The 72,089-nt window shown below is 41.2% G+C and overlaps 3 protein-coding genes across 5 annotated transcripts; 1 reads left to right on the top strand and 2 right to left on the bottom strand.

The window, feature by feature from the left end:
• Nucleotides 1–20,255: 20,255 nt before the first annotated feature.
• Nucleotides 20,256–30,157, bottom strand: LOC103029053 (LON peptidase N-terminal domain and RING finger protein 3). Its single transcript, XM_007242341.4, has 12 exons — nt 28,887–30,157; nt 28,300–28,418; nt 27,780–27,902; nt 25,735–25,887; nt 25,404–25,605; nt 24,770–24,857; nt 23,965–24,079; nt 23,699–23,820; nt 23,381–23,539; nt 23,135–23,297; nt 22,790–22,939; nt 20,256–22,217 (listed from the first exon to the last, which is right to left on the bottom strand). The coding sequence occupies exons 1-12, from the start codon at nt 29,458–29,460 to the stop codon at nt 22,059–22,061; spliced, it is 2,127 nt and encodes a 708-aa protein (XP_007242403.2). The 5' UTR covers nt 29,461–30,157; the 3' UTR covers nt 20,256–22,058.
• A 613-nt stretch (nt 30,158–30,770) lies between these two features.
• Nucleotides 30,771–35,280, bottom strand: commd5 (COMM domain containing 5). Of its 2 annotated transcripts, XM_007242340.3 has the most exons (7): nt 35,032–35,279; nt 34,540–34,700; nt 34,028–34,056; nt 33,885–33,935; nt 33,676–33,771; nt 31,131–31,206; nt 30,771–30,954 (listed from the first exon to the last, which is right to left on the bottom strand). In XM_007242340.3, the coding sequence occupies exons 1-7, from the start codon at nt 35,138–35,140 to the stop codon at nt 30,853–30,855; spliced, it is 624 nt and encodes a 207-aa protein (XP_007242402.3). In that variant the 5' UTR covers nt 35,141–35,279; the 3' UTR covers nt 30,771–30,852. The 2 variants fall into 2 exon arrangements, with proteins under 2 accessions (XP_007242402.3, XP_049340022.1); XM_049484065.1 differs by lacking the exon at nt 33,676–33,771 and having other exon boundaries at nt 35,032–35,280.
• Nucleotides 35,281–37,566: 2,286 nt separating this feature from the next.
• fam199x (family with sequence similarity 199, X-linked) lies at nt 37,567–43,839 on the top strand. 2 transcript variants are annotated; one of them, XM_007242339.3, is made up of 7 exons: nt 37,567–37,668; nt 38,429–38,602; nt 40,369–40,588; nt 41,416–41,568; nt 41,660–41,821; nt 42,942–43,190; nt 43,498–43,839. In XM_007242339.3, exons 2-7 carry the CDS (start codon nt 38,436–38,438, stop codon nt 43,669–43,671), a joined length of 1,125 nt encoding a protein of 374 aa, XP_007242401.1. In that variant the 5' UTR covers nt 37,567–37,668; nt 38,429–38,435; the 3' UTR covers nt 43,672–43,839. The 2 variants fall into 2 exon arrangements, with proteins under 2 accessions (XP_007242401.1, XP_049340005.1); XM_049484048.1 differs by lacking the exon at nt 37,567–37,668 and adding an exon at nt 37,788–37,926.
• The last annotated feature ends 28,250 nt before the right edge of the window (nt 43,840–72,089 follow it).

Below are 72,089 nucleotides of genomic sequence, written 5' to 3'. Positions count from 1 at the left end.
ACTCCTTCCCCCGACAACCTAGAGGTCTGAAATTTAAATATGTTGTCTGAATGGCACTTCTGGTGTTGTTTGTAAAGTTTCGTGTTACAGAAGTCAACGTAGGCCAAACTCCTTCCCCCGACATCCCAAAGGTCTGAAATCGAAATATGTTGTCCGAATGGCACTTCTGGCGTTGTTTGTAAAGTTTCGTGTTACTGAAGTCAACGTAGGCCAAACTCCTTCCCCCGACAACCTAGAGGTCTGAAATTTAAATATGTTGTCCGAATGACACTTCTGGTGTTGTTTGTAAAGTTTCGTGCCACAGAAGTCAACGTAGGCCAAACTCCTTCCCCCGACAACCTAGAGTTCTGAAATTTAAATATGTTGTCCGAATGGCACTTCTGGTGTTGTTTGTAAAGTTTCGTGCCACAGAAGTCAACGTAGGCCAAACTCCTTCCCCCGACAACCCAAAGGTCTGAAATCGAAATATGTTGTCCGAATTGCACTTCTGGTGTTGTTTGTAAAGTTTCGTTTTACTGAAGTCAACGTAGGCCAAACTTTTTCCCCCGACAACCTAGAGGTATGAAATTTAAATATGTTGCTGAATGGCACTTCTGGTGTTGTTTGTAAAGTTTCGTGTTACAGAAGTCAACGTAGGCCAAACTCCTTCCCCCGACAACCCAAAGGTCTGAAATCGAAATATGTTGTCCGGATAGCACATTTGAGGTTGCCTGTAAAGTTTCGTGCCACAGAAGTCAACGTAGGCCAAACTCCTTCCCCCGACAACCTAGAGGTCTGAAATTTAAATATGTTGTCCGAATGGCACTTCTGGTGTGGTTTGTAAAGTTTCGTGTTACTGAAGTCAACGTAGGCCAAACTCCTTCTCCCGACAACCCAGAGGTCTGAAATCGTAATATGTTGTCCGAATAGCACTTCTGGTGTTGTTTGTAAAGTTTCGTGACACAAAAGTTAATGTAGGCCAAACTCCTTCCCTCAACATTCCAGAGGTCTGAAATCGAAATATGTTGTCCGGATAGCACATTTGAGGTTGCCTGTAAAGTTTCGTGCCACAGAAGTCAACGTAGGCCAAACTCCTTCCCCCGACAACCTAGAGGTCTGAAATTTAAATATGTTGTCCGAATGGCACTTCTGGTGTTGTTTGTAAAGTTTCGTGACACAAAAGTCGATGTAGGCCAAACTCCTTCCCCCAACATCCCAGAGGTCTGAAATCGAAATATGTTGTCCGGATAGCACATTTGAGGTTGCCTGTAAAGTTTCGTGTTACTGAAGTCAACGTAGGCCAAACTCCTTACCCCGACAACCTAGAGGTCTGAAATCGTAATATGTTGTCCAAACAGCACTTCTGGTGTTGTTTGTAAAGTTTCGTGTTACTGAAGTCAACGTAGGCCAAACTCCTTCCCCCGACAATCTAGAGGTCTGAAATTTAAATATGTTGTCCGGATAGCACATTTGAGGTTGCCTGTAAAGTTTCGTGTTACTGAAGTCAATGTAGGCCAAACTCCTTCCCCCGACAACCTAGTGGTCTGAAATGTAAATATGTTGTCCGAATGGCACTTCTGGTGTGGTTTGTAAAGTTTCGTGTTACTGAAGTCAACGTAGGCCAAACTCCTTCCCCCGACAATCTAGAGGTCTGAAATTTAAATATGTTGTCCGAATGGCACTTCTGGTTTTGTTTGTAAAGTTTCGTGTTACTGAAGTCAACGTAGGCCAAACTCCTTCCCCCGACAACCTAGAGGTCTGAAATTGAAATATGTTGTCCGAATGGCACTTCTGGTGTGGTTTGTAAAGTTTCGTGTTACTGAAGTCAACGTAGGCCAAACTCCTTCCCCCGACATTCCAGAGGTCTGAAATTGTAATGTGTTGTCCAAATGAAACTTCTGGTGTTGTTTGTAAAGTTTCGTGTTACTGAAGTCAACGTAGGCCAAACTCCTTCCCCCGAAAACCCAGAGGTCTGAAATTGAAATATGTTGTCCAAATGGCACGTCTGGTGTTGTTTGTAAAGTTTCGTGTTACTGAAGTCAACGTAGGCCAAACTCCTTCCCCCGACAACCCAGAGGTCTGAAATCGAAATATGTTGTCCGGATAGCAGATTTGAGGTTGCGTATAAAGTTTTGTACTACAGAAGTCAACGTAGGCCAAACTCCTTCCCCCGACAACCCAGAGGTCTGAAATTGAAATATGTTGTCCAAATGGCATGTCTGGTGTTGTTTGTAAAGTTTCGTATGACTGAAGTCAACGTAGGCCAAACTCCTTCCCCCGACAACCCAGAGGTCTGAAATTGAAATATGTTGTCCGGATAGCACATTTGAGGTTGCCTGTAAAGTTTCGTATCACAGAAGTCAACGTAGGCCAAACTCCTTCCCCCGACATCCCAGAGGTCTGAAATCGAAATATGTTGTCCGGATAGCACATTTGAAGTTGCTTGTAAAGTTTCGTACCACAGAAGTCAACGTAGGCCGAACTTCTTCCCCTGACAACCTAGAGGTCTGAAATTGAAATATGTGCTCCGGATAGCACATATGAGGCTGCGTGTAAAGTTTCGTAACACAGAAGTCAACGTAGGCCAAACTCCTTCCCCCGACATCCCAGAGGTCTGAAATCGAAATATGTTGTCCGGATAGCACATTTGAAGTTGCTTGTAAAGTTTCGTACCACAGAAGTCAACGTAGGCCGAACTTCTTCCCCTGACAACCTAGCGGTTTGAAATTGAAATATGTGCTCCGGATAGCACATTTGAGGCTGCGTGTAAAGTTTCGTACCACAGAAGTCAACGTAGGCCGAACTCCTTCCCCCGACATCCCAGAGGTCTGAAATCGAAATATGTTGTCTGGATAGCACATTTGAGGTTGCGTGTAAAGTTTCGTACCACAGAAGTCAACGTAGGCCGAACTCCTTCCCCCGACATCCCAGAGGTCTGAAATCGAAATATGTTGTCCTGATTGCACATTTGAAGACGCCTGTAAAGTTTAGTACCACAGAAGTCAACGTAGGCGAAACTCCTTCCCCTGACAACCTAGAGGTCTGAAATTGAAATATGTGCTCCGGATAGCACATTTGAGGCTGCATGTAAAGTTTCGTACCACAGAAGTCAACGTAGGATAAACTCCTTCCCCTGACAACCTAGAGGTCTGAAATCGAAATATGTTGTCCAAATGGCACGTCTGGTGTTGTTTGTAAAGTTTCGTGTTACTGAAGTCAACATAGGCCAAACTCCTTCCCCCGACAACCCAGAGGTCTGAAATTGAAATATGTTGTCCAAATGGCATGTCTGGTGTTGTTTGTAAAGTTTCGTGTTACTGAAGTCAACGTAGGCCAAACTCCTTCCCCCGACAACCCAGAGGTCTGAAATTGAAATATGTTGTCCGGATAGCACATTTGAGGTTGCCTGTAAAGTTTCGTACCACAGAAGTCAACGTAGGCCAAACTCCTTCCCCCGACAACCGAGAGGTCTGAAATTTAAATATTGTGTCTGAATGACACTTCTGGTGTTGTTTGTAAAGTTTCGTGTTACTGAAGTCAACGTAGGCCAAACTCCTTCCCCCGACAACCCAGAGGTCTGAAATTGAAATATGTTGTCCAAATGGCACGTCTGGTGTTGTTTGTAAAGTTTCGTGTTACTGAAGTCAACGTAGGCCAAAATCCTTCCCCTGACAACTCAGAGGTCTGAAATTGTAATATGTTTTCCAGATATCACAATTGAGGTTGCCTGTAAAGTTTCGTACCACAGAAGTCAACGTAGGCCAAACTCCTTCCCCCGACAACCCAGAGGTCTGAAATTGAAATATGTTGTCCAAATGGCACGTCTGGTGTTGTTTGTAAAGTTTCGTGTTACTGAAGTCAACGTAGGCCAAACTCCTTCCCCCGACAACCCAGAGGTCTGAAATTGAAATATGTTGTCCGGATAGCACATTTGAGGTTGCCTGTAAAGTTTCGTACCACAGAACTCAACGTAGGCCAAACTCCTTCCCCTGACAACCTAGAGGTCTGAAATTTAAATATTGTGTCTGAATGACACTTCTGGTGTTGTTCGTAAAGTTTCGTGTTACTGAAGTCAACGTAGGCCAAACTCCTTCCCCCGACAACCCAGAGGTCTGAAATTGAAATATGTTGTCCGGATAGCACAATTGAGGTTGCCTGTAAAGTTTCGTACCACAGAAGTCAACGTAGGCCAAACTCCTTCCCCCGACATTCCAGAGGTCTGAAATTGTAATGTGTTGTCCAAATGAAACTTCTGGTGTTGTTTGTAAAGGTTCGTGTTACTGAAGTCAACGTAGGCCAAACTCCTTCCCCCGACAACCCAGAGGTCTGAAATTGAAATATGTTGTCCGGATAGCACATTTGAGGTTGCCTGTAAAGTTTCGTATCACAGAAGTCAACGTAGGCCAAACTCCTTCCCCCGACAACCCAGAGGTCTGAAATTGAAATATGTTGTCCAAATGGCACGTCTGGTGTTGTTTGTAAAGTTTCGTGTTACTGAAGTCAACGTAGGCCAAACTCCTTCCCCCGACAACCCAGAGGTCTGAAATTGAAATATGTTGTCCGGATAGCACATTTGAGGTTGCCTGTAAAGTTTCGTTTCACAAAAGTCAACGTAGGCCAAACTCCTTCCCCTGACAACCTAGCGGTCTGAAATTGAAATATGTGCTCCGGATAGCACATTTGAGGCTGCGTGTAAAGTTTCGTACCACAAAAGTCAACGTAGGCCGAACTCCTTCCCCCGACATCCCAGAGGTCTGAAATCGAAATATGTTGTCCTGATTGCACATTTGAAGACGCGTGTAAAGGTTCGTACCACAGAAGTCAACGTAGGCGAAACTCCTTCCCCAGACAACCTAGAGGTCTGAAATTGAAATATGTGCTCCGGATAGCACATTTGAGGCTGCGTGTAAAGTTTCGTACCACAGAAGTCAACGTAGGATAAACTCCTTCCCCTGACAACCTAGAGGTCTGAAATCGAAATATGTTGTCCAAATGGCACTTCTGGTGTTGTTTGTAAAGTTTCGTGTTACTGAAGTCAACGTAGGCCAAACTCCTTCCCCCGACAACCCAGAGGTCTGAAATTGAAATATGTTGTCCAAATGGCACGTCTGGTGTTGTTTGTAAAGTTTCGTGTTACTGAAGTCAACGTAGGCCAAAATCCTTCCCCTGACAACTCAGAGGTCTGAAATTGTAATATGTTTTCCAGATATCACAATTGAGGTTGCCTGTAAAGTTTCGTGCCACAGAAGTCAACGTAGGCCAAACTCCTTCCCCCGACATCCCAGAGGTCTGAAATCGAAATATGTTGTCCGGAGAGCACATTTGAGGTTGCCTGTAAAGTTTCGTGTCACAGAAGTCAACGTAGGCCAAACTCCTTCCCCTGACAACTCAGAGGTCTGAAATTGTAATATGTTTTCCAGATATCACAATTGAGGTTGCCTGTAAAGTTTCGTGCCACAGAAGTCAACGTAGGCCAAACTCCTTCCCCCGACCTCCCAGAGGTCTGAAATCGAAATATGTTGTCCGGAGAGCACATTTGAGGTTGCCTGAAAAGTTTCGTGCCACAGAAGTCAACGTAGGCCAAACTCCTTCCCCCGACAACCCAGAGGTCTGAAATCGTAATATGTTGTCCGGATAGCACATATGAGGTTGCGTATGAAGTTTCGTACCACAGAAGTCAACGTAGGCCAAACTCCTTCCCCCGACAACCCAGAGGTCTGAAATTGAAATATGTTGTCCAAATGAAACTTCTGGTGTTGTTTGTAAAGTTTCGTTTAACTCAAATCAAATCAAATCAAATTTATTTGTATAGCGCTTTTTACAACAGGTGTTGGCACAAAGCAGCTTTACAGAAACATGATTACAGGACAAAGAATCAGGCAAAACATTAAACATAGAAAATACAGAATACAGAACCCCCAGTGAGCGCGGAGGCAAGGAAAAACTCCCTCAGAGCTGCAGGAGGAGGAAGAAACCTTGGGAGGACCAAGACTCACATTAAAGGGGGGACCATCCTACCACTGGTCAAACGGCTTTTAAATAGAAATTTAAAAAGTCTTTTATACATCTATATAGGTTTTATGTACTCAGGAGTGTAATAGCGCCACTAATGGCTTGGATGTAATCTGTAGTGGAGAGTAAGATGGTCGATGAGCAGCTGATCTGTGGTGGTGGTGGAGAAGAGCTGACTTCAGAAACTTCCATCAGTCTGGCCGGACAGGAGACGCGAGAGCCTGAGGGTCCAACATCGGTATCGGGTCAGACAGGTGGGCAGTCAGTAACTCGGAGGAAGGCAGAGAGATGGAATTAGTTTTGACTGGATTTATGCAAAACTGAGAATATTAAAACATTATCAGAGTGTGGCAAATGACTCCGGCAGAACTGAATAAAACAGCCTAACTAAAGGCAGAGAGCCAGAAGGTAACATAGACATGGAGGCACCCTGAAACACCAGCATCCACCCACTCCACCGTCCACAAACCTGAGTGACCGTGTGCAGTGGGAGAACAACAGCACCAGCATCTCAGTTTACCACAATTTCCTCTGTCCATGAACCCCTGAATCTGCAGCCTTATCTAAAGGGAAAAACATTAATTACCAAAAGCTAAACTAAACAAGTAAGTTTTCAGTCTAGACTTAAAGATTGAGACTGTGTCTGAGTCCCGAACATATTCGGGGAGATTATTCCAGAGTTGAGGCGCTTTATAAGAGAAAGCTCTTCCTCCTGCAGAGCTCCTCTGAATTTTAGGAACTACTAATAAACCAGCACCCTGAGATCTGAGTAATCGCGGTGGTTCATAACAGGAGATGAGGTCTTGTAAATACTCAGGAGCGAGTCCGTGTAGGGCTTTATACGTTAACAGGAGAATTTTATAGTCTATGCGGAATTTGACTGGAAGCCAGTGCAGTGCTGATAGTACTGGACTAATATGGTCAAATTTTCTAGTTTTAGTAAGGACCCTGGCTGCAGCATTTTGAACTAGCTGAAGTTTATTTAAGTTACTGCCGGAACATCCAGACAGTAGCGCATTACAATAATCTAGCCTTGAGGTAATAAAGGCATGTACTAATTTTTCTGCGTCATGCAGTGATAGGGCATTTCTTAGCTTGGCGATGTTACGGAGGTGTAGAAAAGCTGTTCTAGTAACATTAGATATGTGTTTATCGAATGCTAGATCTGAATCTATGATAACTCCAAGGTTTTTAGCTGCTGAACCAGGGGTGGCTGAGAAGTCAGCCAGATTTAGCATTAAGTCTGATAATTTATTTCTAGCAGCTTTGGGGCCTAATAGGAGAACTTCTGTTTTATCACTATTTAATAGGAGGAAGTTGTGCGACATCCATGATTTTACATCTTCTACACAATCCTCGATTTTCTTTAATCTCACTCTGTCATCAGGTTTGGCTGATATGAAGAGCTGCGTGTCATCCGCATAACAATGAAAATTCACATTGTGTTTTCTAATAACTTTGCCCAGTGGGAGCATATATAATGTAAATAATAACGGTCCTAATATAGAGCCTTGTGGAATTCCATATCTTACCTTGGTATAACTGGAAGACATATCATTTATCCTCACAAACTGATAGCGATCGGTTAAGTACGATTTAAACCATGCTAAGGCAGTTCCGGTTACACCGACCATGTTCTCTAGTCTTTCTAAAAGGATAGTATGATCTATTGTATCAAAGGCTGCGCTCAGATCGAGAAGTACGAGTAAGGAAACACAGCCTTGGTCGGCGGCTATAAGTAGATCGTTTGTTATTCTAACTAAAGCTGTCTCAGTGCTATGATAAGGCCTAAATCCAGATTGAAATTTTTCATAGATCTGGTTTCTTTGCAGGTAAGAGCAAAGTTGTTGGGCTACAGCTTTTTCTAAAATCTTAGAAATAAACGGTAAGTTTGAAATAGGTCTATAGTTAGACAGTACACTAGGATCAAGATTTGGTTTCTTGATCAGAGGTTTAATTACAGCTGTTTTAAAGGCTTTGGGTACATGGCCCAGGGCGAGCGATGAGTTTACTATCATTAACAGAGGTTTAATTATATCTGGCAGTACCTGTTTTAGTAATTTTGTGGGAACAGCATCAAGTGTGCAGGTTGTGCTGTTTGAAGAGGAGATAATTTTCTCTAGTTCTAGCTGTGGAAGTGGGTTAAAGACTTCCAACCTAACTTCAGTAACAGAGTTTTGTTCTAGATCAGCCAGACCAGATGACAGAGAGGATGTAATATTTATCTGTTTAATTTTATCCCGAATGTTTTCAATTTTACTATTGAAGAAGTCCATAAAATCGTTGCTGGTGTAAGTGGCTGGAATCTGAGGTTCAGTACCTGCCTGGTTTTTAGTTAATTTGGAAATAACACTAAAGAGAACTCTAGGATTATTTTTATTTATCTCGATCTGTGAGGCCAGATATGCTGAGCGGGCTTTATTAAGTTCTTTTCTATATTTAACAAGACTGTCTTTCCACGCAGAGTGAAACACTTCCAGTTTAGTTGATCGATATTTACGCTCTAAATTTCGTACTAACTGCTTTAAGGTACGAGTTTGATCATTGTACCACGGTGCGAGCTTTTTCTGTCTCTCTATTTTGTGTTTAAGGGGAGCTACAACATCTAAGGTAGAGCGAAAGGTATTTTCTAAACCTTCGGTTAGTTTGTCTAGTTCTACTGGGTCTATAGGAGAGTACATTAGAGTTGATAAGTCTGGAAGCTTATCTGTAAATTGTTGGGCTGTAAAAGGCGTAATTGAACGTTTTACAGAGTAGCTAGGGGGTGTACGTATATTATGACTAAGATGTAATTTAAATGAAATAAGGTAATGATCTGAAATTGCGGAGGTTTGAGAACGAATATTCGGGTTATCTATGCTCACACCCAGGGTCAAAACTAAGTCCAGAGTATGATTACAGTAATGAGTAGGTCCTGTTATATTTTGAATAATACCAACTGAGTCTAAAATCGATGTGAATGCCTTTTTTAATGGATCATCCAATTTTTCGAAATGAATGTTGAAGTCTCCAACTATAATCACTTTATCATTACTTACTGCTAAGTCTGTGACAAAATCACTAAATTCTTTTAAAAATTCTAAATAGGGCCCTGGTGGTCTGTAGATGTTAATTAAAGAAAATGCATTCTTTTTTGTAACTGGATTAATTATACTGGTGTAAAGAAGCTCAAAAGAAGTAAAATTTTCATAGTGTTTCTGATTGCTAACTAAGGTACTTTGGAAAAATATGCAGACCCCACCTCCTCTACCGGACAATCTCGGATTGTGTATATAATTATAGCCTGCAGGGGTGGCTTCATTTAATGCTACATATTCATTTGGCCTAATCCAGGTTTCTGTCAGACACAGAACATCGAATTTCTGATCAGTTATCATTTCATTCACCAGAACTGCTTTTGAATTTAGAGATCTAATATTAAGTAAACCAATCTTTAGGCTTGAAATGTTAGTACTACAGTCTGGATATGATTGTTTAATATAAGTTAAGTTATTTAGATTTACTGTTTTAGTTTTTTGAGGTTTTTGTTTGACTCGGGGGACAGACACAGTCTGAATACATTGGTATCTAGGTAACGTCTCTTTGCAGCTCGCAGACGGTCGGTTAAGCCTCTCTGTCTGCGGCCTGGTCCCGGCTCTGGATTGTCAGCAGCTTCTAATACTACTCTGCCGCCTAACTGAAGTCAACGTAGGCCAAACTCCTTCCCCCGACATCTCAGAGGTCTGAAATCGAAATATGTTGTCCGGATAGCACATTTGAGGTTGCCTGTAAAGTTTCGTGTCACTGAAGTCAACGTAGGCCAAACTCCTTCCCCCGACAACCCAGAGGTCTGAAATTGAAATATGTTGTCCGGATAGCACATTTGAGGTTGCCTGTAAAGTTTCGTACCACAGAAGTCAACGTAGGCCAAACTCCTTCCCCCGACAACCTAGAGGTCTGAAATTTAAATATTGTGTCTGAATGACACTTCTGGTGTTGTTTTTAAAGTTTCGTGTTACTAAAGTCAACGTAGGCCAAACTCCTTCCCCCGACAACCCAGAGGTCTGAAATCGAAATATGTTGTCCGGATAGCACATTTGAGGTTGCGTATAAAGTTTCGTACTACAGAAGTCAACGTAGGCCAAACTCCTTCCCCCGACAACCCAGAGGTCTGAAATTGAAATATGTTGTCCAAATGGCACGTCTGGTGTTGTTTGTAAAGTTTCGTGTTACTGAAGTCAACGTAGGCCAAACTCCTTCCCCCGACAACCCAGAGGTCTGAAATTGAAATATGTTGTCCGGATAGCACATTTGAGGTTGCCTGTAAAGTTTCGTACCACAGAAGTCAATGTAGGCCAAACTCCTTCCCCCGACATTCCAGAGGTCTGAAAATGTAATGTGTTGTCCAAATGGCACTTCTGGTGTTGTTTGTAACGTTTCGTGTTACTGAAGTCAACGTAGGCCAAACTCCTTCCCCTGACAACCTAGAGGTCTGAAATCGAAATATGTTGTCCACATGGCACTTCTGGTGTTGTTTGTAAAGTTTCGTGTTACTAAAGTCAACGTAGGCCAAACTCTAACCCCTGACAACCTAGAAGTCTGAAATTGAAATATGTTGTCCAAATGGCAAGTCTGGTGTTGTGTGTAAAGTTTCGTGTTACCGAAGTCAACGTAGGCCAAACTCCTTCCCCCGACAACCCAGAGGTCTGAAATCGTAATACGTTGTCCGGATAGCACATATGAGGTTGCGTATAAAGTTTCGTACCACAGAAGTCAACGTAGGCCAAACTCCTTCCCCCGACAACCCAGAGGTCTGAAATTGAAATATGTTGTCCAAATGAAACTTCTGGTGTTGTTTGTAAAGTTTCGTACCACAGAAGTCAACATAGGCCAAACTCCTTCCCCCGACAACCCAGAGGTCTGAAATTGAAATATGTTGTCCAAATGGCACTTCTGGTGTTGTTTGTAAAGTTTCGTGTTACTAAAGTCAACGTAGGCCAAACTCTAACCCCTGACATCCCAGAGATCTGAAATCGAAATATGTTGTCCAAATGGCACTTCTGGTGTTGTTTTTAAAGTTTCGTGTTACTGAAGTCAACGTAGGCCAAACTCCTTCCCCCGACAACCCAGAGGTCTGAAATAGAAATATGTTGTCCGGATAGCACAATTGAGGTTGCCTGTAAAGTTTCGTACCACAGAAGTCAACGTAGGCCAAACTCCTTCCCCCGACATTCCAGAGGTCTGAAATTGTAATGTGTTGTCCAAATGAATCTTCTGGTGTTGTTTGTAAAGTTTCGTGTTACTGAAGTCAACGTAGGCCAAACTCCTTCCCCCGACAACCCAGAGGTCTGAAATAGAAATATGTTTTCCGGATAGCACAATTGAGGTTGCCTGTAAACTTTCGTACCACAGAAGTCAACGTAGGACAAAATCCTTCCCACGACAATCCAGAGGTCTGAAATCGTAATATGTTGTCCGGATAGCACATTTGAGGTTGCCTGTAAAGTTTCGTACCACAGAAGTCAACGTAGGCCAAACTCCTTCCCCCGACAACCCAGAGGTCTGAAATTGAAATATGTTGTCCAAATGGCACTTCTGGTGTTGTTTGTAAAGTTTTGTGTTACTGAAGTCAACGTAGGCCAAACTCCTTCCCCCGACAACCCAGAGGTCTGAAATCGTAATATGTTGTCCGGATAGCACATTTGAGGTTGCTTGTAAAGTTTCGTACCACAGAAGTCAACGTAGGCCAAACTCCTTCCCCCGACAACCCAGAGGTCTGAAATTGAAATATGTTGTCCAAATGGCACTTCTGGTGTTGTTTGTAAAGTTTTGTGTTACTAAAGTCAACGTAGGCCAAACTCCTTCCCCCGACAACCCAGAGGTCTGAAATTGAAATATGTTGTCCAAATGAAACTTCTGGTGTTGTTTTTAAAGTTTCGTGTTACTGAAGTCAACGTAGGCCAAACTCCTTCCCCCGACAACCCAGAGGTCTGAAATTGAAATATGTTTTCCAAATGGCACTTCAGGTGTTGTTTGTAAAGTTTCGTATTACTGAAGTGAACGTAGGCCAAACTCCTTCCCCCGACAACCCAGAGGTCTGAAATCGTAATATCTTGTCCGGATAGCACATTTGAGGTTGCCTGTAAAGTTTCGTACCACAGAAGTCAACGTAGGCCAAACTCCTTCCCCCGACATTCCAGAGGTCTGAAATCGAAATATGTTGTCTGGATAGCACATTTGAGGTTGCGTATAAAGTTTTGTACCACAGAAGTCAACGTAGGCCAAACTCCTTCCCCCGACAACCCAGAGATCTGAAATTGAAATATGTTGTCCAAATGGCACTTCTGGTGTTGTTTGTAAAGTTTCGTGTTACTGAAGTCAACGTAGGCCAAACTCCTTCCCCCGACAACCCAGAGGTCTGAAATTGAAATATGTTGTCCAAATGGCACTTCTGGTGTTGTTTGTAAAGTTTCGTGTTACTAAAGTCAACGTAGGCCAAACTCTAACCCCTGACAACCTAGCGGTCTGAAATCGAAATATGTTGTCCAAATGGCACTTCTGGTGTTGTTTTTAAAGTTTCGTGGTACTGAAGTCAACGTAGGCCAAACTCCTTCCCCCAACAACCCAGAGGTCTGAAATTGAAATATGTTGTCCAAATGGCACTTCTGGTGTTGTTTGTAAAGTTTTGTGTTACTGAAGTCAACGTAGGCCAAACTCCTTCCCCCGACAACCCAGAGGTCTGAAATTGAAATATGTTGTCCAAATGAAACTTCTGGTGTTGTTTTTAAAGTTTCGTGTTACTGAAGTCAACGTAGGCCAAACTCCTTCTCCCGACAACCCAGAGGTCTGAAATTGAAATATGTTTTCCAAATGGCACTTCAGGTGTTGTTTGTAAAGTTTCGTATTACTGAAGTGAACGTAGGCCAAACTCCTTCCCCCGACAACCCAGAGGTCTGAAATCGTAATATGTTGTCCGGATAGCACATTTGAGGTTGCCTGTAAAGTTTCGTACCACAGAAGTCAACGTAGGCCAAACTCCTTCCCCCGACATTCCAGAGGTCTGAAATCGAAATATGTTGTCTGGATAGCACATTTGAGGTTGCGTATAAAGTTTCGTACCACAGAAGTCAACGTAGGCCAAACTCCTTCCCCCGACAACCCAGAGATCTGAAATTGAAATATGTTGTCCAAATGGCACTTCTGGTGTTGTTTATAAAGTTTCGTGTTACTGAAGTCAACGTAGGCCAAACTCTAACCCCTGACAACCTAGCGGTCTGAAATCGAAATATGTTGTCCAAATGGCACTTCTGGTGTTTGTTTTTAAAGTTTCGTGGTACTGAAGTCAACGTAGGCCAAACTCCTTCCCCCGACAACCCAGAGGTCTGAAATTGAAATATGTTGTCCAAATGAAACTTCTGGTGTTGTTTTTAAAGTTTCGTGTTACTGAAGTCAACGTAGGCCAAACTCCTTCCCCCGACAACCCAGAGGTCTGAAATTGAAATATGTTTTCCAAATGGCACTTCAGGTGTTGTTTGTAAAGTTTCGTATTACTGAAGTGAACGTAGGCCAAACTCCTTCCCCCGACATCCCAGAGGTCTGAAATCGAAATATGTTGTCCGGATAGCACATTTGAGGTTGCGTATAAAGTTTCGTACCACAGAAGTCAACGTAGGCCAAACTCCTTCCCCCGACATCCCAGAGGTCTGAAATCGAAATATGTTGTCCGGATAGCACATTTGAGGTTGCGTATAAAGTTTCGTACCACAGAAGTCAACGTAGGCCAAACTCCTTCCCCCGACAACCCAGAGGTCTGAAATTGAAATGTGTTGTCCAAATGACACTTCTGGTGTTGTTTTTAATGTTTCGTGTTACTGAATTCAACGTAGGCCAAACTCCGTCCCCCGACAACCTAGAGGTCTGAAATCAAAATATGTTGTCCGGATAGCACATTTGAGGTTGCCTGTAAAATTTCGTACCACAGAAGTCAACGTAGGCCAAACTCCTTCCCCCGACAACCCAGAGGTCTGAAATTGGAATGTGTTGTCCAAATGACACTTCTGGTGTTGTTTGTAAAGTTTTGTGTTACTGAAGTCAACGTAGGCCAAACTCCTTCCCCTGACAACCTAGAGGTCTGAAATTGAAATATGTTGTCCGGATAGCACATTTGAGGTTGCGTGTAAAGTTTCGTACCACAGAAGTCAACGTAGGCCAAACTCCTTCCCCCGACATCCCAGAGGTCTGAAATTGAAATATGTTGTCCAAATGGCACTTCTGGTGTTGTTTGTAAAGTTTCGTGTTACTGAAGTCAACGTAGGCCAAACTCCTTCCCCTGACAACCCAGAGATCTGAAACTGTAATATGTTGTCCAAATCACACCTTTGGTGTTGCCTGCAAAGTTTCGTGCCACAGAAGTGAACGTAGGCCAAACTCCTTCCCCCGACAACTCAGAGGTCTGAAATCATAATATGTTGTCCGCCTAGCACTTTTGAGGTTGCCTGTAAAGTTTGGTGCTACAGAAGCCATCGTAGGCCAAACTCCGTCCCCCAACCACTCAGATGTCTGAAATCACAATATGTTGTCCATGTGCCACCTCTGGTGTTGCCTACAAAGTTTTTTGCCTCAGAAGTCAACATAGGCCAAACTCCTTCTCTCAACATGCCAGAGTTCTGATTTTGCAGTATGTTGTCCAACTGGCATCTCTGGGGTTACCTGCAGAGTTTGGTACCACAGAAGACAACATAGGCCAAAATCCTTCCCCTGACCTACCCAGACACCTGAATTTATAGTATGTTGTCCAAATGGCACCTCTGGGGTTGCCTACAAAGTTTCATGCCACAGAAGTAAATGTAGGCCAAACTCCTTCCCCCGAGCATCTACAGGTCTGAAATCGAAATATGTTTTCCAACTGGCACCTTTGTGATCACGTGCAAAGTTTTGTGTGACAGAAGTCAACGTAGGCCAAACTCCTTCTCTGCTAGGGGTCTGATATCACAGTATATTGTCCATCTGGCAATTTCGAGGTTGCCTACAAAGTTTCGTGCCTCCGAAGTCAACATAGGCTAAACTCCTTCCCCCAAGCATCCATAGGTCTGAAATCAAAATATGTTGTCCAACTGGCACCTGTGGGGTTCCCTGTGTAGTTTTGTGCCATAGAATTCAAAATAGGCCAAACTCCTTCCACAGACACCTCAGAGGTCTGAAATCAAAATATATTGTCCAACTAGGACATGTGTGACCGCCTGCCAAACTCCTTCTGCCGACCATTCAGAGGTCTGAAATCACAGTATGTTGTCCAACTGCCACCTCTGGGGTTCCCTACAAAATTTTGCGACACAGAAATCAACGTAGGCCAAATTCCTTCTCTCAACATACCAGAGGTCTGATATCGCAGTTTGTTGTCCATCTGGCACTTTCGAGGTCGCCTGGTGAGTTTCATGCCACAGAACTCAACGTAGGCCAAACTCCTTCCCCCAACCACCCAGATGTCTGAATTTGTTAGTACGTTGTCAAACTTGCACCTATGTGATCGCCTGCAAAGTTTGGTGCCTCAGAAGTCAACCTAGGCCAAACTCCTTCCACGGACCACCCAGATGTCTGAATTCGTTGTATGTTGTCCATCTGGCACCTCTGGGGTTGCCTGCAGAGTTTGGTGCCACAGAAATCAACGTAGGCCAAACTCTTCCCCTGACCTCCCAGAGGTCTGAAATCTCAGTATGTCGTCCAACTGGCATCAGAAACCTCCGTAGGCCAAACTCCGTCCCCCAACCTCCGAGACGTCCGATGTCACAGGGAGTGGTCCAGGACGCAATTCTGGGGTTGATTGCAGAGTTTCGTGCGTCAGAAACCTCCGTAGGCCAGACTCTGTCCCCCGACCTCCGAGAGCTTCGATGTCCCAGGCAGTTTTTTCAATGAGGCTCTCCCGGGGTACACTGCTGAGTTTTGTGTGTCAGAAATCTCCGTAGGTTGGGGGACGGAGTTTCTCCAATACATTCCTCCGATACCGCTTCTTTTCGCTTCTTTTCAGCATTGCCGGGTAGCATCACAGCACGCTCGCAGAAAAGGACAGCGACTCGGTTCTGATACATCAGCTCACAGACGCCCTGTACTGCAGACATCACCCTTTAGTGATGTGGGGAGAGAGCGGCATCTACCCACCCGGAGGGAGCAGGGCCAATTGTGCTCCCTCTGAGCACCGGCAGCTTGATGGTATGAGTGGGAATTTGAACCTGCGACCTCCCGCTCATAGTGGCAGCTCTTTAGACCGCTGGACCACTTGGCACCCCACTTTTAATATTATTGCTCATCTTTCTATAAACGTGTCAGTTTTTTTTATTTTATTGCTCATCTTTTTTAAAAGTGTCAGTTTTTTATGTTATTTCTGCTCTTTTTATAAAAGTTTCAGTTTTTATTTTTATTCATGCTCTTTTTTTTGTTTGAGTGCTTTCTTTTGTTTTTAATCACTCCTTTTATTAAGTACACCTCTTTTTTATTTTCTTGCCATTTCTTTTAATGTGTTTTGCCCTTCAGGACCTCCATATTTTAAACATGTAATTGTTTTTTGGTGGTTTAAGGTCATTTTTTGGTTGAATATCTTGTTGTATTAGTTTATTTCTCTGTTTTTTTGCTGTAATCAAACATAAAGGCCTACTAGATAGATAAAAAAACATGTACTGTACAAGGTAAAGATATATCTGTGAATGGAGCCGTGCAGTAGATGTTGCTAATGGTAATTAAATAATTAAATAATTAACAGAGCAATGTGCAATGGCATTGATTATGAAAGTGACTGATGTGACAGAGAAATATAATATAAATATGCATCTGTAACAAATATAGTTCTAAAAAGAGAATGTGAATATGTGAATACCCAATCATGAGTAAAGTGTACTTGAATGTAAGTGAGGTTGGGGAAGTGTTAGCCTAAAAAATTAAGTGGTTGAATAATGTCGATGTGGTGTGACTGGATTTTACATCATTAGTTTTTCATGAGCCTCACAAGGTTTCAAACCACTTTAGCTCCTTGTGCATTTTATTTATGTTTGTTCTGTATGGACCATGACCATAAAGCCATTCTTGCTGCCTTATTCTGCATTATCTGTAATTTTGATAAATATTTTTGCTGCATTCAACCACACTGCTGCACAGTAATCTAGGTTGGATAACATTAAGCGTTGTTTGACTATTTGTAATGTTTTCTGTGTAAAAAAGTGTGTTCATCTTCTTCATGCAGTTACATTTTTGTCTAACATAACTTCCAATAATTTAAGATCTTGAACATGTTCAATTGTTTCTCCACCTATATTTAATTTAAAATCGGGTTCCCTAAATGATTTATAACCAATTATAATAGTTTTTGGTAGAATTAGAATTAGTTAATTGTCACTGATTTTAGTTCTTTCTTCAACCTGTTAGAAAGATCATTAACTGTTGCAGCTGATGCATATAGAATAGTATTATCTGCACACAGCTGCAGCCTAGCTGTATTCAATACCTAAGGCAGGCCATTTACAGTGGCTTGCAAAAGTATTGATGCCCCCTATATCAATACTTTGTAGAGACACCTTTTACTGCAATTACAGCTGCAAGTCTATTGTGATATATCTCTACCAGCTTTGATCATTTAGAGACTGAGATTTTTACTCCATTGTTCTTTATAAAACAGTTGAAGATCAGTCTGGATGGAGAGCGTCTGTGAACAGCAGTTTTCATGTCTCTCCACAGAAGATCAATGAGATTTATTTAACTGCATCATTCTAACACATGAATATTCTCTGATCTAAATCATTCCACTGTAGCTCTGGCTGTATGTTTAGTGTCATCGTCTTGCTGGAAGGTGAATCTCCTTCCCAGTCTCAAGTCTTTTACAGGCTCCAACAGGTTTACTTCTTCCAGGATTGTCCTGTATTTATTTCCATCCATCTTTTCATCTCTGACAAGCTTCCCTGTCCCTGCTGAAGAAAAGCATCATCACAGCATGATGCTGCTGCCACCATGTTTCATAGTGGGAATGGTGTGTACAGGGTGATGAACAGTGTTACTTTTCTGCCACACATAGTGTTTATATTTAGGCCAAATAGTTCACATTTGGTCTGATCTGACCACAAACCCTTCTTTTACATGTTTGCTGTACAAACAGCACTTTTTCTATCTTTTTTCGACAGTGGCTTTCTTCTTGCCACTCTTCCATAAAGGCCAGATTTGTGGAGTGCACAGCTCCACATTGTTAGTTCATTGTTAGTAAACAGTAAGTTATCTAATATTTGTCAAAGTTCATCTTTTATTTAATTAATATGTTGGCTAGGTTCCTCTCTCACCAGCAGAGGGGGCTATTCTCTCATAAGTCAGATCTTCAGCATTTCTTAAACTGAATTTCTGTAGTTATGAATTTTGTGAATCATTACATAACATAATAACACAAGAGCATGTTGTCTGAACAAACAGAGAAATTTATATAATGTAATCCTGGATGCATTTTAATGTTAAAATACATTTAAAAGTATAGTTAAATATGAGGAATTTGTGTGAGTGCAGTAGTGTGTGTGTGTGTGTGTGTGTGTGTGTGTGTGTTTGTGCGAGTGATCTTTATACAAAAACAAAACTAACTTAAATTTAACTTTTATTATATTAAAAATCGTATACACCAGCAACAAAAAATACAATAAAAATACAGTTAAACTCGACGAAAATCTTTATATATGTTAACTAGATTACTCACCCAAAAATTAATATTGGAGTATTTATATCCTAAATTTACCCATCGAAATTTAATCCATCAAGGTTAAGAAATAAAAAATAATATAACGTTTCAATTTAGCCACAGATGTCCTGCTGTACGCTCGATATCACTGGTCTAGAGGCTGTCAATCAGCGGGAATAGGCGAATCAGCAGTAAGTAAGGAGGTTATCTGATCTACAGCTCACGTGAAGAACTCGTCCTCAGAGCGTAAGGAAGAGCGATGTGTAGCTGGTTGTGTTTTGTACAGGAATTTATTACTGTAATTGTTTTTTGCAGTTTTCATATTTGAAAGTGTATAAACAGCAAAACAATCAATGCTGTGGAAGAGTCTCGTGGTTTGGGTGACGAAACTTTGTGTTAATCCAAATTTGATTACTTTTTTTTACTTTTAAAGTTACACAAATTTTAGATTAACATAAGAGTTTAACAGCAGGAAGATTCACAGGGCTTATGAGTCTCAGACTGGCCTCATATAATATTTGCTATGAGCCGCATTTTAATATTTCCTATTTGTTTTTCTTATAATTTGACCTCTAATCTCATCTGGGGGCTAGGGGGAATATTTATGTTGTTTTGCTTACATTAATTATGTGTAAACATAATATAATCCCATTGATATGATATAACTGACATCTTCATCTTTAAGTCATTATTAATAAATAATGACTTAAGGGGGGGGGGTTGGGGGATTCAGATATGGTTAACTAGCCCAGCCGTGACTCTCAATAATAAGCTGAATAGCCACTTAACTGTCCATATGCCTCCTTTCTGGGTAAATTAGATAACATCTACCATAATGCACCGCTCTGACCTACTTTTGTCCGTTACATGATTTTTAACTTCAGGGTGGGCTGTTGGGGGATTCTGCACCCTCCAAGTTCCCAAAGCAGCCGAGCATCAAGTGACCTTCTTTAAGTTGCGTAATTTGATTTGGCAAAAACGGAGTTTCTGTTCTCAAGCTGTTCTAAGCAATGAATTTTAAATCAGTAATAAGTAACTTGCTGCTAATAAAAACCTGTATTTTATTATATACATCCATATTAAAACTGTTCTAAAGCAAATAACATTTCTGTGTTTTGTCTTTTTATTTTTATCTTTATTCAATCACACTTACTGTAGAAAAACAGTATATAGCCCACAGACATGCTTAACCTCATTTCAAAGATTTTACGCAACTCGTGTATGAAAGTGCCCCCATTATGTAAGCCTTATTAAACATATCCTGGTAACTCCGCCCACTTGACACGGATCTGGCGAATTGAATCCATTCCCTCAGTCAGCGTCCAGTTGGTCAGACATGGGACAGGTTATTCCTGAGTCTGATCATGTGGGTCAGTGGAGCCGGTGGTGCTTCACGTGTGACCCATTTAACTTCTCTCTTCACAGGAAAACATATCCTACCCACTTTAAAATCCTTTAAATATGCAAAAAAAACTACTAATAAAATTAATATTTATAATAACGTTTAAGGTCCTAAACACTTTAAAAAAATATCAGATAATTAAAAAACTCTTTCTGCGCAAAAATTCAGTACATGATCCTTTAACAGTATTCTTGATTGTATTACATTTATTTCAGGTAACAATGCATCCCCTAAACCAAAAGACAAATAAAAAACAAGATGTGACACACATTCAGTTTCATAAACAGATAAACATTTAGAAGCAATGAAAAAAAAAAACTAAATAAGACTCTATAAATAATTAACAACGCAGGTCCAAACATTTCAGCGGAAGAACTACTAGACCTTATCAGAGGTAGGTCAACTCTTTAATATTAGTGCAAATAACTGATTTAATTTTATGAGGTTCAGAATTGTTGTCTTATTTCGTGTGGTTTCAACTAATTTTGGAAGTGTTGGAAGCTAAGTGTAGACATATCTAAATACTGGATCCACTCTCTAAAACAAGAAAACACTGCAGACTGTAATTAGTAATTTAAAGTCCCTTGAAAAGCCCCTTTAGTCAATAATTAACAATTTATATTTATACAGTTTCAGGGAGTTTTACAGTAGAGCCATAATATAATCTGCTCTTCACAGCAAAGCTACAGTTATGTACTTGTATACTTTGGATACTTTTCATATATTTTCATTAAACACTGATATTATGGAAGAAATCAGAATTAAGGCACTATATACATACATTTCATACATACATTTTTATGAAAACGTGAAAAAGTTAAAGAAATTAACATTAGAAAAAAGACGTTGTTGGTCTCAGAGTGTCTGTCTTGTTACTAATGAGAATTCTGATTAACCTTTCTTTCAGTTTTAGGAGCACATAACATATAACCAAATAATACAGTACAGTACAGGGTTAGTAACTTCATTTTCATTTAAAATATCAAACAAACTATTAAAACTCTTGTGCAAATAAATATGGTTCACTGAACTGTAAACTTTAATATCTGCATATATAGTTTCCCTTTTGTTACACTACTGCTGTAAAATAGTCATTATTGCATTTGTGCGTTCTTTTTAACATTGCCAGTTTTTATGTTTGTTTTGCATCGTTTTAATCACAGGTGATTTTAACGTGCAGTAAACTGAAATGTGTTGCCTACAACAAAATGTGACACTTTTAGACCTTTAAACAAAGCTTAGGTTAAAAACAAGTACGGTTACATACTGTTCATTTTCTCAACAGCCTGAATCTGTGTTTAACATCTACAGAATTACTGTACTTTAAACTGTCCTATATGTGCCTTCAACACAGACACTGATATTAGGAATCTAAATATAATAAATAATATCCCATCAGTGTTTAATTTAGCTCATACCAGAGCAAAGAGGAACATTCAGCTGATTGCTGAATATGTGTTGATTTGTACATTTTTACTGGTTTATTTTTGTTCACTATTGGAGCTGAGAATATCACATTTGTCTTGAAAAAACGTGTGCCGCACACATTTATAAAAATCACACACATTTATAAATAACAATAATAAAATACAAAATAGCCCCAAAAGCAAAATAATATTAAAAAAGCATCAAAAGATCCATCAGGTACATGATTAGAATCATCAGTCTGCAAAAATCTGGCAAATTCTCAGCTGGTGCTGCCGTTACATTACAGCCCACGTTTCCCAGGAGAAGACTGGTGTAGAGAGACTGATGTAGAGAGAGACTGGTGTAGAGAGACTGGTGTAGAGAGAGACTGGTGTAGAGAGACTGGTGTAGAGAGAGACTGGTGTAGAGAGAGACTGGTGTAGAGAGAGACTGGAGTAGAGAGAGACTGGTGTAGAGAGAGACTGGTGTAGAGAGAGACTGGTGTAGAGAGAGACTGGTGTAGAGAGAGACTGGTGTAGAGAGACTGGTGAGGAAACAGGAAACCGGCGGTGAGGCGAGAAGTCAGCGAGAGCGGTTTCGCGCCATCAGTAGAAGGACTCTGCGGATTCCAGTCAGTCGGTCTTTTAGAGACGGAAGAGCCAGAAAAGGAAGCTGAGCTCGACCTTCGAGAGGAAAAACCGCCAGGAGCCACCAGCACCACGACGGCCCGTTAGGACTCGCCTGCATCAGAAACAACAGTCGGCAGTGAAAACCAGATCACACTACTAAACCCTAATACTAAACCTCAACACTAAACCCCAACACAAAACCCTAACCCCAACACTATACCCTAACCCCAACACTAAACCCTAACATTAAACCTTTACACTAAACCCTAACACCAACACTAAACCCTAATCCCCACACTAAACCCTTACACTAAACCCTTACACCAAACCCCAACACTAAACCCAAACACTACACCCTTACACCAAACCCCAACACTAAACCCAAACACTACACCCTTACATTAAACCCTAACACTACACCCTTACACTACACCCGTAAACCAAAGCCCAACACTAAACCCCAACACTACACCCTTACATTAAACCCCTACACACTAAACCCTTACACTGAACCCCAACACTAAACCCTAAGACTTTTCCAAGAAGAACAAATACTTCTGAAGTTATGAAATATGGAATATGGTTTCTTGTAGTCAATTAAGCAACTAATGACTCCATGATTATGGTTGATTATGAGCAGTAATAAACACTAAAGCTCTGGTGCTGAGTATTAATAAATGATACCTGTGGATCGGAATCCTTCACTGGCATCGGACCAAAATGGCCCTCGATCCGTTCTTTCTGTTCTGCTTTGAGAGAGTTGAGCCAGACCAGCGCTTGGTCATAAACGGAATCGTGGAGCGTTTGCAGCTCTTCTGCTGCTTCCCCAGTTATCTAACAAATGAAACAATACATTACCATATTTGTTGATATAATTTATTAAAACTAATTAATAAATTAAAATATTTAGATTCTGGTCAAATCTCTTTGTATTCTAATTTGTATTCTCTTTGTATTCTAATATTCTAATTCAATACTTTTTGACACAAAACAAGCGTCAACGTCTAGATGTAAAGTTTAATTCCTTACCCGAAAATCTTCTAAATACTCGATATCTGCAGTATTGTATCCATCTCTCTGACTGTGCTGGATTACTTTGAACCTTCTCTTGCCGATGGTGTCGACTACAGAACGCCCGTCTGCAAAGATCTCCACATTCCTGATCTCCAGCATGCAGCCGTAATCAGCAAACCTGCACATAATACTCAGGCTTTAGCCAAATACTGCATCATTTAAACAACTGCATAAAGACACACTAGCTTTTCCCTTTTTTACCCTTTGCTGGAGTCAGAGATGCACATTCCAAACTGTTTGGTTCCTGTTTCCATGCATCTCCGGACCATGAGCCGATAGCAGGGCTCGAAGATGTGCAGTGGGCAGGGGACCGTGGGGAAGGCCATAGTGCAGACGAAAATAGGCACGTTCTTGTTCAAACTGGAAAAGTTTATAAGACATGTTCAGATAGAGTGATGTCGAAATCACATCTAATCAAAGTTCAGTGGCACTTTATTTACGTCAGTAACCCCTGCGAGATCCTCGGTATATGAGAGCTCATTTAATATGAAAGAAAAATGAAGCAAATAAAACACCTACTTTGATAATTCTGCGATTTCCTCTTTATTAAGGTTCTGTCTGTCCACAAGTTCTTTAGGGAAGTATTTGCATATGATGTCCTCCATCAGAATCGTCTTACAGAACTGTCGCTGTGCCAAGTACTGTACGAGAAATGACAAACAGACTGATAAATTATACTGAATGATAATTATAACGCACTGTATCTAGTTTGGAGCGGCAATCAAACACAAGAAGCATTTTTATACGCATCCTGAATAACAGCCAATTAGGAAATGCTATTTTACCTCTGAAAGATCTTCCTTACACAGAGGACACGTGGGATTATGGTCCAAACATCGCTCCAGACACTTCAGACAGAAGGTATGTCCGCAGGGCGTAGTGACCGGCTCATAAAAGAGTCTAGAACCACAGACATGCAATAAAACAAAACCATACAAACACCTCATCCCCAACTCCTCCACCTCATCCCAAACTCCCCACCTCATCCCCACCACATCCCAAACTCCCCACCTCATCCCCGACTCCCCACCTCATCCCCGACTCCCCACCTCATCCCCGACTCCCCACCTCATACCCAACTCCTCCACCTCATCCCAAACTCCCCACCTCATCCCCGACTCCCCACCTCATCCCCGACTCCCCACCTCATCCCCGACTCCCCACCTCATCCCCAACTCCTCCACCTCATCCCAAACTCCCCACCTCATCCCCACCACATCCCAAACTCCCCACCTCATCCCCGACTCCCAACCTCATCCCAAACTCCCCACCTCATTCCCGACTCCCAACCTCATCCCCACCACATCCCAAACTCCCCACCTCATCCCCGACTCCCAACCTCATCCCAAACTCCCCACCTCATCCCCGACTCCTCCACCTCATCCCCAACTCCCCACCTCATCTCCACCACATACCCAACTCCCCACCTCATCTCCAACTCCCCACCTCATTCCCACCTCATCCCCGACTCCCAACCTCATCCCCGACTCCCAACCTCATCTCCGACTCCCCACCTCATCCCCAACACTTTCGTAATGAATGGTTTGGACGTACACTGTAGCTCTTATTAATAAAACTTAAATTAAATACCTCATACAGAGCGAGCACTCGAGATCAGATGGGTCAATGAGGTCAACGGTCACATGACCCCATGCTGTCCGCATTTCTCTCTGCTCATCTAAAAACAAAATACCAGTAACAATAATTAGCTGTGTACCATTTAAAAAAACAGAGCATATTAAATTGCATCACAATAACTTAACAGATTTTTAAATACAACACAAATATTCAATAAATATCTTTGTCAAATAACCTTCAGAACAAATCCTGTGGCAGCATGACTATAATTAAACTCAATAATTAAAGCTTTGTGATTATGTATTAGTATTGTAATTATGGCTGTCACATTACCACATTAATTTCAAATGTTTTAAAATAAAATAATGCAGTGATCTGTGGTCACTATCTAAAGATTTAAGTAACCTGCAGCCATAAAGGAATGAAAATGAAGAAAGTGAATATAGGAGCAGATATAATAAACTGGTCTAGAGATACACAGTATTTACATCATCTGTTAATGACTGATGTCATTACTTTGATTATAAATGTAATTACCTGGCAGCAGAAATTGTAACATATAAAAGCTTACATATATTCATTACGTCTTAATGTAAATTAGGCAAATGTATGTAAAATGAAAAAAGCCACTAGAGCCGGGCTTTACCTGCTTTAAAACGCTTGCATGTGTTATCATCACCCGTTGCTTCGTTTTCGGGGCTGAGTTTTCGCTTGAGGAAGAGGCTGTGATTGATGATGCTGGAAGATCGGTCACTGTCACTCCTGGAGTGTGATTTACTTTCACTACGATCATCAAAACTCGACCTGCCATGCTGATCCCCACAGCTGCTGATGTAGTTGTTGCAGTCCTGCAATAAAGATTTTGGAATCTGTTTAAACTCGTTTCCTGAGTTCTGACTCTGTAATTATTATATCTCAAATTTCAAAATTCACTTTTTTTCATTAACTTTATGCTCAGATCTTTCATTTCTCCTCACCGTGTAAGATCTCCGTAAACCACACAATTCACTGAAGCTTGAAATGGAACAGAGAACACTTTTCACTCTCGTCCTGGAAGACGTAAAACTTGTATCTTCAAGAATTTTCTTCTGGACGTGATCTTTTACTGGCATTAGGAGATCACTCAGCAACTGTAAATAAAAAAAAATACAATAAGAGATCAGGTGGGGTGGGGTGGTTTTGGGTGGTGATGGTGATAGTTGAGGGAGTGATGGTGGGGTTAGAGATGGTGGTGATGGTTGAGGGGTGATGGTAATGGTTGAGAGGGTGGTGGTAATGGTTGAGTGGTGGTGATGTTTGAGGGGGTGGTGGTGATGGATGAGGGGGTAGAGATGGTTGAGGGGTGATGGTAATGGTTGAGAGGGAGGTGATGGTTGAGGGGGTGGTGGTGGTGGTAATGGTGGAGTGGTGGTAATGGTTGAGGGGGTGGTGGTGATGGTTAAGTGGTGGTGATGGTTGAGTGGTGGTGATGGTTGATGGGGTGGTGGTGATGGTTAAGGGGGGTGATGGTTGAGGGGGTGGTGGTAATGGTTGAGTGGTGGTGATGTTTGAGGGGGTGGTGGTGATGGATGAGGGGGTAGAGATGGTTGAGGGGTGATGGTAATGGTTGAGGGGGTGGTGATGGTTGAGAGGTGGTGATGGTTGAGGGGGTGGTGGTGGTGGTAATGGTGGAGTGGTGGTAATGGTTGAGGAGGTGGTGGTGATGGTTAAGTGGTGGTGATGGTTGAGTGGTGGTGATGGTTGATGGGGTGGTGGTGATGGTTAAGGGGGGGTGATGGTTGAGGGGGTGGTGGTAATGGTTGAGGGGGTGGTGGTAATGATTGAGTGGTGGTGATGTTTGAGGGGGTGGTGGTGGTGGTAATGGTGGAGTGGTGGTTATGGTTGAGGGGGTGGTGGTGATGGTTAAGTGGTGGTTATGGTTGAGTGGTGGTGATGGTTGAGGGGGTGGTGATGGTTGAGGGGGTGGTGATGGTTGAGGGGGTGGTGGTGATGGTTAAGTGGTGGTAATGGTTGGGGGTGGTGGTGGTGATGGTTGAGGGGGTGGTGGTGACGGTTAAGTGGTGGTAATGGTTGAGTGGTGGTTATGGTTGAGGGGGTGGTGGTGATGGTTGAAGGGGGTGGTGATGGTTGAGGGGGTGGTGGTGATGGTTGAGGGGGTAGTGGTGATGGTTGAGGGGGTGGTGGTAATGGTTGAGTGGTGGTTATGGTTGAGGGGGTGGTGGTGATGGTTGAGTGGGTGGTGGTGATGGTTGAGGGGGTGGTGGTGATGGTTGAGTGGGTGGTGGTGATGGTTGAGGGGGTGGTGGTGATGGTTGAGTGGTGGTTATGGTTGAGAGGGTGGTGGTGATGGTTGAGGGGGTGGTGGTGATGGTTAAGTGGTGGTGATGGTTGAGTGGTGGTGATGGTTGAGGGGGTGGTGGTGATGGTTGATGGGGTGGTGGTGATGGTTAAGGGGGGGTGATGGTTGAGGGGGTGGTGGTAATGGTTGAGGGGGTGGTGGTAATGGTTGATTGGTGGTGATGTTTGAGGGGGTGGTGGTGGTGGTAATGGTGGAGTGGTGGTTATGGTTGAGGGGGTGGTGGTGATGGTTAAGTGGTGGTTATGGTTGAGTGGTGGTGATGGTTGAGGGGGTGGTGATGGTTGAGGGGGTGGTGGTGATGGTTAAGTGGTGGTAATGGTTGAGTGGTGGTGATGGTTGAGGGGGTGGTGGTGACGGTTAAGTGCTGGTAATGGTTGAGTGGTGGTTATGGTTGAGGGGGTGGTGGTGATGGTTGAGGGGGTGGTGGTGATGGTTGAGGGGGTAGTGGTGATGGTTGAGGGGGTAGTGGTGATGGTTAAGGGGGTGGTGGTGATGGTTGAGGGGGTGGTGGTGATGGTTCAGGGGTGGTGGTGATGGTTGAGTGGTGGTGATGGTTGAGTGGTGGTGATGGTTGAGGGGGTGGTGGTGATGGTTGAGTGGTGGTGATGGTTGAGGGGGTGGTGGTGATGGTTGAGTGGTGGTGATGGTTGAGTGGATGCTCACCTTCTGTGCTTCTGTTTTTGCTAGTTTGTTTTCAGGATCCAGTGTGATGGAGATCAGGTACTCGGTTAAAGCCTCCTCAGGTTTGCTGAGAGCAGAGAGAGCCTGGGCTTTTCTGATGTGTCCCTACATAAAAAAAATTATATTATTATTAAATTATTATTTTAACATTTTTATGTGAAAATGCTACTAATATAGAATGAAATGTTAGTGTTGAATCAAACATGGCCGGTTTATCAGCAGGATTTCATTTTTATAATTATACTGTTCACCTCAAAGTAAAAAAAAAGTTTTTAATTCTTTCATCAGTTTGTTATTCCTGAGGAGTACATATAGAGTGTATAAATTACAAATAGTAAAGAAAGACTGTATGCTAAAATATCCTGTTATTATTCTAATATTAGAAAGAGTATATTTGATTTTTTAAACTCTTATGGGACCTTAAAGATAAAACAGCTGAAAGAAAATGAAGGATTCTAAATATGCTAATCGGGTCTGAACTGCAGGGATGTAATTCTCTCACCTTTACCCAGAGCGGCTTGAGTTTACAGGCGGATTCAGCATCACTCAGCGCGTCCTCAAACCTCTGCAGGCTGGAGTTGATCTGAGATCGGTTGCTGTACAGCAGGTGATCCTTCGGCGCTGTGAGGAAACAAGAGTTACTTTACCAAAGTATAACTTATTTAACTTACATATAATTATATTATTAATTATTATAATTTACTGCAGAATTCATTCCCCTTATTATCTGAGACAGTCTGTGTGTGTATGCATATGTGTGTGTTTTGTAAATCACTATCAGTTCTGCTAACCCAAACTCTGCTCAATACCCCCTCCCTCCCCTTTTACACCCCCCGGGCAGTAGTGCTGCTTTACGCAACGAGCTGCTCCGCTAGCCTACATTACATCTTAGTCTCGCCCCGCCCCTTTCAACCCATCTACGTAACCCTGCAGCGTCATCACGCGCTTATGAAAGCTAGACTGGTGATGACGCGCTCGCGCTTCCAGGTGATTGACAGGCTTTGATGCTTCGGTGACACTTCAAACACTCATATAAACTATATGATATGTTCATTTACATACCCCCCACCCCCCCTCCACTGGACCTACCCGCGCGCAGCGCCTCGTTGTATTTCAGCAGCGCGGCCTCGAGCCTCCTCTCCCCGCAAAGCGCGTTCCCCTCGCGCCGCAGACGGAGCGCGCGCTGCTGGTCCGGGAACCACTTGTTGAGCAGGTTACTCAGAACCACGTTCACCCTGTACCCGAACACCCCCGCGCCGCGCTCGAGCTGCAGGCAGCTCTTGCAGCAGCTGTGTCCGCGCGGCAGCGTCACAGGCTCGCGCAGGAAGCCCCCGCAGATCCCGCACGCGAACGTGTCCTCGGACTCCGCGCGCGCTCCGTCTCTCCCGCGGGCCGGTCCGGACAGACACCGGAGCAGGTTTTCCAGCTGCGCGGGGCAGAGGCGCTCGAGCTCCGACGCTCTCCGGTACGCCTCGAGCGCCTCGCTCAGTTTACCGTGCAGCGCGAGAGCGTCCGCCCTCCTCAGCAGCAGCTCGCGCCGCGCGGCCGGGTCGCTAAAGCGCGAGAGCTGGACTTCGTAAATCTCCGCGGCCAGCTCGAAGTTTCTGGACCGGACCGCCTCCGCCGCGAGCTCCAGCATGCAGTCCGCGCGCTCCATTCCCATAGCAGCGGCGCACGCGCGGTTGTTCTCCTGGTTCTGGCCGACTAAGACCCGCGGTCTAGTTCGGAACCCGAACCCATGCTGTCCGCTCGCGCAGCTCCCGGTTCGTCTCTCAGCGCAAGAGCCGCAAATAACTCCATCACTCCGCGACCAGCGCGCGGAAACAGCGTTACATAAACGGGCATCACGTGACCAAGAGCGGCCCTTCTCATTGGGTGGGACACTAAAACTGTTACAAAACAATGTTACACCGGCGCGTCTGGGCGGGAATTAAATCGGTCACCCCGCCGGTCAGCTCGGTTCTGCTGCACCTGATCCGAACCTTCCCGAACCAAGAACCGGCACCTGTCCCGTTTACACACCTACTAACAAACTACTAACCGCCTACTAACGGTTTACAGCACCGAGCAGCGGCTCGGGCCGATTCTTCAGTACCAGTTAGTTTGGTCCAAATACTTTACTCAACTGATCAGTGAAACGATTAATAAGTGATTGGTTGATTGGTGAGCGGCGGCCGCTCTGCAGGATCAGGATTATGTAACACGGCGAGAGGAGATGTGGGTCAGGCATCATATGAACTCAATCCCGGTGTCAGACAGCGGCTATAACGGGACCAGGGCAACTATCCCGAGATCTTTCTGATTAGGAAACTGGGTCACGTGTCTGCGGTCCGCCTACAGAATCCCTTACTCACTACTGTCTCTAATTCTATAAACAGAGGATCTCCCGCATTCAGTTAATAACTTCACACACTATATACCCGTATTTAGTCACTTGTCAAATCATTAGGAACACATTACACAAGGAACATTTTTACACGTTTTTATTTTTTGTTTCAGTGGTTAGTAATATTTTAACCTATATTTAGAATACAGCATCTAAATTAAAGTCATATTTTCTTGAATCTGTATACCACAACTGTTGGTATGATAGAAATTATATAATTACTAAGCTAACAGTAAGTGCAGATGTTACATATGGAGGAGGGTGTGTGTATACTAACCCTTCCCTCAGTGAGGAGTCTCTGAGGATTAGAGATCCATAAAACAGTCTAGGGGTCTAAAAGAAGCATATTTTAGGCTTATGCTCTTCAAGAGTACTAATATTGGTGCAGGGATTATAAATTTATAAATCACTGACTGAAGCCCATTTATTTCTACACACACAATCTGTCATCCCTCTATAGACCGGAATCATCACGAGATCACTGGACCAGATTCAGCAGATTATTCACAGCAGAAAGTTACATAGCATTATGAATACCTGAACATCAGGTACAGTGTTGTTTATTCAAATATGGACCAGACACCAGGTTAAGTTAACCATAACAGTGATTTAATAGCCTTTTGTCAATTACAGATTTCCTTCTTAATATGCAGATATGTAAGGAAAAGGTCAGCCTTGGATCTTAAGAATACTTCGCTTCTCCAAGTCATTCATCTCTTTTAGAATAAGAGCAACATTATACCGGAGCTCCTGGAACTTGGACACAGGTACCTATATTTAAAAAAGAGAATGAAGATGAGTTGGTGTGTACAGAGACAGGAATCAATGTCCATATACTCCAAAAACACAATGAATTTACAGCTAACAGTAAACAAATGCATGTTCAAGAATGTCTGTTTAAGTCAATGGTCATTTTAATTATTTAAGTTTATAGAATGCTTAATTACCTCAAAGCGATGGATATTTCCATCTGAAAGCTTCAACTGCATAAGAACGGATGGCTGTAAAGCTCGGGCCAAGGAACTAAAATACACAATCAACATTTCTTAATGAAAAATACAATTCAATACAGTTCATTTAGTAACATACACTACTGTTCAAAAGTTTGGGGTCACTCAAACAATTTTGTGTTTTCCATGAAAAGTCACACTTATTCACCACCATACGTTGTGAAATGAATAGAAAATAGAGTCAAGACATTGACAAGGTTAGAAATATTGATTTGTATTTGAAATAACATTGTTTTTACATCAAACTTTGCTTTCATCAAAGAATCCTCGATTTGCAGCAATTACAGCATTGCACACCTTTGGCATTCTAGCTGTTAATTTGTTGAGGTAAGCTGGAGAAATTGCACCCCACGCTTCTAGAAGCAGCTCCCACAAGTTGGATTGGTTGGATGGGCACTTCTGGCGTACCATACGGTCAAGCTGCTCCCACAACAGCTCAATGGGGTTCAGATCTGGTGACTGCGCTGGCCACTCCATTACCAATAGAATACCAGCTGCCTGCTTCTGCTGTAAATAGTTCTTGCACAATTTGGAGGTGTGTTTAGGGTCATTGTCCTGTTGTAGGACGAAATTGGCTCCGATCAGGCGCTGTCCACTGGGTATGGCATGGCGTTGCAAAATGGAGTGATAGCCTTCCTTATTCAGAATCCCTTTTACCCTGTACAAATCTCCCACCTTACCAGCACCAAAGCAACCCCAGACCATCACATTACCTCCACCATGCTTAACAGATGGCATCAGGCATTCTTCCAGCATCTTTTCATTTGTTCTGCGTCTCACAAATGTTCTTCTTTGTGATCCTCAAACTTGGATTCATCCGTCCACAACACTTTTTTCCAGTCTTCCTCTGTCCAATGTCTGTGTTCTTTTGCCCATCTTAATCTTTTTCTTTTATTAGCCAGTCTCAGATATGGCTTTTTCTTTGCCACTCTGCCCTGAAGCGCAAAAGTCCCGCAGCCGCCTCTTCACTGTAGATGTTGACACTGGTGTTTTGCGGGTACTATTTAATGAAGATGCCAGTTGGAGACCTGTGAGGCGTCTGTTTCTCAAACTAGAGACTCTAATGTACTTATCTTCTTGCTTAGTTGTGCAACACGGCCTCCCACTTCTTTTTCTACTCTGGTTAGAGCCTGTTTGTGCTGTCCTCTGAAGGGAGTAGTACACACCGTTGTAGGAAATCTTCAATTTCTTAGCAATTTCTCGCATGGAATAGCCTTCATTTCTAAGAACAAGAATAGACTGTCGAGTTTCAGATTAAAGTTCTCTTTTTCTGGCCATTTTGAGCGCTTAATTGACCCCACAAATGTGATGCTCCAGAAACTCAATCTGCTCAAAGGAAGGTCAGTTTTGTAGCTTCTGTAATGAGCTAGACTGTTTTCAGGTGTGTGAACATGATTGCAGGGTTTTCTAATCATCAATTAGCCTTCTGAGCCAATGAGCAAACACATTGTACCATTAGAACACTGGAGTGATAGTTGCTGGAAATGGGCCTCTATACACCTATGTAGATATTGCACCAAAACCAGACATTTGCAGCTAGAATAGTCATTTACCACATTAGCAATGTACAGAGTGTATTTGTTTAAAGTTAGGACTAGTTTAAAGTTATCTTCATTGAAAAGTACAGTGCTTTTCCTTCAAAAATAAGGACATTTCAATGTGACCCCAAACTTTTGAACGGTAGTGTATTAGTGACTGAAACTTTAGTAATAAAAACAAATTAAATATAAAGGTGGCTAAAGTTCAATGAATTAGGTCATAGAGCACAATTACTAAATTCAGCGAGCTGTGGTGAACACCAGCACTCAGAACCAGCACGGAGGAACGAAGTAAGAGCAGATCTGCTTTATTAAATAACTTTTATTCAGTTTTATAGTTTATATTCGTTTTTTAACTGTTTATAGGAGTAAACCTGCACAGAGGATTGTTGAAGTCAGTCTCCGCAGCACCACAGACATCTACACCTGCATCAGGAAGGATCCCAACCACCCAGCCCACTCACTTCCTGTCCCGCCCCCTCAGGCAGGAGGCTGCGGAGCATCAAGGGCAAAACAACCAGACTCAGAAACAGATTTATTCCAGAAGCTGTAAGGCTCTTAAACTCCACCTAAACAACAAACTGCACTGATACTTTACAAGGACAATTACTCTATACAAACATTGTCACTTTAAACTGCACTGAGATACTTTATTATCTTACTGACATTAATTTATAATCATCATGCTGTTACAGCAGAAGTGTCTTATGCACTCTTTATTTAATGTTGCTCCTACTTCCCTAATCTTCTTTTATATTATGTGTATTAATCTATTTAATTTTATTCTTATTTTATTTTACTTTATCTTACATAACAGTTGCTCTTTTGGGTAGAACTGGACCATGAGATTAAAATTTTGTTCCACCTCATGTACCACATGTGATGCGAATGACAATAAATTCTCTTTGAATCCTTTACTGACCGTAAATCGGATGCTACTGTACCTTGTTGAAATGGCAACATCCACTCTCCATCTGAATTCCATTAAACTGGGTAATCTTGGGCCTCTCTGTGTAACCGCAGCATCTAGAGCTGACCTCCTGAAACAGGATATGAGACTGTTCTTCACTTCCTGTTTATTTGCTCACAGAAAAAAACAGACCTTCCCCAATAAACCTACGAAAAAAAGATTTACTTAGCTTTTGGTACGTACCTGTTCCCAAAGACGACACTGGCAATGTCTGCAATGAATTCCTCTGAAATTCTGCACTTTGCAAAATATATTAATACAATATTAATAAAAAAATTACAGTTTAAAAACCTGTTATCGATTAAATTTGTAATGCCATAACTCACCTAAGCTCACGGAGATCCTCTTTAAAACCCTGTAGAAAAGAAATGAAGAATATATTTTTTAAATCTCAGAAGTATACCTGACTGAGGTAAGCTTTCTGATGTTTAGAGATTAGTTCCTAATAGTTGTGAATCAAAATGAAGATTGATGTCGCTGCTGAAAAAATCCTAAAATAAAAATTATTCTGTCTTTTTAGATAAACATCAAAAGAGTTTTGTTTGCTATTTTTGGCAAAATAATTTAGGTAAAATATTTGGTGCATCACTATTTTCTACATTCATTTCACAAAGCGCCCTTTACCCCCAACATCATCATAAACTCAGAGCCAAAAGCAAAAACAGCCACCAGAAAGAATCAGGCAAAACAAAATTACTGTGAGAGTTTGATTGCATTCAGTGAAAAGAGCATGGGTAAAAACAAGAGGCTGGATAATCACCAATCTCAAAAACAGTATTTTACACACAGCTTCACTTATAATACAGTGTAAACATAACATATAAAGAACTTAACTCACCTCCTGCTTTACTGAAGATCCAGGGAAACGCAGAGCTTCTCTCAGCAGCTTAAACAGACCTGAAACAATCCGGCTCAACTTTTCCTCAGAGAGAGAACCGCTCTCACCAATTTCCACCATCGCCTCACCACAGTCTTTACCTTCCACTGCGCTCACCACCACTGGAACACACAATTCACAACAACACATTATTCACCACTGTAAAACGTTATTCACAAAACGTTATTTACCACTGGAACACATAACTCACAACATGTTATTCACTACTATAACACGTTATTTACCACTGGAACACGTTATTCACAACTGAAACACGTTATTCAGTACTGTAACACATTATTTACAACAATAACACAAAATTCACCACTGTGACACATAATTCACCACAACAACACGTTATTCACCACTGGCATTGTTGTCACAAAAGTCAATGTTCACTATTGTAAATAAGAGTGTTTCTTTAGGTGTAGCTGATCTGCTGGCTGATTTTACCTTTAAGGATTTTTCTGAAAAGCTCTTTGTCTAAATCCTTTAAGTCTTTGGACAGAGTTTCTACTTCTGCTGGAATTCTCCCCCCGAATATCCCCACATGTTCCGCCATGGTTCTGTTTTTACTCCAAAACCAGCTTTCATCCCCAAAAAACTCCCATTATAACCCGGCAGAACCCAGAATAACCCTGTAAACTTCTGTAAAGCGGCACTTCTGGTTCGGCTTCGCTGTTGGATCATGTGACTCGCCAGCACGGAATTATGGGAAAGAAGCTAGCGCGTGCTGTGATTAATAAAAGCAGATTTTACGTTATTCTATTTTTAAGGTGTGTTTTTTTGTTATTTTATGTTTTTTCTTGTGTATTTTCTTGTGTGTTTTTTTGTTCTTTTGATTGTGTTTTTTCATTTTGTGTTTATTTTATTGTGTATTTTATTGTTATTTTGTGTTTCTTACAGTGTTTTTGTGTGGTTTTTATGTGTTTTTTTATTGTATTTTTTTGTTATTTTGTGTAATTTTGTGTTATTTTGTTTTGATCTGTTTATTTCTTAAAGAGTTTATTTAAATTGTCTTAGTAACCCCGGGACTTTTCATTGAACATTTCCGATTTATGATTTAGTTTTTCGTACCACCATCCACTGCTGAATTGTTTATTTGTAAAATAAAGTAAAAACAAGAAATTCTGGGTTAGAATATATAGAATAATTATCGCTCATAAAATAAAAAACACCAGGGTTTATCCAGACTTTTGACTGTTGGTTAATGAACAGGTCAATAATAATTTAATGAATGGATTTAACTTAATCTGACTAACTGAATAGAGCTTTTATCTTTAATATCTGGAATAAGAGAAAATGTTTTGCTGAACGCGACATCATTAAGTGACGTAATGCACGCGCTCCTGGTGTGGTGTTGTCAGAAGGAGCCCGCGGGTCAGTCCAAATGAATAGGGGTGAATGGAGCTAAACTATTAGACTATAATAAGTAGAAAACAAAACCTATCTTTTATCCTACAGTAAATGGGTTTATGAGGGAAAGGCACTGAGCTGACTGGTTGATAGGCTAATGTTGGAGAGCATGTTTAAAAGGTTTACAACAGAAATGTATAAACTTTAGAATAATAATAATAATAATAATAATAATAATAATAATAATAATAATAATAATTATTATTATTATTATTATTATTATTATTATTATTATTATTATTATTTGTAGCAGTAGTAGTAGTATCATTTATTAAGTTGGCTTAGAAAAGCCTGTTCTTCATAATCTTTGTATATTTATTATTCTATTAGCAAAATCATATCACTTTCTCGTCACACAGCTTTTGATGTACAACCAAATACCTGTGTAGGATTGTCAGATCTATACCTGTTAAGGTTACTTGTTTTTGGAGTTTCTTCATCTTTGACATTTCTTCATAGGATTCAATTTAAAATTGTCTGCAAACTTTTCTCAAAAATGTGGCTCACAATTTTTTAGGCAGAATAACGAAAATTGGTAAACATGTAGAACCTGTAGCGCCATTTCAGACGATATGCTCCACAAACCGATACAATGTCTGTGCTGTTATAGGGTCTGTGCTGTTATAGGGTCTGTGTTGTTATAGGGTCTGTGTTGTTTTAGGGTCTGTGCTGTTATAGGGTCTGTGCTGTTATAGGGTCTGCGTTGTTATAGGGTCTGCGTTGTTATAGGGTCTGTGTTGTTATAGGGTCTGTGTTGTTTTAGGGTCTGTGCTGTTATAGGGTCTGTGCTGTTATAGGGTCTGTGTTGTTTTAGGGTCTGTGCTGTTATAGGGTCTGTGCTGTTATAGGGTCTGTGTTGTTATAGGGTCTGTGCTGTTATAGGGTCTGTGTTGTTATAGGGTCTGTGTTGTTATAGGGTCTGTGTTGTTTTAGGGTCTGTGCTGTTATAGGGTCTGTGCTGTTATAGGGTCTGTGTTGTTTTAGGGTCTGTGCTGTTATAGGGTCTGTGCTGTTATAGGGTCTGTGTTGTTATAGGGTCTGTGTTGTTATAGGGTCTGTGCTGTTATAGGGTCTGTGTTGTTATAGGGTCTGTGTTGTTATAGGGTCTGTGCTGTTATAGGGTCTGTGTTGTTTTAGGGTCTGTGCTGTTATAGGGTCTGTGCTGTTATAGGGTCTGTGTTGTTATAGGGTCTGTGTTGTTATAGGGTCTGTGCTGTTATAGGGTCTGTGTTGTTATAGGGTCTGTGTTGTTATAGGGTCTGTGCTGTTATAGGGTCTGTGCTGTTATAGGGTCTGTGTTGTTATAGGGTCTGTGTTGTTTTAGGGTCTGTGCTGTTATAGGGTCTGTGCTGTTATAGGGTCTGTGTTGTTATAGGGTCTGTGTTGTTATAGGGTCTGTGCTGTTATAGGGTCTGTGTTGTTATAGGGTCTGTGTTGTTATAGGGTCTGTGTTGTTATAGGGTCTGTGTTGTTATATCTATTGCTAGGGCTGTTGTCAGGCAGGTTCTGCTCGGATCCGCTGATCTGTATACTGTGTTCCCAGGAAGCGCGGGGCAGGTATGCTTTAGTGATTACGTCACCGTTAGTAAGTCACGTGCTGCTGAAACGCGGAGCAGCGCGCGGAAGGGGCAGCGGGGCGGATATGGAGCTCGCGATCTGAGAAAATAAACACAGGTAGGCAGAATTTGGATTAAACCCAGAACTCTTTATTATATCGGTTTATTTACTTAATTCTGTAATAATTATGTAATCAGACTTTAACCAGTTTATATTTGAGTCCGATTAAAACGTTTGCTCGCGCACATTCAGCTAATCCCGCGCTGTAATCCTGGTCCTGGGTTAGCATGCTAACTCGCTAACAAATCCTGTCAACAAAAGGCCTGGAAATGGAAGCTAATGCTAATGCTAATGCTTAAGATACACAGAGGCCTGGTGAGTTTACGTGCAAGTTTCTGTGCGGGTTTAGTGTCTGGTTTAGTTTCGGGTTTAGTGCGGGTTCACTGGGGTTTAATAAATTCTGATTTGGTCTTTAACCAAATCAAATGTTTACTGAATAAATCAGGAAAATCAGAACCTAATTATGTTTAAGAGTAAAACATTCCCACGTAACGTACGTGTAAATATTTCTCTTTAGATATTTCAGAATCTGAAGAAAAACATTTTACAGATAATTGAAAATTGATTGATTACTTAAGCAGCGTGTGCTGAGAACATGACCCGGCAGCTTTAGTGTCATTAGAATAATCTAGAACAGCATGTAAACCTCTTCACATCTTTCTTTACATCATTTTACATTCATGTTTAAAATGTCAGGAGAATATGAGATTGGGGATCGTCAGTGAATTAACTGTATGTTTGTTATTACTAGGCAGAATCAGGTTCTTTATTTTCTGTTATTTTGAAGTTTGTTGAGAAGTGTGACTCTTGTGTTCAGGTTCTAGATGTCTGACGACGTTTATGAGAAGTTTCTCGCTCCAGAGGAGCCTTTTCCTCTGCTGTCTCAGCGGGGAAATCTCAGTGAAGATGGTACATTGGATGTTAGTGATTTTGGATGTCAGCTGTCCTCTTGTCATCGCACTGACCCTCTGCGGCGCTTTCATAGCAACAGGTACAGTATTGTCTGTGTTGTTGTGCTCTGGCTCAAAATAATAGAACTGAGAGTTTAATTAATCACTTCTTAATTATAATGATGGCATGACCCGATACAAACAAAACATTTTTGTGTTTTTAATTATGTGCTGTTAATGACGTTGAGTTTAAATTTAGTTTTGTTCTTAAATTTAGTGCAATAATTAATACAACGGTACATTTGAGATGTTTTATTATAGCTGAATTTAGAATTGTAGCAGCAGCTACAAAAGTGAATGACTGCAATTTGTAGTCACATTTTCTGTTGCTAATGATATTGCAGCGTTTTTTTGTGCTACATGTGTATCTCAGAAAATTAGAATAATTACTTTATTTTACTTTACATCATAAGTTATAGATGTATTTCACCCAAGCGTGACATTTTTTAAGCATTTATTTATTTTATTGTTAAAGATCATGACTTGCAGCCAATCAAAACGCAAAAATCCGTGTCTCTGAAAATTAGAATATTATGTAAAACCAATTGGTACTTTTGGCAGTGCAGGCAGTGTGCCAAGTCCTGCTGGAAAATGAAATCCACACCTCCATAAAAGTAGTCAGCAGAGGAAATCATGAAGTGCTGTAAGGTTTTGTGGAAAAACAAAACTGCACTGACTTTAGACTTGATAATAAAACACAGTGGATTAACAGCAGCAGATGACAGAACCAGAACATGTCTCTCCAAACCATCACTGATCATCAGTAAATTTTACATTTCATTTGTAAATGAAGGGATCAGAGTCTGGAGGAAGAGTGGAGAGACGCACAGTCCAAACTGCTCGAGTTCTAGTGTGAAGTTTCCACCAAGAGACATGTCATCTGCTGGTGTTGATCCACTGTGTTATATCAAGTCCAAACTCAGTGCAGTGTCTATTTTTTTTAGCTGTACCTGTAAATGGGTTGCAATACTTGAACTGATTCAGGTGTGTCCAGAAAGGGAGTAAGTGATATCTGGTAGGGATGTTATAAATGTTAATGACTTGTTTGATTGTTAAGTTCTGATGTTTAGCTGTGAAATGGTTGCACTGTAAACAGCTTATGTCTTCTCGCTTTTAGTGAGCGCTCCTTACTCCATGCAGGAGTTCACCCTTGATATATGTCCCTAGATGTCTTAAAGTAATACAGTGCTATTAACACAGTTCTTTGCTTTAAATGTGTAATAAATAGTAAATATCAATTTATTTGGAAAAGGAAATAAAAGTAAATAGAATCTAAGCAGGACTGATTGATTTTCGCATTAAAATTAACAGTTTTTCAGTTCTGTAGTTTTTTCCAGCACTATAAATCTTTTAGAAAAAATAATCTTAAGTATTTTGTGACATGTCAGTATAAGTATACTTATAAGTATAAGTATTACCTGGGTTAATTCTGCATGTCAATTTATTGCAGGTGAATTCCAGATAAAAAGCAGTAATACTACACTGATTAAAGGACACAAATACTTATTACCCCACAATAATAAAGTGATGTAGACGTCTGGACGACTGACTGCTTCTCCATGGTGGTGTTGAAAGTTTCATCCACAGCTCCATCACTGATGTTCTTGTGACCGAATGCAATGAAATGCTGACAGCAATGTTCCAACAATACTGTAAATCTTTTCTCAAAGAGTAAAAATGGAGGAAGTGAAAAAAACATTGATGGTGTTATTTATAATTGTTTATGAAGAGCAGTGGTCAGTAGAAGGTGAGGTGTGAGATTCAGAACTGCTGAATATTAATCAATAATACGCTGTGCTCTGTGTAGATGGAACCTGACCTCATGCGGCACCAGTGTGGCCAGTTCAGAGTGCAGCGAGGAGCTCTTCTCCTCCGTGTCGGTGGGCGATCAGGACGACTGCTACTCTCTGCTGGATGACCAGGAGCTCACCAGCTTCGACCTTTTCCCGGAGGGAAGCGTCTGCAGTGATGTGTCCTCCTCTATCAGCACCTACTGGGACTGGTCCGACAGTGAGTTTGAGTGGCAGGTAAAGCCTGATGAGTTGCTTGTTTGTTTTGTACAGTAGCTTGCCAAAATGTTCATACCCCTGAACACATTGTGTCTCCTTACAGCCACAAAATTAAATGTATTTTATTAAGATTTAAGTGATAGAACAACACACAGTATCACATAATTGTGATATGGAACGAAAATATATTGTTTACTTTTCCGCCACACATAGCGCTTTGCATTTAGGCCAAAAAGTTCAACTCTGGTCTGATCTGACCACAGAACTTTTTTTTTCACATGTTTGCTGTGTTTCTACATGACTTGTAGCTACAAACAGCACTTCTAACGTCTTTCTTTCAACAATTATACAACAATTATACGACTTATAGTCGTCCTGTAGACAGATTCTCCTGATCCACCTGAGCTGTGAATCTCTGCAGCTCCTCCAGAGTGATCATGGGTCTCTCGGCTGCTGCTCTGATCAGGAACTTATTACACCTTTAAACTCGACAATAAGAAACTTTTTAACAGTAAAATTAGTAAAGTAACCAGAGAACTGTCTAAACTCTGACAGGAGTAATATTTAGATGTGTTTGTGAACACTCCTTTTATTGAAGGCATACTTATTTTAAGTTAAACACATTGCTAACATAAATGTGCAAATGCACACACAGCTTTTCCAGTCCTTGTAGAGAAATATTGCCAAAAGAATAGGACTCTCTGGAGTGAATAAATATGATACCATGGACTAATTATTACTTTGTTAAATGAAATAAACAACAACAGTCATGTGATGTTGTTCACCAAATTCGACTAAACTAAAATTATCCATGACGCTTTTTTTTCCATCTTTTGTGTTCTCAGTTACCAGGAAGTGACATCGCCAGCGGAAGTGATGTGCTGTCTGACATCATACCGAGTGTACCGAGCTCACCCTGCCTTGTTTCAAAAAGAAAGATCAAATCACATGGAAATCTGGACGAGTTGCCTTGGAGTGCCATGACCAACGATGAGCAGGTAACAGCTCTGCAGTTTCATCGCTGTTATTTTGAGGGAACGCTGGTCAGGTTTTTACTGTTTACTGGGCTAAACCTGTTTTAACTTTCAGGTGGAGTATATCGAGTACCTGAGCCGGAAGGTGAGCACTGAGATGGGCCTGCGGGAGCAGCTGGACATCATTAAAATAATTGATCCGAGTGCTCAGATATCTCCAACAGACAGCGAGTTCATCATCGAGCTGAACTGCCTGACGGACGAGAAACTGAAACAGGTCAGTCGATGCTTCCTGTTACTGAGAGCTGAATTATCCTGCAAATTATCTGTAGAAACTGGAGTAGAACTTTTGAATATCTATGTCGTGATGGAGTTTTCTGCGCTATGGCGTGGAGGGGGCGGGGTTTGTTTGCTGAATATGTTTAGAATCAGTGTAGACCTTATCAGATTTGGTGTAATGTTAATAAACAAATTTCAGTTTAAATTAAGGCACATGCTATTGGCATTTAGGTCTAAGTAACAGTGTTGGTACTATTATTAAAAAACTATAGATGTAAAGGAGTTTTGTTATGTTCTTTTGGTCTATACATCTCGACAATTTCACACAATTTAAAAAACAACGGCCAGATTTAAATTATATAAAAATGAAAGAACAAAAATTGAGTTTTTGCATGACTGAAAATATTGGCAATCTACATTCTTAACTGAATTTCATTTTTTACAGTTTAGTAACTTCAATCTCTCTCCTATACATTTATTTCTAAAAAGTAGATTTGTTTGAATACAAGAGCCATTTTAAAATTCAAAAACTTAATTACCCGTATGATTAATCTTTATTGTAAAGTTCACAGAATAGAAAGAGGCCTGACACCAATGTGTAATTCTCTACATTTTACCAAAAATAAGTTGTTCCAGTAATTAGGGTAAACTACACTGCACAGCTGAGTTTGTTATCTTCAAGAGATAGTCTGTAGGGTTTGGGTGAGAATGTGTAATTGCACCTAAGATACAAAAAATAACTTAAAAAACTTTACAAATGAATTTTGTCCAAATTCTGCTCAGCATTTCCCACAGTGGCTCCTTCAAATTTTCACTTTTATTCTCCGTTTTTTTGATTAAGGGGTGGAATCCTAAATCGTACCCGGGTGCTAACATTCGCTGCCTTAAATTCATTTCTCTTCTCTCCGTTACTGACATGATGAGCAGTTTTATTTTTATTATGATTTGTTTCAGCATTCTAAAGAGTGAGCGCCCCCTGCTGGACTATTTACATGGACTGTCGGCAGAAATTTGACCTGAAAATAATTAAAAATAGCAAAGGTAACCCTAGATTATGGCATGCCACACTCCGTGTGATTAATGTTAATTAGAGCACTGCCTGTCTCCGTATCGTTCAGGTGAGGAACTATATCCGAGAGCACAGTCCGCGGCAGAGGACCGGCAGCACACGGGACGGCTGGAAACGGAGCGTGGCGAGCAGCGGCAGCACCAGCGGCGTTAGTGCCCACAGCAGCAGCAATGCCAGCATGGTGAGCAGCGCCAGCAGCAGCACCGGCTCCTCCGGCTCCAACTCCTCCACCAACATCAGCCGCGCCCACAGTGACGGCAACCTGGCCACCGCGGCCGAACGGATCCGAGACTCCAAGGTGAGTAGAGTCTGTCCCGTTACGACGTTTAGGCTTTTGTTTTTTTAAACTCAATCTCATCCCAGCAGTCGTGACTTTACTTTAAAACCCAACTAAACTACATTTGTAATTAGGTTAGATTTGGTTCTAAAGGATTTCTCATCTTATCATTCTTACAAAGATGTTGATGTTTTTTTTATTAGGCAACACCAAAGAAGGTCTCAGATATTTCTGATTAGTTACTTTATCTGTTTATTATAAAGGTCTGCTGTTGTAAATGAAACTTTATGGAACATGAATTCTTCTGATTCTCATTTTTTTTATGCAGAAACGCTCTAAGCAGCGGAAGCTGCAGCAGAAGGCTCTGAGGAAACGGCAGCTGAAGGAACAGCGTCAGGCTCGCAAGGAGAGACTCAGTGGGCTGTTCCTCAATGAGGAGGTCCTGTCACTCAAAGTCACTGAGGAGGAAGATCACGGGGATGATGTTGATGTCCTGATGTGACAAGAGTGAATCAGTCAGTGCTCCCTCTAAGCCTCGGTTCTGTCACTTTCTGTCATTCATCTTTCCTTTAATCACTTTTAATGATGAGTCTTAATTAATCGAAAAACACTCAACAGATCAGTAACCACCACCAACAGATCAATAACCACCACCAGATCAATAACCACCACCAGATCAATAACCGTCACCAGATCAATAACCACCACCACCAGATCAGTAACCACCGTCACCAGATCAGTAACCACCGTCAACAGATCAATAACCACCACCAACAGATCAATAACCACCACCACCAGATCAATAACCACCACCACCAGATCAATAACCACCACCACCAGATCAGTAACCACCGTCACCAGATCAGTAACCACCGTCACCAGATCAGTAACCACCGTCACCAGATCAGTAACCACCGTCAACAGATCAATAACCACCACCAACAGATCAATAACCACCACCAGATCAATAACCACCACCAGATCAATAACCGTCACCAGATCAATAACCACCACTACCAGATCAATAACCACCACCACCAGATCAATAACCACCACCACCAGATCAATAACCACCGTCACCAGATCAATAACCACCGTCACCAGATCAATAACCACCGTCACCAGATCAATAACCACCACTACCAGATCAATAACCACCACCACCAGATCAATAACCACCACCACCAGATCAATAACCACCACCACCAGATCAATAACCACCACCAGATCAGTAACCACCACCACCAGATCAATAACCACCACCACCAGATCAGTAACCACTGTCACCAGATCAGTAACCACCGTCACCAGATCAGTAACCACCGTCACCAGATCAGTAACCACCGTCACCAGATCAATAACCACCGTCACCAGATCAGTAACCACCGTCACCAGATCAATAACCACCGTCACCAGATCAATAACCACCACCACCAGATCAGTAACCACCGTCACCAGATCAATAACCACCGTCACCAGATCAATAACCACCACCACCAGATCAATAACCACCGTCACCAGATCAGTAACCACCGTCACCAGATCAGTAACCACCGTCACCAGATCAGTAACCACCGTCACCAGATCAGTAACCACCGTCACCAGATCAGTAACCACCACCACCAGATCAATAACCACCACCACCAGATCAGTAACCACCACCACCAGATCAGTAACCACCACCACCAGATCAGTAACCACCACCACCAGATCAGTAACCACCACCACCAGATCAATAACCACCACCAGATCAATAACCACCGTCACCAGATCAGTAACCACCACCACCAGATCAATAACCACCGTCATCAGATCAATAACCACCACCACCAGATCAGTAACCACCACCACCAGATCAGTAACCACCACCACCAGATCAATAACCACCACCACCAGATCAGTAACCACCACCACCAGATCAATAACCACCACCACCAGATCAATAACCACCACCACCAGATCAATAACCACCACCACCAGATCAATAACCACCACCAGCAGATCAGTGAACTGGTTTTATGAGGCTCCAGTGATTTTTATTGAATTATTAGGGTTAAAGTCTGTGATCACATGACTGTAAATAATAATGAATAAGGTTTATTTTAGGCAGCTGTGACTCGTTAGGAACAATAGGCGTAGAGGGAACACTGAAACATAAACGAATAACAAATCATGAATCATTTCCTCTGTTTAGAATCAGTGATTCAGTTGAATCGACTCGTTGTGTAAAGCTGATCCGGTTGTAATTTTCTTTTTTTTTTTTATAAGCTTCAGTTCGCTATAAGTAAATAAATATTTACTAATATTTTGGTCGCCTAAAAGACGTTTTATATGTTAAATGGTAGCCAACAGAAACTACCGGTTTAATTTCTGTAAAATTCTGTTTGTGTAAAGCACTTAAGGAACTCAACCAAAATCTCACCCTAATGAGAAAACTTTCCATTTGCTGAAATGAATCTGAGAGAGAGGAGTGAAACTCGGTTCCTGAGGTGTATTTTGTTTTATTTAATATTTTGTATGGTGCAGTACAGTGCATGTGTTCTAGTTTAATTTACATCAGGGACACTAATAGTTTTTTTTTCTTAAATGTTGGGTATTTCTGAAATTTTAGTTTATTTGATGTTTTTCTGGTTTGTGGAATTTCGAATATGAAAATTCTCTTGCGTTAGAGTCCCTGACTGTTTCCTAAATTAACCCTCGGATGAAATTTTGTATTCGAGCAGATCAGCTTGGTAATTGATGATATATTAACAGCAGTGGCCCGAGGTTTCTGTAAATACTGTACGTAAAGAAAGCCATTTTAAAGCTTTGTTACAGCAAAACTAAAACTATATATACTTAGTTTTCCTGAAATCCTGCTCAGTTATTGCTACAGCGGTTTTATAAAGCTTTGTGTCAGAAGCATCAGTAGCATAAAATAATATTTTCAGCGCTGGTGAGGCAGTTCAGACTGTTCTGGCTGCTGTTTTCAGATTTTCCAATTTCATGTTTTTTGCTGCCAAATGGTATGATTATGTTTAAAACACTAATTTTCGTACTAATTATGAAATGTGTAACAGTGAAAGTTATCTAATAAACATTGCAGAGATATACCTGCTCCTGCAGTCATTTTGCATTAAACGATTTTATCCATGTTGAATTTTATTGAGTGATGAAATTAAATTCTAATCTGGATCATTTGTTTAAAGCTCTGAATGCAGGTGCAGCAGAGAGTGGTAAGGAGCTTTCACAGAAATATGCAGATGTGCATGCCTTTACGAAATAATGTGCTACATTTATTTTCTCTAAAATCTCTAAAAATCAAAATACAACTGAGAAATCTCAGATATAATTATATAAATAATGATCCTGTTTCTTTAACCGCTGTAAGAAAACTTCATTTTCAAACATGTGTAATAGAGTTGAGCTTTAAAACTCTGTTGAAGATAAAATGAAAAATAAAATAAAGACTGAAAATGATCTGATTCTCTTTCTCTTTTGTCTGGTTTGTGAGTTTGAGACGCTGTGTGTCTGTAACACAATATTTTACACAATACCCTGAAATTCTCTTCGTCACTGACGACCTCTATTAACACCCTCAATAATCTTCTCCAAATACCTGCTGGTTTAATTAACTGGGTTCAACTGTATGTAACTTTCTGAAAAAATGAAAAATATAGCTGTTCCTCCAAAATCCAAATAATCCAACTGGATCTTCTCTCCTCCGAGACTCAGAATGCTGGAGACGACGCTTCCTCTCATTGGTTCCTTTCACATGTTTGCAGCTGCTGTGTTTAAATATTGAAAAATAAATTAATATATGACTGATTGATAAAATGTGCAAATTCTGTGGTGATTAAATGAGATGTTTCATTATATTCTGGTGTCTGGCGTGATGGATTACACTAGGATTGTTCTGTGGTGCGAGTCATGTAACTATTTTTCTATAAACTGATGTTGATTGAGCTCAGTAACTCTGCAGCAGGCCACCAGGGGGCAGTATTGTCATTCTGATATTTTTATAGTGTTTTACTTCCAAAACTGAAACCCATGTTTTTGTAAATGTATTGTTTTCTCTCCCATTATCTCTGTTTTATAAATAATAATAATAATAATAATAATAAATTTTATTTGTAAACGCACTTTACATTTAAAACAAATCTCAAAGTGCTACATCGCAGAAGCATCACTATAAAAACTACTGTACTATAGAGAGAGAGCCTCAGTGTTCAGTATCAGACCGGCAGCAGCAGAGTCCGGACCGGTCTGGGTTCGGAGATCGGTGGTGATTAGGGTGCGGGGCGGTGGTCCGGTTCTGCGGTTCTGATCCGGCCCGGCGGGGGTCACCTGTGCTCTTCTGATTCTGGCGGGATGAAGCTTCCAGACATTGGGCTGGGACACCTGCTAGCCCCGGCCAATCCCCCGTCTCCAATTCAAATTAAAAACTCAGTGTGAATATGATCACTTCCTGACGCTGCGTGATGATTTTTATATTAAACGGTTTATGAGAATTTTATTGTTTGTCGTGGGAACAGGATGTCCTGCATATTAATGATCCTCCGGTGTCTTGCTGTGTCTTTGGAAGTGTAGAGTTTGGTGGTGTAAAGTTTGGAGGTGTAGAGTTTGGTGGTATAAAGTTTGGAGGTGTAGAGTTTGGAGGTGTAGAGTTTGGTGGTGAGTTTAGTGTAGAGTTTGGGGGTGTAGATTTTTGGTTGTGTAGAGTTTGGGGGTGTAGAGTTTGGAGGTGTAGAGTTTTAGTGGTGTAAAGTTTGGAGGTGTAGAGTTTGGTGGTATAAAGTTTGGAGGTGTAGAGTTTGGCTGAATGCTGGCTGTGTTGTGACCGTGCCCCGGTCCAGGCGGCTGTGTGGACGTGTCACTGTCACTACATCATGCCGGCGCTGGACCTGCCACTGGTGGGCTGTGTGGCAGGTCAGCAGTCGGGGGACGTCTGGGCGAGTGACAGGTGGAGGGGAGTGGAGCTGGTGGGCGGTGATACCCACTCGGAATAGCCTGACCGGAGCTGATTGGGACGGCTGTCGGCGGAACCTGTCAGTTCCTGCCTCGCTCGTCTCTGATCCCGTCATTCTTTCCAACGCCACGTCGCACCCGGTTACGCCGCCCGTCACTCGCCGCCCGTCACTCGCCGCCGAGTTTACTTGAAACGGCTTCAGTTTTCTTTGCCAACTAAGAGACCAACAGAAATTTCCATCCGGTCCTGATTCTGGTTCTCAGGAAGCTTTAAACTGATTTCTGAGATTTTATTCGTTATGATTTTTGTGATTGGAGTTTTTGTGGGGCCGATGTCCTGAATGTTTTTCTTTATTAATTAATAAACCAGTTTATATCTTTTAATCTGTTAATAATTTGCATTTACACTCCCATTTACACTTTACAATTCTAACCTTAATCACATGTATACACTCACACTATATCCACTACACACACTATACACACTATATCCACTACACAAACTACCCACACTATATCCACTACACACACTATACACACTATATCCACTACACAAACTACCCACACTATATCCACTATACACACACTACACCAGGGGTCACTAATAGGCGGACCGCAAACTACAGAGAAGGATTTAATTCTGACCGAGTTCATTTAAAGTGGCGGAACGTTTATTGTCTTTATGATTTACGTGCTTTACAGCGCAGTAAACTTACAGACCAATCACGTGTACTGTAAGATCACCAAACACTCTCCTCAGCCAATCAGATCTGTGCAGATGCGAGCGCGCAGAGCCACACGGGCGAAACAGGCGATGAGAAGTGGGAGAATAAAGCGAGAAAAGCTAATACAGATGGTGCGCACCAGAAAAAAACATTAAAATACTACCTTTAAAAAAACATACTAGTACTACTGTTACTTGGAGGAATTAAAGAGAAACAACCGAGACAAGAGTCCAAAATATTCCACTTTACTCCCCCTGATCAGAAAACCCCTCACTCGCAGGCACGCTCTCTCTACTCCCAAAACAACCCTACCTCAACACTAAGGCAGCCCCCAGGGGACAAAAAGCATCATCAACTCCCCCATCAGTTTTACCCACAACATAATAAAGTCTGATACAGTAATAATAAAAAAAAATAAAAAAAATAAAAATTAAAAAAAATAAATAAATAATAAAAAAGGTGTTACAATACATATTGTTAAAATATACTAGTATGTGTAATTTGTTTTGTCCTTCAGTTGTTGATAAAACACCGACAGAACTACTATAGGCTTCTTCAGTAAACAGAATACATAATACTGAATCATAACGCGCATAACACACTACACACAATATACACACTACACACAATATACACACTACACACAATATACACACTACACACAATATACACACTACACACAATATACACAATATACACTATATACACACTACACACAATATACACACTACACACTATATACACACTACACACAACATACACACTACACACTATATACACACTACACACAATATACACACTACACACTATATACACACTACACACAATATACACAATATACACACTACACACAATATACACACTACACACTATATACACTCTACACACAATATACACACTACACACAATATACACACTACACACTATATACACACTACACACAACATACACACTACACACTATATACACACTACACACAATATACACACTACACACAATATACACAACATACACACTACACACTATATACACACTACACACTATATACACACTACACACAATATACACACTACACACAATATACACACTACACACAATATACACACTACACACAACATACACACTACACACAATATACACACTACACACTATATACACACTACACACTATATACACACTACACACTATATACACACTACACACAATATACACACTACACACAATATACACACTACACACTATATACACACTACACACAACATACACACTACACACTATATACACACTACACACAATATACACACTACACACTATATACACACTACACACAATATACACACTACACACAATATACACACTACACACAATATACACACTACACACAATATACACACTACACACTATATACACACTACACACTATATACACACTACACACAATATACACACTACACACTATATACACACTACACACAACATACACACTACACACTATATACACACTACACACAATATACACACTACACACTATATACACACTACACACAATATACACACTACACACAATATACACAACATACACACTACACACTATATACACACTACACACTATATACACACTACACACAATATACACACTACACACAATATACACACTACACACAATATACACACTACACACAACATACACACTACACACAATATACACACTACACACAATATACACACTACACACAATATACACACTACACACTATATACACACTACACACAATATACACACTACACACTATATACACACTACACACAATATACACACTACACACTATATACACACTACACACAATATACACACTACACACAATATACACAATATACACACTACACACAATATACACACTACACACAATATACACTCTACACACAATATACACTCTACACACAATATACACACTACACACAATATACACACTACACACAATATACACTCTACACACAATATACACTCTACACACAATATACACACTACACACAATATACACACTACACACAATATACACTCTACACACAATATACACTCTACACTCTACACACAATATACACACTACACACAATATACACACTACACACAATATACACACTACACACAATATACACACTACACACAATATACACACTACACACAATATACACTCTACACACAATATACACACTACACACAATATACACACTACACACACTACACACAATATACACACTACACACACTACACACAATATACACACTACACACAATATACACACTACACACAATATACACACTACACACTATATACACACTACACACAATATACACACTACACACAATATACACTCTACACACAATATACACACTACACACAATATACACTCTACACACAATATACACACTACACACAATATACACACTACACACAATATACACACTACACAATATACACACTACACACAATATACACACTACACACAATATACACACTACACACAATATACACACTACACAATATACACTCTACACACAATATACACACTACACACAATATGCACACTACACACAATATACACTCTACACACAATATACACTCTACACACAATATACACACTACACAATATACACTCTACACACAATATACACACTACACACAATATACACTCTACACACAATATACACACTACACACAATATACACTCTACACACAATATACACACTACACACAATATACACTCTACACACAATATACACACTACACACAATATACACTCTACACACAATATACACTCTACACACAATATACACACTACACACAATATACACTCTACACACAATATACACACTACACACAATATACACTCTACACACAATATACACTCTACACACAATATACACACTACACACAATATACACACTACACACAATATACACACTACACACAATATACACACTACACACAATATACACTCTACACACAATATACACTCTACACACAATATACACTCTACACACAATATACACACTACACAATATACACACTACACACAATATACACACTACACAATATACACACTACACACAATATACACTCTACACACAATATACACACTACACACAATATACACACTACACTCAATATACACACTACACAATATACACACTACACACAATATACACTCTACACACAATATACACACTACACACAATATACACACTACACACAATATACACACTACACACAATATACACTCTACACACAATATACACACTACACACAATATACACAATATACACTCTACACACAATATACACACTACACACAATATACACAATATACACTCTACACACAATATACACTCTACACAAAATATACACACTACACACAATATACACACTACACACAATATACACACTACACAATATACACTCTACACACAATATACACACTACACACAATATACACACTACACAATATACACTCTACACACAATATACACACTACACACACTATATACACACTACACACAATATACACACTACACACAATATACACACTACACACAATATACACACTACACACAATATACACTCTACACACAATATACACACTACACACAATATACACACTACACACAATATACACACTACACAATATACACTCTACACACAATATACACACTACACACAATATACACATTACACAATATACACTCTACACACAATATACACACTACACACAATATACACACTACACACAATATACACACTACACAATATACACTCTACACACAATATACACTCTACACACAATATACACACTACACACAATATACACACTACACACAATATACACTCTACACACAATATACACTCTACACACAATATACACACTACACACAATATACACACTACACACAATATACACACTACACACAATATACACACTACACACAATATACACACTACACACAATATACACTCTACACACAATATACACTCTACACACAATATACACTCTACACACAATATACACACTACACACAATATACACACTACACACAATATACACTCTACACACAATATACACACTACACACAATATACACACTACACACAATATACACTCTACACACAATATACACACTACACACAATATACACACTACACACAATATACACACTACACACAATATACTCACTACACACAATATACACACTACACACAATATACACACTACACAATATACACTCTACACACAATATACACACTACACACAATATACACATTACACAATATACACTCTACACACAATATACACACTACACACAATATACACACTACACACAATATACACACTACACACAATATACACACTACACAATATACACTCTACACACAATATACACTCTACACAAAATATACACACTACACACAATATACACACTACACACAATATACACTCTACACACAATATACACACTACACAATATACACACTACACACAATATACACACTACACACAATATACACTCTACACACAATATACACACTACACACAATATACACACTACACACAATATACACACTACACACAATATACACACACACACACACACACACACACACTATAACCACTACACACTATACACACACCATACACACTACACACACTATATCCACTACACACACTATACTCACTACACAAACTACACAGTAGTAAGACCTGGTTGTAAATATTTTGTATGGATTAATTGGTTCTGAGTGCTGTTGGATTGGACCTTCTCACCCAGAACGCAGGAAGTTTGGATGGTAATAAAGAGGAAGTGCGGAGAGCCGGAGCCCCTGAGCCCGGCGCTGCCCGCGGCCGGCGGTGGGAGTGTGTGGGTGGTTACAGTCTGGGGAAAGTGGTGAGTCAGAACCGGGCCGGTGCTGCCGGTTCTGGAGTGTGGTGTGGGCGTCTGTGGGAGACAGCGCTCTGTCTGTGAGGGCGGCGCTGATCCACAGGGGCTCGGTTTGAATTGTGAGATTCTTTGAGGATGAAAGGAAAAGGTTTTTGCTTTAATACAAAATCAGAACTATTTAATAATCAGTATTTTAATAACGAAGGCTCAGTAATATTTCTCTGCTCGGATGGAAAAGAATCTCCTTTATTTTGTTCTAAAATTTTATACAGAAGTATTTCTATAAATAATCTTTTACTGAAATATTCCTGAAGCACATCTTTCAGAAACCGCATTATTTACAGAACAGAAACCAGAACCAGAACCACCGGACCTCCATCCTACTGCTGCACTGAAAACATTACTGTAGTAACACACACACTTGTGTGCACACACGCACACACACACACACACACACACTCACACACACACTCACTCACACTCACACCCACAAACGCTCACACTTACACACATGAATCTGAATCAGTCTGTGTTAGTTGTTGCTGTACAGAATCAGCTGCAGTTTGATCATGTGGGTAAGAGACAACAGAGCATCTTCCTCCGTGAGGATCTACATGAAAGAGACGGAACCCGTCAGTGGGAGAGTCGCCCACACAGTCAGAGCATCCAGGCGCATCATCAGTATCTGAGCGGTTCTCCTTAATTACAGCCTTCTGTCTCACAGAACATCAGAGAAACATCTCCCACCACACAATTTACCAAACCCCCAAAAACCCACAGTACAAACCATTACAACAGATCCTACAGCAGATCCTACAACACATCCTACAACACATCCTACAGCAGATCCTACAACACATCCTACAACACATCCTACAGCAGATCCTACAACAGATCCTACAGCAGATCCTACAGCAGATCCTACAACACATCCTACAACACATCCTACAACACATCCTACAACAGATCCTACAACACATCCTACAGCAGATCCTACAGCAGATCCTACAACACATCCTACAGCAGATCCTACAGCAGATCCTACAACACATCCTACAACACATCCTACAACACATCCTACAGCAGATCCTACAACACATCCTACAACACATCCTACAGCAGATCCTACAACAGATCCTACAGCAGATCCTACAGCAGATCCTACAGCACATCCTACAGCAGATCCTACAGCAGATCCTACAGCAGATCCTACAGCAGATCATACAACACATCCTACAGCAGATCCTACAACACATCCTACAGCAGATCCTACAGCAGATCATACAACACATCCTACAGCAGATCCTACAGCAGATCCTACAACACATCCTACAACACATCCTACAACACATCCTACAGCAGATCCTACAACACATCCTACAACACATCCTACAACACATCCTACAGCAGATCCTACAACACATCCTACAGCAGATCCTACAACACATCCTACAGCAGATCCTACAACACATCCTACAACACATCCTACAACACATCCTACAACACATCCTACAACACATCCTACAGCAGATCCTACAACAGATCCTACAGCAGATCCTACAGCAGATCCTACAGCAGATCCTACAACACATCCTACAGCAGATCCTACAGCAGATCATACAACACATCCTACAGCAGATCCTACAGCAGATCCTACAGCAGATCCTACAGCACATCCTACAGCAGATCCTACAGCAGATCCTACAGCAGATCCTACAACACATCCTACAGCAGATCCTACAGCAGATCATACAACACATCCTACAGCAGATCCTACAGCAGATCCTACAACACATCCTACAACACATCCTACAACACATCCTACAGCAGATCCTACAACACATCCTACAACACATCCTACAACACATCCTACAGCAGATCCTACAACACATCCTACAGCAGATCCTACAACACATCCTACAGCAGATCCTACAACACATCCTACAACACATCCTACAGCAGATCCTACAGCAGATCCTACAACACATCCTACAACACATCCTACAACAGATCCTACAGCAGATCCTACAACACATCCTACAGCAGATCCTACAGCAGATCCTACAGCAGATCCTACAGCAGATCCTACAACACATCCTACAACACATCCTACAACACATCCTACAACAGATCCTACAGCAGATCCTACAACACATCCTACAGCAGATCCTACAGCAGATCCTACAACACATCCTACAACACATCCTACAACAGATCCTACAACAGATCCTACAACACATCCTACAACACATCCTACAGCAGATCCTACAGCAGATCCTACAACACATCCTACAACACATCCTACAACAGATCCTACAACAGATCCTACAACACATCCTACAACAGATCCTACAACAGATCCTACAACACATCCTACAGCAGATCCTACAGCAGATCCTACAACAGATCCTACAGCAGATCCTACAACAGATCCTACAGCAGATCCTACAGCAGATCCTACAACACATCCTACAACACATCCTACAACAGATCCTACAACACATCCTACAACACATCCTACAACACATCCTACAACACATCCTACAACACATCCTACAGCAGATCCTACAACACATCCTACAACACATCCTACAACACATCCTACAACACATCCTACAACACATCCTACAGCAGATCCTACAACAGATCCTACAGCAGATCCTACAGCAGATCCTACAGCACATCCTACAGCAGATCCTACAGCAGATCCTACAGCAGATCCTACAACACATCCTACAGCTGATCCTACAGCAGATCATACAACACATCCTACAGCAGATCCTACAACACATCCTACAGCAGATCCTACAACACATCCTACAACACATCCTACAACACATCCTACAGCAGATCCTACAACACATCCTACAGCAGATCCTACAACACATCCTACAGCAGATCCTACAACAGATCCTACAACACATCCTACAACACATCCTACAGCAGATCCTACAGCAGATCCTACAACACATCCTACAACACATCCTACAACAGATCCTACAGCAGATCCTACAACACATCCTACAGCAGATCCTACAGCAGATCCTACAGCAGATCCTACAGCAGATCCTACAGCAGATCCTACAACACATCCTACAACACATCCTACAACACATCCTACAGCAGATCCTACAACACATCCTACAGCAGATCCTACAGCAGATCCTACAGCAGATCCTACAGCAGATCCTACAACAGATCCTACAGCAGATCCTACAACAGATCCTACAACACATCCTACAGCAGATCCTACAACACATCCTACAACACATCCTACAGCAGATCCTACAACACATCCTACAACACATCCTACAACACATCCTACAACAGATCCTACAGCAGATCCTACAACACATCCTACAACAGATCCTACAGCAGATCCTACAACACATCCTACAGCAGATCCTACAGCAGATCCTACAACACATCCTACAACAGATCCTACAGCAGATCCTACAGCAGATCCTACAACACATCCTACAGCAGATCCTACAGCAGATCCTACAACACATCCTACAACACATCCTACAGCAGATCCTACAGCAGATCCTACAACACATCCTACAACACATCCTACAACACATCCTACAACAGATCCTACAGCAGATCCTACAACACATCCTACAGCAGATCCTACAGCAGATCCTACAACACATCCTACAGCAGATCCTACAGCAGATCCTACAGCAGATCCTACAACACATCCTACAACACATCCTACAACACATCCTACAACACATCCTACAACACATCCTACAACACATCCTACAACAGATCCTACAGCAGATCCTACAACACATCCTACAGCAGATCCTACAGCAGATCCTACAACACATCCTACAGCAGATCCTACAGCAGATCCTACAACACATCCTACAACACATCCTACAGCAGATCCTACAACACATCCTACAACAGATCCTACAACACATCCTACAACAGATCCTACAACACATCCTACAGCAGATCCTACAGCAGATCCTACAACACATCCTACAACACATCCTACAACAGATCCTACAGCAGATCCTACAACACATCCTACAGCAGATCCTACAGCAGATCCTACAACACATCCTACAGCAGATCCTACAACACATCCTACAACACATCCTACAACAGATCCTACAGCAGATCCTACAACACATCCTACAGCAGATCCTACAGCAGATCCTACAGCAGATCCTACAGCAGATCCTACAACACATCCTACAACAGATCCTACAGCAGATCCTACAACAGATCCTACAACACATCCTACAGCAGATCCTACAACACATCCTACAGCAGATCCTACAACACATCCTACAACACATCCTACAACAGATCCTACAGCAGATCCTACAACACATCCTACAACACATCCTACAACACATCCTACAACACATCCTACAACATATCTACAACACATCCTACAGCAGATCCTACAGCAGATCCTACAACAGATCCTACAGCAGATCCTACAACACATCCTACAACACATCCTACAACACATCCTACAACACATCCTACAACAGATCCTACAGCAGATCCTACAGCAGATCCTACAACACATCCTACAACAGATCCTACAGCAGATCCTACAACACATCCTACAACACATCCTACAACATATCCTACAGCAGATCCTACAGCAGATCCTACAACAGATCCTACAGCAGATCCTACAACACATCCTACAACACATCTACAACAGATCCTACAGCAGATCCTACAACACATCCTACAACACATCTACAACAGATCCTACAGCAGATCCTACAGCAGATCCTACAACACATCCTACAGCAGATCCTACAGCAGATCCTACAGCAGATCCTACAACAGATCCTACAACAGATCCTACAGCAGATCCTACAACACATCCTACAGCAGATCCTACAACACATCCTACAGCAGATCCTACAACACATCCTACAACAGATCCTACAGCAGATCCTACAACACATCCTACAACAGATCCTACAACACATCCTACAGCAGATCCTACAACACATCCTACAACAGATCCTACAGCAGATCCTACAACACATCCTACAACAGATCCTACAACACATCCTACAGCAGATCCTACAACACATCCTACAACAGATCCTACAGCAGATCCTACAACACATCCTACAACAGATCCTACAGCAGATCCTACAACACATCCTACAACACATCCTACAGCAGATCCTACAACAGATCCTACAACAGATCCTACAGCAGATCCTACAACACATCCTACAGCAGATCCTACAACACATCCTACAGCAGATCCTACAACACATCCTACAACAGATCCTACAGCAGATCCTACAACACATCCTACAACAGATCCTACAACACATCCTACAGCAGATCCTACAACACATCCTACAACAGATCCTACAGCAGATCCTACAACACATCCTACAACAGATCCTACAACACATCCTACAGCAGATCCTACAACACATCCTACAACAGATCCTACAGCAGATCCTACAACACATCCTACAACAGATCCTACAGCAGATCCTACAACACATCCTACAACACATCCTACAGCAGATCCTACAACACATCCTACAACACATCCTACAGCAGATCCTACAACAGATCCTACAACACATCCTACAGCAGATCCTACAACACATCCTACAACACATCCTACAGCAGATCCTACAACACATCCTACAGCAGATCCTACAACACATCCTACAACAGATCCTACAGCAGATCCTACAACACATCCTACAACAGATCCTACAGCAGATCCTACAACACATCCTACAACACATCCTACAGCAGATCCTACAACAGATCCTACAACACATCCTACAGCAGATCCTACAACACATCCTACAACACATCCTACAGCAGATCCTACAACACATCCTACAGCAGATCCTACAACAGATCCTACAGCAGATCCTACAGCAGATCCTACAACACATCCTACAGCAGATCCTACAACACATCCTACAGCAGATCCTACAACACATCCTACAGCAGATCCTACAACACATCCTACAGCAGATCCTACAACACATCCTACAGCAGATCCTACAACACATCCTACAGCAGATCCTACAACAGATCCTACAGCAGATCCTACAACACATCCTACAGCAGATCCTACAACACATCCTACAACACATCCTACAGCAGATCCTACAGCAGATCAAATCAAATCAAATCAAATCAAATTTATTTGTATAGCGCTTTTTACAACAGGTGGTCCAAGTGGTGTGCAGAAAATCATGTGGGCTTTATAGATAACTGGCTACACTTTGAGGGCAAGCCTGGTCTTTTAGGTAGGGATGGTGTCCACCCCACGCGGGAGGGTGCTGCCTTACTTTCATGCAGCATAGCTCATAGTCTTTTAGTTAGTCGGCAGAGTAGTATTAGAAGCTGCTGACAATCCAGAGCCGGGACCAGGCCGCAGACAGAGAGGCTTAACCAACCGTCTGCGAGCTGCAAAGAGACGTTACCTAGATACCAATGTATTCAGACTGTGTCTGTCCCCCGAGTCAAACAAAAACATCAAAAAACTAAAACAGTAAATCTAAATAACTTAACTTATATTAAACAATCATATCCAGACTGTAGTACTAACATTTCAAGCCTAAAGATTGGTTTACTTAATATTAGATCTCTGAATTCAAAAGCAGTTCTAGTGAATGAAATGATAACTGATCAGAAATTCGATGTTCTGTGTCTGACAGAAACCTGGATTAAGCCAAATGAATATGTAGCATTAAATGAAGCCACCCCTGCAGGCTATAATTATATACACAATCCGAGATTGTCCGGTAGAGGAGGTGGGGTCTGCATATTTTTCCAAAGTACCTTAGTTAGCAATCAGAAACACTATGAAAATTTTACTTCTTTTGAGCTTCTTTACACCAGTATAATTAATCCAGTTACAAAAAAGAATGCATTTTCTTTAATTAACATCTACAGACCACCAGGGCCCTATTTAGAATTTTTAAAAGAATTTAGTGATCTTGTCACAGACTTAGCAGTAAGTAATGATAAAGTGATTATAGTTGGAGACTTCAACATTCATTTCGAAAAATTGGATGATCCATTAAAAAAGGCATTCACATCGATTTTAGACTCAGTTGGTATTATTCAAAATATAACAGGACCTACTCATTACTGTAATCATACTCTGGATTTAGTTTTGACCCTGGGTGTGAGCATAGATAACCCGAATATTCGTTCTCAAACCTCCGCAATTTCAGATCATTACCTTATTTCATTTAAATTAAATCTTAGTCATAATATACGTACATCCCCTAGCTACTCTGTAAAACGTTCAATTACGCCTTTTACAGCCCAACAATTTACACATAAGCTTCCAGATTTCTCAACTCTAATGTACTCTCCTATAGACCCAGCAGAACTAGACAAACTAACCGAAGGTTTAGAAAATACCTTTCGCTCTACCTTAGATGTTGTAGCACCCCTTAAACACAAAATAGAGAGACAGAAAAAGCTCGCACCGTGGTACAATGATCAAACTCGTACCTTAAAGCAGTTAGTACGAAATTTAGAGCGTAAATATCGATCAACTAAACTGGAAGTGTTTCACTCTGCGTGGAAAGACAGTCTTGTTAAATATAGAAAAGAACTTAATAAAGCCCGCTCAGCATATCTGGCCTCACAGATCGAGATAAATAAAAATAATCCTAGAGTTCTCTTTAGTGTTATTTCCAAATTAACTAAAAACCAGGCAGGTACTGAACCTCAGATTCCAGCCATTTACACCAGCAACGATTTTATGGACTTCTTCAATAGTAAAATTGAAAACATTCGGGATAAAATTAAACAGATAAATATTACATCCTCTCTGTCATCTGGTCTGGCTGATCTAGAACAAAACCCCGTTACTGAAGTTAGGTTGGAAGTCTTTAACCCACTTCCACAGCTAGAACTAGAGAAAATTATCTCCTCTTCAAACAGCACAACCTGCACACTTGATGCAGTTCCCACAAAATTACTAAAACAGGTACTGCCAGATATAATTAAACCTCTGTTAATGATAGTAAACTCATCGCTCGCCCTGGGCCATGTACCCAAAGCCTTTAAAACTGCTGTAATTAAACCTCTGATCAAGAAACCAAATCTTGATCCTAGTGTACTGTCTAACTATAGACCTATTTCAAACTTACCGTTTATTTCTAAGATTTTAGAAAAAGCTGTAGCCCAACAACTTTGCTCTTACCTGCAAAGAAACCAGATCTATGAAAAATTTCAATCTGGATTTAGGCCTTATCATAGCACTGAGACAGCTTTAGTTAGAATAACAAACGATCTACTTATAGCCGCCGACCAAGGCTGTGTTTCCTTACTCGTACTTCTCGATCTGAGCGCAGCCTTTGATACAATAGATCATACTATCCTTTTAGAAAGACTAGAGAACATGGTCGGTGTAACCGGAACTGCCTTAGCATGGTTTAAATCGTACTTAACCGATCGCTATCAGTTTGTGAGGATAAATGATATGTCTTCCAGTTATACCAAGGTAAGATATGGAATTCCACAAGGCTCTATATTAGGACCGTTATTATTTACATTATATATGCTCCCACTGGGCAAAGTTATTAGAAAACACAATGTGAATTTTCATTGTTATGCGGATGACACGCAGCTCTTCATATCAGCCAAACCTGATGACAGAGTGAGATTAAAGAAAATCGAGGATTGTGTAGAAGATGTAAAATCATGGATGTCGCACAACTTCCTCCTATTAAATAGTGATAAAACAGAAGTTCTCCTATTAGGCCCCAAAGCTGCTAGAAATAAATTATCAGACTTAATGCTAAATCTGACTGACTTCTCAGCCACCCCTGGTTCAGCAGCTAAAAACCTTGGAGTTATCATAGATTCAGATCTAGCATTCGATAAACACATATCTAATGTTACTAGAACAGCTTTTCTACACCTACGTAATATTGCCAAGCTAAGAAATGCCCTATCACTGCATGACGCAGAAAAATTAGTACATGCCTTTATTACCTCAAGGCTAGATTATTGTAATGCGCTACTGTCTGGATGTTCCGGCAGTAACTTAAATAAACTTCAGCTAGTTCAAAATGCTGCAGCCAGGGTCCCTACTAAAACTAGAAAATTTGACCATATTAGTCCAGTACTATCAGCACTGCACTGGCTTCCAGTCAAATTCCGCATAGACTATAAAATTCTCCTGTTAACGTATAAAGCCCTACACGGACTCGCTCCTGAGTATTTACAAGACCTCATCTCCTGTTATGAACCACCGCGATTACTCAGATCTCAGGGTGCTGGTTTATTAGTAGTGCCTAAAATTCAGAGGAGCTCTGCAGGAGGAAGAGCTTTCTCTTATAAAGCGCCTCAACTCTGGAATAATCTCCCCGAATATGTTCGGGACTCAGACACAGTCTCAATCTTTAAGTCTAGACTGAAAACTTACTTGTTTAGTTTAGCTTTTGGTAATTAATGTTTTTCCCTTTAGATAAGGCTGCAGATTCAGGGGTTCATGGACAGAGGAAATTGTGGTAAACTGAGATGCTGGTGCTGTTGTTCTCCCACTGCACACGGTCACTCAGGTTTGTGGACGGTGGAGTGGGTGGATGCTGGTGTTTCAGGGTGCCTCCATGTCTATGTTACCTTCTGGCTCTCTGCCTTTAGTTAGGCTGTTTTATTCAGTTCTGCCGGAGTCATTTGCCACACTCTGATAATGTTTTAATATTCTCAGTTTTGCATAAATCCAGTAAAAACTAATTCCATCTCTCTGCTTTCCTCCGAGTTACTGACTGCCCACCTGTCTGACCCGATACCGATGTTGGACCCTCAGGCTCTCGCGTCTCCTGTCCAGCTAGACTGATGGAAGTTTCTGAAGTCAGCTCTTCTCCACCACCACCACAGATCAGCTGCTCATCGACCATCTTACTCTCCACTACAGATTACATCCAAGCCATTAGTGGCGCTATTACACTCCTGAGTACATAAAACCTATATGGATGTATAAAAGACTTTTTAAATTTCTATTTAAAAGCCGTTTGACCAGTGGTAGGATGGTCCCCCCTTTAATGTGAGTCTTGGTCCTCCCAAGGTTTCTTCCTCCTCCCGCAGCTCTGAGGGAGTTTTTCCTTGCCTCCGCGCTCACTGGGGGTTCTGTATTCTGTATATTCTATGTTTAATGTTTTGCCTGATTCTTTGTCCTGTAATCATGTTTCTGTAAAGCTGCTTTGTGCCAACACCTGTTGTAAAAAGCGCTATACAAATAAATTTGATTTGATTTGATTTGTGTTGGCACAAAGCAGCTTTACAGAAACATGATTACAGGACAAAGAATCAGGCAAAACATTACACATAGAAAATACAGAATACAGAACCCCCAGTGAGCGCGGAGGCAAGGAAAAACTCCCTCAGAGCTGCAGGAGGAGGAAGAAACCTTGGGAGGACCAAGACTCACATTAAAGGGGGGACCATCCTACCACTGGTCAAACGGCTTTTAAATAGAAATTTAAAAAGTCTTTTATACATCTATATAGGTTTTATGTACTCAGGAGTGTAATAGCGCCACTAATGGCTTGGATGTAATCTGTAGTGGAGAGTAAGATGGTCGATGAGCAGCTGATCTGTGGTGGTGGTGGAGAAGAGCTGAAACTCCATCAGTCTGGCCGGACAGGAGACGCGAGAGCCTGAGGGTCCAACATCGGTATCGGGTCAGACAGGTGGGCAGTCAGTAACTCGGAGGAAGGCAGAGAGATGGAATTAGTTTTGACTGGATTTATGCAAAACTGAGAATATTAAAACATTATCAGAGTGTGGCAAATGACTCCGGCAGAACTGAATAAAACAGCCTAACTAAAGGCAGAGAGCCAGAAGGTAACATAGACATGGAGGCACCCTGAAACACCAGCATCCACCCACTCCACCGTCCACAAACCTGAGTGACCGTGTGCAGTGGGAGAACAACAGCACCAGCATCTCAGTTTACCACAATTTCCTCTGTCCATGAACCCCTGAATCTGCAGCCTTATCTAAAGGGAAAAACATTAATTACCAAAAGCTAAACTAAACAAGTAAGTTTTCAGTCTAGACTTAAAGATTGAGACTGTGTCTGAGTCCCGAACATATTCGGGGAGATTATTCCAGAGTTGAGGCGCTTTATAAGAGAAAGCTCTTCCTCCTGCAGAGCTCCTCTGAATTTTAGGCACTACTAATAAACCAGCACCCTGAGATCTGAGTAATCGCGGTGGTTCATAACAGGAGATGAGGTCTTGTAAATACTCAGGAGCGAGTCCGTGTAGGGCTTTATACGTTAACAGGAGAATTTTATAGTCTATGCGGAATTTGACTGGAAGCCAGTGCAGTGCTGATAGTACTGGACTAATATGGTCAAATTTTCTAGTTTTAGTAAGGACCCTGGCTGCAGCATTTTGAACTAGCTGAAGTTTATTTAAGTTACTGCCGGAACATCCAGACAGTAGCGCATTACAATAATCTAGCCTTGAGGTAATAAAGGCATGTACTAATTTTTCTGCGTCATGCAGTGATAGGGCATTTCTTAGCTTGGCGATGTTACGGAGGTGTAGAAAAGCTGTTCTAGTAACATTAGATATGTGTTTATCGAATGCTAGATCTGAATCTATGATAACTCCAAGGTTTTTAGCTGCTGAACCAGGGGTGGCTGAGAAGTCGGCCAGATTTAGCATTAAGTCTGATAATTTATTTCTAGCAGCTTTGGGGCCTAATAGGAGAACTTCTGTTTTATCACTATTTAATAGGAGGAAGTTGTGCGACATCCATGATTTTACATCTTCTACACAATCCTCGATTTTCTTTAATCTCACTCTGTCATCAGGTTTGGCTGATATGAAGAGCTGCGTGTCATCCGCATAACAATGAAAATTCACATTGTGTTTTCTAATAACTTTGCCCAGTGGGAGCATATATAATGTAAATAATAACGGTCCTAATATAGAGCCTTGTGGAATTCCATATCTTACCTTGGTATAACTGGAAGACATATCATTTATCCTCACAAACTGATAGCGATCGGTTAAGTACGATTTAAACCATGCTAAGGCAGTTCCGGTTACACCGACCATGTTCTCTAGTCTTTCTAAAAGGATAGTATGATCTATTGTATCAAAGGCTGCGCTCAGATCGAGAAGTACGAGTAAGGAAACACAGCCTTGGTCGGCGGCTATAAGTAGATCGTTTGTTATTCTAACTAAAGCTGTCTCAGTGCTATGATAAGGCCTAAATCCAGATTGAAATTTTTCATAGATCTGGTTTCTTTGCAGGTAAGAGCAAAGTTGTTGGGCTACAGCTTTTTTGGGCTACAGATCCTACAGCAGATTCTACAACATATCCTACAACATATCTACAACACATCCTACAGCAGATCCTACAGCAGATTCTACAACACATCCTACAGCACAGGGGTGTCCAACTCATTTTGGCCGAGGGCCACATTGGCATATTGGCTGTCCTCTGAGGGCCAGATGTAACTTATAAATATAAGAAAATGTAACCAGATGTAATATAAAATGAATGTAATTACTCCTTAATGTTAAATAACTCTCAATATACTATTTATTCAATCAAATATTACAGTTGCATGGAAAAAATGTTTGCTTGTTGCTCTATTAACATAAATCCTTTTAATTTGTCATGTTATGAAATCCAAAAACCCCATCAATCAAGAACCAAACTATTCAAGTGAATAGAAATGACATAAAATACAAGTTATATTAACTTTGATCAAAACGTTTGATACTGAAATAATGCTTAATAAATATAAAATCAAAAATTGTGAGCTGTTAAGAACATGTGACAGATTTAGCATTTCCTCAGATTTAGCAGTTCCTCATCCAACCACTAGTGGGAGCAGCAGCAGCACAAGCCCGCAGTCTTTACTGAGTCAGAGCTACAGCCCAGCCACGGGCTACAGGACTCAGCTGAGCCAGTCTGGAGCGTTTTTAAATTTTTTAAGTTCTTCTGTGTATGAAATAAAATAACCCCACTAACCGGATAATACAGCTCTCTACAGTTCATCTTTCAGCCCGAGCAGCTAACAGCAGCAGCAGCCGTCACGGAGTCACTGCTCGGATTACATTATAAACAGGTCAATTAGCGCTGCTAACCTCAGGATGTTTATAACTACGGAGTTTAGTGGACACACCACGGCTGCAAGGTTAGACTGTTGAAGGCTACTGAAGGCAACGCAGCGTAAGCAAAAAAAACAAAAACCACACACACACCAAAATACAAGTTATGATACAATATGAAAACAAACATAATAAAGCATAAATAATTCAATTGAATTGCGGGCCAGATGTATGCCCACGTTCCTCCACATCCCCACATGTTCCCCCACGTTCCTCCACATCCCTACATGTTCCCCCACGTTCCTCCACATCCCTACATGTTCCCCCACGTTCCTCCACATCCCCACATGTTCCCCCACGTTCCTCCACATCCCCACATGTTCCCCCACGTTCCTCCACATCCCTACATGTTCCCCCACGTTCCTCCACATCCCCACATGTTCCCCCACGTTCCTCCACATCCCTACATGTTCCCCCACGTTCCTCCACATCCCTACATGTTCCCCCACGTTCCTCCACATCCCCACATGTTCCCCCACGTTCCTCCACATCCCTACATGTTCCCCCACGTTCCTCCACATCCCCACATGTTCCCCCACGTTCCTCCACATCCCTACATGTTCCCCCACGTTCCTCCACATCCCCACATGTTCCCCCACGTTCCTCCACATCCCTACATGTTCCCCCACGTTCCTCCACATCCCTACATGTTCCCCCACGTTCCTCCACATCCCCACATGTTCCCCCACGTTCCTCCACATCCCTACATGTTCCCCCACGTTCCTCCACATCCCCACATGTTCCCCCACGTTCCTCCACATCCCTACATGTTCCCCCACGTTCCTCCACATCCCTACATGTTCCCCCACGTTCCTCCACATCCCCACATGTTCCCCCACGTTCCTCCACATCCCCACATGTTCCCCCACGTTCCTCCACATCCCTACATGTTCCCCCACGTTCCTCCACATCCCCACATGTTCCCCCACGTTCCTCCACATCCCTACATGTTCCCCCACGTTCCTCCACATCCCCACATGTTCCCCCACGTTCCTCCACATCCCTACATGTTCCCCCACGTTCCTCCACATCCCTACATGTTCCCCCACGTTCCTCCACATCCCTACATGTTCCCTTTCGTTCCTTCAGATCCCCACATGTTCCCCCACATCCCCATATGTTCCACCACATCCCCACATGTTCCCCCACGTTCCTCCACATCCCTACATGTTCCTCCACATCCCTACATGTTCCTCCACATCCCTACATGTTCCCTCAGGTTCCTCCACATCCCTACATGTTCCCTCAGGTTCCTCCACATCCCTACATGTTCCTCCACATCCCTACATGTTCCCTCAGGTTCCTCCACATCCCTACATGTTCCTCCACATCCCTACATGTTCCCTCAGGTTCCTCCACATCCCTACATGTTCCTCCACATCCCTACATGTTCCCCCACATCCCTACATGTTCCCCCACATCCCCACGTCATCCGAAAAGACGATTTGTTTATTTATTTCTAGCTTTTTGTTAAAGTAACAGAAATGCATTTCACCTTCCTGCGTTCATAAAGCCAACGTTCATATTCATACAGTAATATTTTACTGAGTTAATATGTTCAGATAATAAATAAAATTATTAACTTCATAAAAATTTAGACTCATTAAAGCCCAAATTTTACTTCAGCTCATTAAATATAAAAAGCACTATAGTACAGAATTAACAGTGATCCGAACCTCAGTCTGACATTCTGTGTGGTAACCTCGTATCTGCGCAGTGTAACTCCTAAACACAGTAAGATTGAGTTACCTGAGTGCTGAGATCAGCCTCTGAACCATCAGCCGATTGTTCCCGTCTCGGTCCGGACGTCCGGAACGCCGATGGGATTAGAGAAGTGCATTTATTCTTATACTCTGCTGATTCTGATCTGGAGCAATTTAATACTGAGTACAGCGCTAACGCCGTAATCCGGTTTACGGATAAACTGATTTCAGACGTACCTTATGAAATGATTTATGATAAGAGTTATTGTCAGACTGCAGTCAGAGAGAGCGAGATACCATCATACCGGCGGCCAGAGGATCTTCAGAAACTGTTTTATTAGTTTACTGACCGGATCTGTGCTGTAAAACACAAAACCCACAAGCAAAAGCATTCTAGAAAATTTAGTAAAATGTGTTTCATACAAACTAAATCAATGCAATTGAGCGGCTTATTTATCCATTTTGTGTGCATGAATTTACTGAGCCCTTTTTGCCTCTTTTCAATCCAAACTGATACCAAAACTTGATCTTCAGTTACATTTTGTATTTCCTACAGTCTTAAGAGAGAGAGATACTGTGGATTATACTCCCCTCCAAAAATATTCAGACAGTGTGTCCTATCCTTTTATTTCTGCTGTTATTTCCAGGTATTTAAATCTGGATCTGATACACAGTTTAAAAGAAGCACTTTCTTGTCTGAACACAAACATCAGTAAAGGTATTGGATCATGTGACGGTCAGGTGTGTTTTGTTGCTCAGGTGTGTCCTGATACATTAATTATTCCATAATTAAACAGCGCTGACTGTCTGAATGCTCAGTTTCAGATTTGGGTTTTATCTTCTCAGACTGAGCTTTTATAGTTAGAAGAGTAACCAGTAACATTAAAATCAGAGAGCTGTGAGAGACTATGAGTGAAAAACAAGCAGCTGTGAAGCTGAGAGAAAATGAAAAATCAATCAGAACCATTAGAGCACAAATATTGTTCATATCCAGAACTCTGATAATGAACAGGTAGATCAGGAAAAAACACAGCAGATGATAAAACAGAAACATCAGCATGAATGATAGAAAGACCAGACTGGAATTTACCAAACACTACAGACAAGGATAAACCTGTTCCACAGGTTAACTGGGTGAATGTGGAGTTCAGGGGGTCTGTTTGTGGTGTTAGCGTTAGCATTAGCTCTTTGACTATGCCATGGAGGCGTTACCCATTCCACTGTAGGGGCTCTATAGCCCGGGTGGAGAAAATACTGGGTCTAAATCCTGCTTTTTATTCCATAATAAAGCCCGGAAACCCCTAACCAGCTGCCATCTATCACAAACACTCATACTGTGCTCATCACTAGCAGTAGAACAGAGTCTAAACTGAACATACCTCAATTATACAATTAACTCTGCAGATGATCCACCTGATTAATAAACCTGTAAAAAATAATCTGCAAAAACAGAACAGAGAGCAAAAATAAGCTTGCAGGTCTGTTTTAAAACTCTAAGAGAGGCAGGGCATTGTTTATGAATATGCATGAGCTCATTAACATGTGGATTGTGGTTGAGTTAGTGTGAGTTGTGTAAATGTGAGAGAGGTGTGAATAATATAACGGATAATAACTGAAGGAGAAACGAAGGTCCAGGGCGGGTCAAACACGACACATTAAACAATTTCTGCATGAATCCATATTCAGCGTGGATAAATCAGCACGTGAGTGTGATGCAGTCTCTGCGCTGCCCACATTAATATGGATGATTGCGATAATCTGAATATGAATTAGAATATGTAAGAGTTCCTATAAATATAATTTTTTGCAAGAGTGAATAATAGAAGGGAAATAAGTACAGTGTGATATTATTTTAGTTCTGAAAGATTTGTTATTAAAGCCTTGAATAAATGTTCTTAACCACAGCCAAGGATTAACTGAATAAAATTAATTTAAAATTAGAAATATGGAGATATTGCAGCACAGTGTCTCCTGATCGTATTGCTGATCTTTTTAATGGTAAACAGAACGAGGGATAACAGTTCTGTGATGGTTGATCGGGTCAGTGTTGGGCAGTTAACAGCCTGAAGACTTGCTTTAACACAGAAGGTTTAAAATATTATTATTATTATTATTATTATTATTATTATTCAGCGCTTCATTAATCAGTGAGAAATTTATTTAATCAGTTTCTCTCTGTAAAGAACAGAACTGATATTAAAAAAACTACAAACTTTTATATTCCTTTATTTAATGTCTTGGAATTTAAGCAGTTATATTATATTTAATTATTGATAGATTTTCATTTTTATTAATTTTTACTGCTGAGGCATTTATAATGTGTATTGTTTAAGTTTACGTATCTCTCTCCACATTTACTGTATAGTTTTATAGTGTATTAAACTCATTTATGAGCTCAGACAGGAAGAGGATCTGATTAATTCGATTTAAGGGAAATTCAGCTATAAAAATAAATCCGAGCTGTAATGAGCTGCATCATCTCAGATGTTTCACACATTAACAGTCAGAAATATATATCTATTTAAAAAGGACAGAAGATCTCAGTGTTCTGTATTTAGATACAGAAATAAAGGAAAAGGATTGGAATCATGAGGCGTCTTAAACATTTTCAATACATTAAATTAATATTAGGAAAATTTCTGTACAGCATCCATCAAATATAAAATAATCATTAACATACTGATAATCCAAATATTTCTGAAGCTTTTAGCTGCTGCGCACTTTCCTTCTCTTTTATATAAAGTTAGAAACTCTCACTGATTTTCGATCACATTACTGAAAAGTGCCACAATAATCATTAATTATTCATAAAGTTACAAGATAATCACAAACATGGCAGAAGTCCATTAATACGTTAAAGGAGAAGCAGAACTGAAAATCCTCGGATCAAATCCTTTCTCCAGCCTGCTTACTTTCTTGCCGTGGGATTTTTTTTGGTGTCTTATCTCGGCCCTAGCCCCACCCTGTTATCAGTGTTCTCACCTGTGTCTTGTTTGTAACCCCGCCCCCTCGTTATTTCCCCCAGGTGTTATATAGAGCGTTATCGGTTGGGTCACTGGTGGCTTTGTTTGGTGGGTCTTGTTTTCTTTAGTCTTGTATTTGTAGTTTAGTTAATTTAGTCTTGTTTTTTTGGTTTTGCCCGTGTTTGTTTTCTGTTTTACTCTTGTTTGTTAATAAAGATCCTCACCTGTGTTTACATCCACCCTCTCGTCCCTGACCAGTAAAACATGAACACAGCAGTGAGTTTATAACGGCTAAATGCCTCTCAGAAACTCTTTGGTTATAAATTATTCAGTAATTTCTGTAAAAAAAAACATTATTATATCACTTTTTAATATCACTCCAAATAGCTCATCTCTCCAGAGCAGCGTGGGTCAATACTCGCCCCTCTTTTCTCTAAATACCCTGTTGTTGCCCTGTCACCCTGTACTGTCCTGAATACAAGAGTTTCCCTCCTGTTCTGATTTCTCTGCTTTATATT

The sequence above is a fragment of the Astyanax mexicanus genome, chromosome 10 (assembly GCF_023375975.1).
Source record: "Astyanax mexicanus isolate ESR-SI-001 chromosome 10, AstMex3_surface, whole genome shotgun sequence".
Classification (NCBI taxonomy): Eukaryota; Metazoa; Chordata; class Actinopteri; order Characiformes; family Acestrorhamphidae; genus Astyanax; species Astyanax mexicanus.
This window is presented reverse-complemented; position numbering and strand designations above follow the sequence as displayed.

Bases quoted from the DNA above. Each gene is read 5' to 3' on its own strand.
- LOC103029053 (XM_007242341.4), bottom strand. From the start codon at position 29,460: ATGGGAATGGAGCGCGCGGACTGCATGCTGGAGCTCGCGGCGGAGGCG. The intron at 27,903-28,299 runs GTGAGAGAATTA...TTTTTTATGTAG, and splicing joins TCAAGCCGCTCTGGGTAAAG to GGACACATCAGAAAAGCCCA. The intron at 23,540-23,698 runs GTAGGTGTTTTA...AAACTTTTCCAG, and splicing joins GAAATCGCAGAATTATCAAA to TTTGAACAAGAACGTGCCTA.
- commd5 (XM_007242340.3), bottom strand. From the start codon at position 35,140: ATGGCGGAACATGTGGGGATATTCGGGGGGAGAATTCCAGCAGAAGTA. The intron at 34,701-35,031 runs GTAAAATCAGCC...TGTGTGTTCCAG, and splicing joins TTTCAGAAAAATCCTTAAAG to TGGTGGTGAGCGCAGTGGAA. The intron at 33,772-33,884 runs GTACGTACCAAA...ATCCTGTTTCAG, and splicing joins AGTGTCGTCTTTGGGAACAG to GAGGTCAGCTCTAGATGCTG.
- fam199x (XM_007242339.3), top strand. From the start codon at position 38,436: ATGTCTGACGACGTTTATGAGAAGTTTCTCGCTCCAGAGGAGCCTTTT. The intron at 38,603-40,368 runs GTACAGTATTGT...TGCTCTGTGTAG, and splicing joins CGGCGCTTTCATAGCAACAG to ATGGAACCTGACCTCATGCG. The intron at 41,569-41,659 runs GTAACAGCTCTG...TTTAACTTTCAG, and splicing joins CCATGACCAACGATGAGCAG to GTGGAGTATATCGAGTACCT.